The 72,089-nt window shown below is 36.7% G+C and overlaps 2 protein-coding genes across 3 annotated transcripts; both read left to right on the top strand.

The window, feature by feature from the left end:
* Nucleotides 1-38,038: 38,038 nt before the first annotated feature.
* On the top strand, nucleotides 38,039-38,761 carry LOC138893594 (uncharacterized). The gene is made up of 2 exons (XM_070178231.1): nucleotides 38,039-38,397; nucleotides 38,758-38,761. The coding sequence occupies exons 1-2, from the start codon at nucleotides 38,039-38,041 to the stop codon at nucleotides 38,759-38,761; spliced, it is 363 nt and encodes a 120-aa protein (XP_070034332.1).
* Nucleotides 38,762-45,276: 6,515 nt separating this feature from the next.
* LOC104094231 (vanillin aminotransferase) lies at nucleotides 45,277-65,713 on the top strand. 2 transcript variants are annotated; one of them, XM_070177132.1, is made up of 17 exons: nucleotides 45,277-45,458; nucleotides 45,627-45,708; nucleotides 45,791-45,863; nucleotides 46,104-46,201; nucleotides 46,295-46,387; nucleotides 47,032-47,105; nucleotides 60,939-60,977; nucleotides 61,265-61,353; nucleotides 61,885-61,961; nucleotides 62,228-62,302; nucleotides 62,673-62,804; nucleotides 63,277-63,364; nucleotides 63,459-63,537; nucleotides 64,123-64,213; nucleotides 64,312-64,390; nucleotides 64,893-65,008; nucleotides 65,346-65,713. In XM_070177132.1, exons 1-17 carry the CDS (start codon nucleotides 45,439-45,441, stop codon nucleotides 65,439-65,441), a joined length of 1,401 nt encoding a protein of 466 aa, XP_070033233.1. In that variant the 5' UTR covers nucleotides 45,277-45,438; the 3' UTR covers nucleotides 65,442-65,713. The 2 variants fall into 2 exon arrangements, with proteins under 2 accessions (XP_070033233.1, XP_070033234.1); XM_070177133.1 differs by having other exon boundaries at nucleotides 45,289-45,458; nucleotides 64,893-64,939.
* The last annotated feature ends 6,376 nt before the right edge of the window (nucleotides 65,714-72,089 follow it).

The raw sequence follows: 72,089 nt of genomic DNA, 5'->3' as shown, positions 1-72,089 counted from the left end.
TGATCTTGAGTTATGGCTATGACTGGATTCAACTTGTTCAAACTTATACAGTGTGTAGATGCGAGATTCTGATCTTATCGAATATATCTGATGTGGAAATTGGTTTCTAAGGCTTACGGGCTAGGTTGGATTAAGAAATTTTAGTCATTTTGTGTTATCAGACCTATATGGGATAGGGTGACGTGGGATCACCCCCGGGTATGTGCATGGTAAGGTTACACAGCAATTTGATGGCTTTTGGAACAACTCTGGGCACGTTCGAGGACGAACGTATGTTTAAGTGGGGGAGGATGTAACGACCCGATCGGTCATTTTGAGCATTTGCACTTCGCTCGGTTGTTTGAAGGCATGAGTAGCTCCGTAGGATGTATTATGACTTATGTGAATCGTCGATTTTGGTTTTCAGGTTATTCAGAATTGATTTGGAGAAATGATTCTCAGCGAGAAGCTTTAAATTTGAAATGTTTGACCAAGTTTTGACTTTTAGTATTTGACCTCAGATTGGATTTTCTGATGGTTCCGTTAGCCCCGTTGGGTGATTTTGGACTTAGGAGCGCGTCCAGATTGTGGTTTAGAGGTCCGTAGTAGAATTTGGCTTAAAATGACTAAAGTTGGAATTTTGGAAGTTTGACCTGGAGTGGACTAGTTAATATCACGGTCGGATTCCGATTCCGGAAGTTAGAGCAGGTCCGTAATGTCAAATGTGACTTATGTGCAAAATTTGAGGTCAATCGGACATGATTTGATAGGTTTCAGCATCAGTTGTGAAGTTGAAGTTTCAAAGTTCAATGATTTTGAATTGAGGTGTGATTCGTCGTTTCGATGTTGTTAAGTGTGTTTTGAGGCCTCGAGTAGGTCCGTGTTATGTTATGGGACTTGTTGGTATATTTGGTCGGGGTCCCGAGTGGCTCGGTGAGTTTCGGATGAGGTTCAGATCATTTTCATTCCATGGTGCATTGCTGAAGATTTTATGGTTTTGGTATGACCGCACCTGTGGAGTGTTGAGCGCTGGTGCGGAGCCACAAAAGCGGTAGTGCCATCGCAGAAGCGAGAAAGGGAGCTAGGCGTGAGGATCGTAGGTACGGGTGCTTGGACGCACTTGCGCAACCGCATATGCGGTTCAAGTGCATAGAAGCGCGATCGCAGAAGCGGCTTAACGACCCCAGGTGCGAGGTTTTGCTGAGTGAGGTTATTTCGCAGAAGCGAGGAATTATCGCAGAAGCGGTGGTCGCAGATGCGACAATTTGAACGCAAATGCGGAATAGCTGGGGCAGAGTTATAAAAATCGAGGTTTCGGTTCTTTCTTCATATTTTGAGATGTGGGACTCTAATTGAGGCGATTTTTGAAGAATATTTAATCATAAGGATTGGGGTAAGTGTTCTCTACTCAGTTTTTATTATATTCCGTAAATCTATCTTCGATTTTAGCAATTGGTTGATGAATTTTAAAGAGAAAATTGGAGATTTTGGCCTAAAGTTTCATAATATGAATATTGATGTTTGAACACCGATTTGGAGTCACATTTGAGTGAAAGTAGTATGGTTGGACTCGTAATTGAATAGGTTGTCAGATTTTGTGAGTTTTGTCGAGTTTCGAGGAGTGGGCCCCGGTGTGATTTTTGGCCGGATTTGGGATTTGATGTAGAATTCGATGTTTATCATTTGCAATTGCTCCCTTGGGCTTTATCTGATGTATCTGAGTTGCTTTTGGCTAGTTTTGCGCCGTTCGAAAGTCGCTACGCGTGTGATGGAATTTTTGGAGCATCGCCTGACTTGCTCGGTATTGGAATTGGCTTTTTCAAGATAAGTAACTCTTCCAAACTTAGTGTTGAGGGTATGAAATCCTAAATTACGTGTTGTGTGATTGGTATTGAGGTAACGCACATGCTAGGTAACGTGCGTGTGTGCGTGCACCCTATGAATTGTGATTCCATTATTTCCATGGCAATGTATAATGGCCCTATGTTCGTTGATATTTGTGTATTCACCATGTGATAAAGTAACTGAGCTATCAATCATGTTAGCTATCATGTTTAGGCTTTATGCTGATATTGTTAGTACCCATAGAGGTCGTTGCTTGTTGTCATCTCACTGATTTCATAGATATTTCGTACTCAGTCATATTCATGCATTCATATCATATCTCAGTCTCAGTTGTTACTTATTGATACATCATATAATTGTTCCAGGTCAGCTTTCATGACATTGTGAGCCCGTGGGTTAGACTGGAGAGATTGATGACTGAGTGAGGCCGAGAGCCTGATTATGAGTTACAGTTATGGGATTGGGCTGCACACCGCAACGGTTATATTGATGATTATGATAGCGCTTGGGCTGCAGAAGCCCCTCCAGAGTTTGTGACACACCCCCAGTGAGCGCGGATGATACTATTGAGGGATGGATTTCCCTAGACATGGATTTTATTGAAGTACTTACTACATGGAGATGGATTTCTCCACAGGGTTGGATTTCCCTTTTTCTCGCTACTGTGTGACTTATAGTTAGTGTTGTATATGTTCCCGGTTTGATTTTTCGAGGTCGTATGGGCCATATACAGTACCGAGTGGTTGAGCATGATGAGTGGAGAGTGAGAAGCAGTGAGATTGAGTACTCTGAGAGTGTGAGTGCATGATTTATCTCTGAGATACATGGCATTGGCATACACACATGACATACATGTATAGAGACGCATTTTCTCATGTTGTACGGTATCACATCATTCATGACTTTTACACACATTGATATGTGAGCATAGAGAGGTATTTCAAACTTGCTATCTGGAAAGGAAATAAAACATCTTACTTATTTTGGAAAGGATTTTTGGAAAAATTTAAAGTTTTCAAACTATCTCATACTTTTCGACGATTTCGGTAAAGGATTTGGGTTTTCACTGTTATTCTTGAAAAGCGAAACTATTTTCGAAAAATAGTGATAAAGCTGAGCATTTTATTTCTGAATTGCTTCCTTATTTATATGCTCTACCTTGTTATAAATAGTTGTTGGCTATTGGTATTGGACCCAACCATATTCCAGCTCGTCACTACTTTCAACCTAAGGTTAGGTTTATTACTTATTGAGTACATGGGGCCGGTTGTACTCATACTACACTTCCTGCATATTATGTGCAGATTTCAGATGCCGATGTTGCTGTGTTCGATGGGAGCTAGATTGGAAGATGTACCTGCGTCCCTGTTGTAGCTGCCTTTTGTTCATGGTAGCCTTAGATTTTAAAACTTTGTTTATGTACTTTTCAAACAGAAAGTGTATTTAGTTCATATCAACTTTGTAAACTCTATTCGTAGAAGCTCATGATTTGTACTACCGGTACTTGGAAAATGTATAAGATTCAAATAATTCCTTTGTTTAATTGTCTTATTAAAAAGTTAATTGAAATTGGATAGTTATTAGTTGGTTTACCTAGCGGGTTGGATTAGGTGCCATCACGACTAGTGAATTTTGGATCGTGACAAAATTAAAATATATTTAGTCCCTACGTTTTTATTTCCTTTTGTCCTAGTTTTATTAAAGATAGCACATTGAACATCAGCTTGAGTATACTGTTAATTTTAGTCACATTTAATATCCGCTTCAATATACCTTTAATTTTAGTCTATTAAGGCAATGTGACATATCATCTTTCCTAGACCAGCAATGTCATTTTTCTTTTTCTTTTTCTCAGCCTTTTCACCTTAATTTCTTTATTAATTTTATAACTTTCAATTATTATCCTTGTCATTTATGCTTTTGAATTTGTCAAATTGTGACATTTATTTCACATTTAATTACTACCACAAAAGTTCTCCAAATTTTTAACTTAGGTAAAAGTATTTTATTCATCAAAAAATATCATGCTTTTGAATTAGCTTGGCACAGTTGACTCCAGCTGATATGAATCGAATGGGGAGGAATGGCTAAATCTTGATTTCTGCTCTATTTATCCCCTGGGCGTCAAAGCCTCTCAACGTGGCAGCAGTTGAGGTCTTGATAAAGCCTAAAATTGTGACTCTTAATTCATGTAAAAGGTGGCACATTTAGAAGGTTTTTGTGGCTAACTCACCACATAAGTGAGGCCCACACCGAAAGATATTAATGACCGCTCTAATTCACTTTGTATTTCTACAATGTAACGAAGAAAGCTTCAACAAAGATAATATTATGTGATAGCAACGTGATTTGCTATAAAATTCATAAAAGACTACTTAGCAACGTGAGAATTGCGATTCTAAGTAAGTACGGTGCAATCTTTCTCAAGAATATCATATGGATTTTTTCCCTATTTCGATCTCGCTGTTACGTGTTTCATCGCGATTGATGTGTGTTATAGGGATTGCCAAGAGAATAGGCTCAAGTATGTTAAGGCTACCCCTTCTTTCATTTTGGCATGTTTCATACGATAAAAACGAAACGAGCAAACGCACAGCTTTCATAAATGACTCTATTCATAGAAGTACTAGGTGTGCCTATGTTCTTCATTACCCATGTAAATTATTATTATATCTTCTGTTCATGGGTCTCAGAAAAATACGTAGTTGATAAAGTTTATCCGAAGACATATTGATCTTATGACATTTTGAGAAATCTTATTAACGTACTTCTTATGTATTTCATTCATCTATACATGTACATTGACCCATGACCAGATGGCGTTATATACGCGTATATTATATGTATATGGGATATGAAAAAAGGTTACGGCATTATATACGCACCACCACCTAATCAGTTGGTATACGTTGATGATTTCGCTCACAGAGGCCGAGATGAGATGATATGATGGGATTCCCTCACAGGCTTAATGATGATGTTATGTACACCTATACCTATGCATGATACGACATTTATACGCACGTGCATGACATTATAAATATTTCAGGATTCACAAAGTTATTTAGACATGTGCAATTATTTACTCTGTGTTTCATCTATGTCTTTATGTAGTGATTTTCATGTTTTACATACTCAGTACATTATTCGCACTGACACCCCTATTGCCTGGGGCTTGCTTTCATGCCCGTAGGTGCAGGTAGACAGTCTGACGGTCCCCCTTCTTAGTATCCTTGATCAGCAAGAGTTGGTGTGCTTCATTTGATCCGTAGCTTCTTTGAGTTTTGGTACGATATGTTTGTATACATATAGGTATGACGGGGCCCAGTCCTGTCCTTTATACAGTTGTACACTCTATTATAGGTTTGTTCACAGTTATGTATAGTTAGGTAGTATGTGACCTTGTCAGCTTCCAGTATTGGATATGTAGTTGTCCATAGTAGCCTTGCCGGCTCGCCCTGCGGAGTCTCGCCCTACTATATTCCGCATGTATATGTATATATGTCTTTTGGACATGTTTCTCTCATATAAGTTATTCACGTAATTCAGCAGTTTATTGATAGATATTATTCATGACCTACCCTTAATTCATGTTTATATCTTAAATGCATGCTTAGGGATGTTCGACAGGTAGTGCTCGGGCACTCGTCATGATCCGTCGGTTTGGGTCGTGACAAAAGTGGTATCAGATCTGTTATGTTCTAGGGTTGTCTACAAACTCTGTATAGTAAAGTCTTATTTATGGGTGTGTTGTGCACCACACTTATAGACATGAGGCTACAGGATATTTAGGATGGTTACTTTTCTTTCTAATCTTGATTGTGCGATAGAACTGAGTTGTAAGTATTCACTCCTAATCTTTATCTTATTTATGTTTTTAGTGATGCCTATTACTACTAGACGACAGGCGCAAGCTGCTAGCATGGGTCAGAAGGCTACTAAAGTGTTAGAAGGAGATATACGTTACACTGTGGAGTCAGACCCATCAGAGATCATGGGTTCTATTGAGGAGGATTCTTCCGAGGATCCATATGAGTCATCGTTTCGAGTAGTTTCAACTTCACCAGCAGCAAATGGGTGAGAGAAGTTCCGACCTCACCAAGGCCCTTAGTTTTATTATCATGGCCCGTTGATCAGGGTATAAGGGGAGTGGTGCACGGATTGGCACAAACAAGTTTCCCTTAGGCTCAAAACTATGTCATGGTATTTATAGACACCAGCTCTTCTGAGGTTCTAGATAGTCCACAGTCTTGGGAATCCATCAATCAAGGTTTGTCTATGTATGTTATGGGATATGCAGAGGAAGAGAATAGTAGTCAAGCGAAGAAGAGGAAGGTATCTGATAAGGACATGAAGATTCCGCTTCGAAGTATGTATGATCGAGGCTCTCATATAGGACGGGGTGAGGACCCTCTAGTGTAGGCATCCTCCAGATGTCAGCTTTTTTTTTGTTGAGATCCACTTCTTCTTTGAGTATTACCAAGTCAGGGTTCTGTATATGTTATGTTATTTTATGAGGACATAGAGAACCCTGTCCTGACTTATATATATTATGGTTATGTTTTCTTAGAGGTTTTGCAAATATATTATGGTTATATATATTTGGGTATGACGTCTACGGCCTTGTCGTCCCCTATGTATCTACATAAACCTTTTTTGAATTAGTCATGCGAGTTAAGTCCTAATATTATTACTTATATATATGGATGTGGCCCGTAATAACCCGTGATAAGTTTGATAATAACCAAGGATAAGGTATGTGGAGCTCAGTTGGGTAGAATTTGATGTTATACTGGGTATGGATTGGTTGGCTTCTCGTTATGCTAACGTCGATTGTAAATCAAATATGGTTCGATTCCAATTCCCAGGAGATCCTATTTTTGGGGTAAAAAGGTAATACGGCATCGCCTAGAGGTAGATTTATTTTCTATCTCAAGGCAAGGAAGATAATTAGAAAGAGTTATATTTATCACTTAGTTCGGGTAAAGGACGTGAAAGTAGAATCACAAACCATTCAATCTATCAATGTGGTTAATGAGTTTCCCGATGTTTTCCCCGATGAGCTTCTGGTCTTCCGCAAAGCAAGAAATTTAGTTTGCTATTGACCTATTACCAGATACTCAACCAATATCTATTCCTCCATATAGAATGGCACCCGCAGAATTGAGGGAGTTGAAGGAACAAGTAAAGGACTTGCTTGAAAAGGATTTAACAGACCTAGTACATCACCGTGGGGAGCACATATGTTATTAGTGAGGAAGAAAGATGGTTCCTTGCGGATGTGTATTGATTATAGACAGTTGAATAAGGTGACGATCAAGAATAAGTACCTGCTCCCAAGGATTGATGATTTATTTGATCAGTTTCAAGGTGCCAAGTGTTTCTCGAAGATAGACTTGAGGTCCGGGTACCATCTGGTAAGGGTTAGAGATAAAGATATTCCGAAGACAACATTCAGGACCAGATATGGGCACTTTGAGTTTTGTGTTATGTCATTCGGTTTGACTAATGCCCTGCAGTATTCATGGACTTGATGAACTGAGTGTTCAGACTCTTTCTAGATCTATTCGTGATTGTATTTATTGATGATATATTGGTCTATTCTCGTTCAGAGACTGAGCATGCAGATCATTTGTATACTGTGCTCAAAGTTCTACAAAAAGGGAAGTGGTACGCCAAACTCTCTAAATGTGAATTCTTGTTGAATTTTGTAGCTTTCCTTGGGCATATTATTTCAGGTGAAGGTATCCGGGTTGATACATAAAAGATTCAGGCAGTTAAGACTTGGCCTAGACTTATGACACCGACGGAGGTTCGTAGCTTCCTCGGCTTGGCAGGTTATTATAGGAGATTTGTAGAGGGATTTTATTCCCTTCATCACCAATGACAAAGTTGACTCATAAGGGAGCTAAGTTTCAATGGACTGATGCTTGCGAATGGAGTTTCCAGGGATTCAAGAACAGATTAACTTCAGCATCGACTCTAATGCTCCTAGAGGGGATTGATAGTTATATTATCTATTGTGACACTTCGGGCATTGGATTGGGTTGTGTAATGATGCAGCATGGTAAGGTTGTAGCTTATGATTCTAGACAACTAATAAAGCACAAGAAGAATTACCCGACCCACAATTTAGAGTTAGCTGTGGTAATTCATGCACTAAAGATGTGGAGGCACTACTTGTATGGCGTTCATATTGATATCTATACGGATCATAAGAGCCTTCAGTATATCTTCAAGCAAAAGGAATTGAATTTACGCCAAAGGAGATGGTTGGACCTACTGAAAGACTATGACATTGATATTTTATACCATCCAGGGAAGGCGAATGTAGTAGGTGATGCCCTCAGCTGTAGATCTATGGGTAGCATGTCATATTTACAACCAGAGAAGAGTGGGATAGCTCATGACATTCATCAGCTAGCTAGTCTTGGAGTTCGGTTACTGGACTCAGGCGATACTGGAATTACTATTCAGGACAAGACAACATCCTCTTTAATAACAAAATTGAAGGAATGCCGGTACGAGGATCATTTGTTAGCTCATTATAGGGATACAACCCCTCAGAAGGAGAAGACACCATTTGAGATTACAGAAGACGGGGTCCTCAGATATCGAGGATGATTATGTGTCCCTAATGTTGCAGGGTTGCGTCGGCAGGTTATGGGAGAAACTCACTATTCTCGTTATTCTATCCATCCAGGAGCAACAAATATGTATCATGATATCAGAGAAATATATTGGTGGGACGGAATAAAAAAGGATATAGCAGAGTTTGTTGCTCAGTGCCATAACTATCAGCATGTTAAGATTGAGCATCAAAAACCCGGTGGATTATTACAGTCTTAGAGATTTCGACTTGGAAGTGGAAAGTAATCAATATGGATTTCATCGTAGACTTACCTCGTACCTAAAGTAAGTTCGATTCTATATGGGTGATTGTTGATAGACTTGCAAAATCAGCCCATTTTCTGCTCGTTATGACTACATATTCCGTAGAGGATTATGCAAGGCTTTACATTAAGGAGATATTACGACTTCATGGTGTCCATATATCTATTATCTCGGATAGAGGAGCTCAGTTTACAACTAATTTCTAGAGGTCCTTCCAAAAAGGATTGTGGACTCAGGTAAGTCTTAGTACAATATTTCATCCCTAGACAGACAGATGGGCTGAGCGTATTATTCAGGCACTTGAGGATATGTTACGGGCCTGTGTGATAGACTTCAAGGGTAGCTGGGATGATCATCTGCCGCTTATTAAGTTTGCGTATAATAATAGCTATTATTCCAGTACTCAGACGGCTCCATATGAAGTTCTTTACAGACGGAAGTATAGGTCACCTATAGGATGGTTCGATGTTGGTGAAATTAAGTTAGTAGGACCATAGTTGGTACAACATGCAATCGAGAAGATTAAGCTTATACAGGAAATGCTATTAGCAGCTCAAAGCCGTCGGAAGTCTTATGCACATAATCGATGACGAGACTTGGAGTTTCAGGTTGACGATTGGGTATTCCTAAAGATATCACCAATGAAAGGCATTATAAGGTTCCGTAAGAAAGGAAAAGTTAGCCCTCGGTACATTGGACCATATAAAATCACACGCAGGGTAGGCCAGGTAGCATATGAGTTAGACTTGCCTTCTAACTTGGAGTCTGTACATCCAGTATTTCATGTGTCTATGCTTCGTAAATGTATCGAAGATCCCTCCAGAATCATGTCAGTTGACGATGTTCAGGTCAAAGAGCAGCTATCATATGAGGAAACTCCTATTGCTATACTAGATAGGCAGGTTCAGAGATTGCAGACTAAAGACGTAGCTTCGGTGAAAGTACTTTGGAGAAATAATAATGTGGAAGAAATGACTTGGGAAGCCGAAGAAGACATGAAGTCTAGATATCTTCACTTGTTTCCTCTTCGAAAAAAGGATCCGACTGAGTCATGACAGCCTCAAGGTGCGTGTATGGATTCTTGTGTTAGTTATTATCATTGGTCCTTTGAGGCCATTGTCGTTATTGATGATTGTGGTACTATGTAGCATTGAATTATTGAGTTTTCTACAGGAAGGGTTGATAGTAGTACATTTACAAACGCGACTCTGCCAAAATTTATATAGATCCAGGGGAGTTAAACATTCGAGGACGAATGTTTCTAAGAGGGGAAGGATGTTACATCTCGCATTTTTGTACGTTAAAGTTTTGTCGTAAGTTAATCGACGTAGGCCCGGGAATGAGATTATTGTTTGAGGTTATAAGCATTTATTCTATTTATAACAGGCGATAAGTAAGTGTCGTGAAGGTTAAAGGGTAAACAAATCAAAGAAAATGAGTTTCGTTGAAGGTTGTCAATTTGGGATAAAATATAGTTCGAGCTATAATACTCAGTATTTATGGACTAATTACATACAAGGTACCACATGACCATGATAGTAAGGTACATAAAGTGTGTTAAAAGTTAGTAGTATTTTAAGTAATTTGAGATAATTCTTAATTATGTGGATAATTGGATAATTAATAATTTTTGGTGGGAGATTAGCTAATTAATTATAATCTTTGGATAAGTTTAGTGAGCCTCCCAACGTGGCAGCAGTAGAGGTCTTGATCAAAGCCAAAATTATGACTCTTAGTTCATGTAAAAGGTGGCACATTTAGAAGGGTTTTGTGGCTAAGTCACCACAAAAGTGGGGCCCACACCGAAAGATATTAAAGACCTCTCTAATTCACTTTGTATCTCTACAATGTAATGAAGAAAGCTTCAGGAAACATTATATTATGTGATAGCAACGTGATTTGCTACAAAATTCATACAAGACTACTTAGAAACGTGAGAATCGCGATTCTAAGCGAGTACGGTGTAATCTTTCTCAAGAATATCATATGGATTTTTTTTCTATTTCGATCTCGTCGTTACATGTTTCATCGCGATTGATGTGTGTTAGAGGAAACTTTAATAGAATCGTCTCAGGTATGTTAAAGCTATCCCTTCTTTTTTTGGCATCATTTATACGATACAAATGAAATGAGGAAACGCAAAGATTTCATAAATGACTCTATTCATAGAAGTACTAGTGGTGCCTATGTTCTTGATTCCCCATGTAAATTATTATTATATCTTGTATTCATGGGTCTCAGAAAAATACGTAGTTGATAAAGTTTATCCGAAGACATATTGATCTTATGATATTCTGAGTAATCTTATTAAAGTACTTCTTATGCATTTCATTCATTTATACATGTACATTGACCCATGATCAGATGGCGTTATATACGCGTATATTATATGTATATGGAATTTGGGAAAAGGTTACGATGTTATATACGCACCACCATCTGATCAGTTGGTATACGTTGAAGATTTCGCCCACAGAGGCCGAGATGAGATGATATGATGGGATGCCCTCAGAGGCTTGATGATGTTATGTACATCTATACCTATGCATTATACGACATTTATATGCACGCGCATGACATTATAAATTTTTCAGGATTCACAAAGTTATTTAGACTCGCAGGTGAAATTCTTTACTCCATGTTTCATCTATGTCTTTGTGTAGTAATTTTCTTGTCTTACATACTCGGTGCATTATTCGTACTGACGCCCCTATTTTCCAGGGCCTACGTTTCATGCCCACAGGTGCAGGTAGACAGGCTGACGGTCCCCTTTCTTAGGATCCTTGATCAGCGAGAGTTGGTGTTCTTCATTTGATTCGGAGCTGCTTGAGTTTTGGTACGATGTGTTTGTATACATATAGGTATGACGGGGCCCAATCCTGTCCTTTATACAGTTGTACACTCTATTAGATGTCTGTACATAGTTATGTATAGTTAGGTAGTATGTGACCTTGTCGGCTTCCAGTATTGGATATGTAGTTGTCCATAGTAGCCATGCCGGCTCGCCCTACTATATTCCGCATGTATATGTATATATGTCTTTTGGACATATTTTCCTCATGTATGTTATTCACGTAATTCAGTAGTTTACTGATAGATATTATTCATGACCTACCCTTAATTCATGTTTATATCTTAGACACATGCTTAGTGGTGTTCGACAGGTAGGACTCGGGCACTCATCATGGCCCATTGGTTTGGGTCGTGACAGATATGATATAAAATACTCTCCTTTTTGTTAACCAATTTGTTCAGAATTTCTTCATTTTTTTGCAACTAGGTACTTTTTGCCATGGATTTACATATTCTGTGCGGTCCCCTTGGAAGCACTGAAGATCTAAAAGTATGTAATCTTTTTTTTCTGACTGAAAATTTGTTTTAAAAAAAACTTCCCCATCTAATTTACTTTCAACAATCACTGCTTGTTGTTGGTAGTTTAATTGAATGACCCGGCATTTGACTTGATAATCAGTAATTAACAAAATACTCAATTAGTTTTAGTTTGTCGAGGGTCTATCGGATATAGCCTCTCTACCTTCACAAGGTAGGGGTAAGGTCTGCATATACATTATCCTCCCAGACCCTACTTGCTGGATTACACTAAGTTTTTTGTTGTTGTTGTTGTTGTTGTTGTTGTTGGTTGTTTGTTGTTGTTGTTGTTGTTGTTTCAATTTATAAATGACCTTATTTTTTTTTCAGTCTATTAAAAAAAGAATGCTTCCTTTTTAAAACTAGAAAAAATTTAACTTAAATTTCTCATCTTATCCTTAACGAGAAGCTATTTATAGCCACACAAATGTTATTACATATTTAAGATTAAAAGTTTCGATATTCATCTTTTATTCTTATACTGTGTATCGAGTCAAACTACGACATATACAAATTGCAATGGAGGGGCAGTAGTTTCCCAACATGCATATTGAACTTACATACCACTTAAGCACTGAAAAAGATTCAAATTATTTTTCAAGGAAAGAAATATTATTGAGATAGTGAAAACATTTCACCAAAGTTCCAAGAAGGTTTGAAAGCATTTTCTGACAATCCCATAATCGAGGAGGTATAGTAATTATCATGGTAGAAGTAGCTAATTAAAATGTCTTAATTACCTATTAATTGTTTATTTTTATCAAATATTTTTTGTTCTTTTTTCTAGATAAGGGGAATTGGTTTGGTACTTTCTACCAAGTTTGTAGATAACAAATCTCCTAATGATCCCTTTCCTCCTGAATGGGGTATGTTTTATATCTCTCGTCTTATTTGAGGTTTTGTTAAATTCTATGACTAAGGGCCAAATATATTATTGTACTATGAGAAACAGTTTAAAACAACCCCTCTGTTTCGGTATTCGTCTATAGATAATCTCACTGTTATACAATTACTCAAATTTTCCCTTAATACTAATGAAGAGGACACATGGGGTTGTTGGTCCATATTATTATGTAATGGAGGGGAATGGGTCAGATAATGGGTTAAATTAATGGGTAAATTTGTAAAAGAACCGAATATTATATTTGGGGGTGGGTTTGAGTTTTTGGCCTGCCACGTGTCTCTTATGAGTAACTACCCCGCCGGTCGTTTTAAGTATATAGCTCGGTTTTCCCATTTACTGCTTGTCATGTGTTCAATTATAATTTTATAACTCATCCGGGAGGTTTCAGAATGAATTGGAACACTTAGTTTCAAGATTTAATGCTTAAGTTAAAATAGTTGACCGGATGTAGACTATGTGTAAACGACCCCAGAATAAAATTTTGATGATTCCAATAGCTCCGTATGGTGATTTTGGACTTAGGAGCGTGTCCAAAAAATTATTTAGAAGTTTGACGAGAGAGTTGACTTTTTGATATCGGGGTCAGAATCTGATTCTAGAAATTTGAATAGGTCTGTTATCTCTTTATGACTTGTGTGCAAAATATGAGGTCAATCGGACTTGATGTGATAGGTTTCGGCATCGAATGTAGAAGTTAAAATTTTTTAGTTTCATTAAGCTAGAATTGGGGTATGATTCATGATTTTAGCGTTGTTTGATGTGATTTGAGGTTTCGACTAAGTTCGTATGATGTTTTAGGACTTGTTGGTGTATTTGGTTGAGGTCCCGAGGGCCTCGGCTGAGTTTCGGATGCTTAACGGATCAAATTTAACGTGAAGCATTGTTGGAACTGCTGCCTACTGGTGTGATCGTACCTGCGAAGCTTTTGATCGCATGTGCGAAGCCGCATGTGCGCACAATCCATCGCAGAAGTGGCCAAGAGTGGAACTGGGCATTGTTCGAAGGTGCAAAGAATTTGCCCGCACCTGTGAGGCTGCATGTGCGAAGGGAGGGGTGCAAAAGCAGAAAATGGTGAGGAAGTCGGGCAGCGCAGGTGTAGAATTATTATCCGCAGATGCGGAGTCGCATCTGCAATTGGCTCACCGCAAAAGCAGAGTTTTGGGCCGCACCTGCGAGACCGCAGATGTGGCTAAGTGAGTTGTAGGTGCGAAAAGCCCTGGACAAAATATATTCGAGGGGTTCCGAGTTTTGGACATTTTTGGACTTTCAAACACGGTTTTAGGGGTGATTTTCAGAGAGAATTCACGGGAAACTTGAGGTAAGTCACTTATGATTATTTCTACTCCATAATATTGAATTATCATCGAATAATCCGACAAGATTACGTGTTTTTGAGGTGTGAATCGAGAATTTAAACTTAGGGATTTGAAAATAAGATTTGAAGATTTGGAGGTCGAGTTGAAGTCGGATTTTGGTATAATTGGTATGGTTAGGCTCGTAGTTGAATGGGCTTACGGATTTTTTAACGTTTGTCAGGTTCTGAGACATGGGCTCCACGGGCAATTTTTGAGTATAATTTCGGGTTTTTGTGGGAAATTTAGTATTTTGGTATGGAATTAATTCCTAAAATTTGTGTGGACTGAATCAAATTAATTTTGACTAGATTCGAGTCGTTCGGAAGTTGATACACGCAGAATGGAAATTCTGGAGCATTGTTTAGCTTGCTCGGCATTTGATTCGGCTTGTTCGAGGTAAGTTACTCTTCTAATCTTGGAGCTAAGGGTATGAACCCTGATTATAAGTGTTATGTATTTGGTGTTGAGGTGACGCACATGCTAGGTGACGGATGTATCGGCGTGCACCGCGTGAATTGTGACTCCGCTATTTCAGTGGTACTACGTAGTTACATGAACTTATCTGCAATCATGAAATTCCTCCGTACTAAAGTTATCGATCTGTGATTCGTATTTGAAATCATGTCTAGGCTACATGCTTATTTTATTGGGACCCACTAAGGTCATTACTGTTTTTGAGTTATTTGCTTACATTGCAATGTCATACTCAGTCATATTCATTCATTACATATCATATCTCAGTCTCTGTTGTTATTTATTGATACATCATATCATCATTTTCGGGCTAGTTTCATGACATTGTGAGTCCGTGGGAGAGAGACTGGAGAGATTGATGACTGAGTGAGGTCGAGTGCCTGATTGTGAGGATATTGATACTATAGCACATGAGTTGTCCATGCAGCACGTGATTTGTCCGTGTGGATTCTGATATTGATACTATGGAACGTGAGTTGTCTGTGCGGATTATTGCGCTTGGGCTAAAGGAGCCCCTCCGGAGTCTGCACACACACCCAATGAGTGCAGTTTATTTATATTGAGGGATGGATCTTCCTTCGACATGGATCTTGTTTGAAGCATTTATACTTGGGGATGGATCTTCCTCGCGCGCTGGATTGGCCCTACTCAGTAGTGAGTGACTAATGGTCAGCTGATGTATATATTCCGGGATGGATCTTCCTTGGGCCGGATTGGCCATATACAATACTGAGTGATTGAGCAGGATGCGTTAAAGTGTGAGACATGAGTTCATCTCTGGGACACATTGCATTGACATGAACACATGACATACATACATAGAGATGTATTTTTCTCATGTTGTACGGTATCACGTCATTCATGACTTCTCACACATATTGGCATATGGTCATAGTGATGCATTTTACTCCAGCTATCTGGAAAGAAAATGAAACATTTTATATATTTTTGAAAGGATTTTTGGAAAAATTACTGCTTTCAAACTTACTCATAATTTTGGAAACTTCAATAAAAGATTTGGGTTTTCACTGATGCACTTGAAAGGAAGAACTATTTTCAGAAATCATGATTAAGCTGAGCATTTTATCTCTGAGTTACTTCTTTTATTACTTGCTTTACGTTGTTATGGATCGTTGTTGGCTATTGGGGATGTACCTGACCTTTGTTCCAGCTCGTCACTACTTTCAATCTAAGGTTTCGTTTGTTACTTATTGAGTACATGTGGTCGGATGTACTCATACTACACTTCTGCACCTTATAAGAAGATGTTTGATGATGATGTTGCGGAGATTGACGGGAGCTGGATTTGAAGATGTACATGCATTCCAGTTGTAGCTACCTCTTGTTCAAGGTAGCCGTAGGTTTATAAAAATCTGTTTATGTACATTTCGAATAGATGATGTATTTATTTCATACCAGCTTTGTAAATTCTAATCTTAGAAGCTCATGATTTGTACTACCAGTTCTTAGGGAATGTATTAGATTTAGTTAAATATTATTTTAATCGGATATTTATAAATTGGCTTACCTAACAGGTTGGGTTAGGTGCCATCACGGTTAGTTGGATTTATGGTCGTGACACGTTAGTGTCATAGCTCTAGGTTCATAGGTTCTATAAGTCATGAGCAAATATCGAGTAGAGTCTTGCGGATCGGCATGATGACGTCCATACTTATCTTCGATAGGCCACATGACATTTAGGATATACTTCCCATCTTTCTGTCCTTATCGTGCGGCATTGATTCAACTTTAAATGTAACTCTTTAAATTCCTTCCACACATTTGTAAGCGCATATGAGCGCTCAGTATCAGTTGTGCATCGACGACTTGCGATTCCATGGGCGAGGTATGGGATGTGATTTCTGTGTGATAATGATGGTCCATTCTGGAGGACTTGAGGCCGGGTTATGACTGTGGCTTGAGCACGGGGATTTTGGTTGTGTGAGAATATGCTTTTGGACTTATAATTCTGGTAATGTCCCTACGAGTGGAATTTGTGGCTCGATGAGCGGTGGAATGGCTTTGTGATGGGTATGATGTAACTGCGGGATATGTTAAGACGATTTGAATGTGACGAAAAGTGTTTCCTTGAAATGTAAAGAAAGGTCCATTGGGTGCTTTATTTCGTTTTTATGTGACATACAGTCTCAAGTATGATTGTTTTGAAGGATCTTTCACGTTGTTAAATTTTGGGACAAATTAAATTCCCATGTCTTATTAATGAGTTCGGACTCAGATAGACTAAGTAATTGCATAGTAATTGTGACTGCGAAAGGGTATAACAAGATACTAATGTGAGGCGAAGCAGTGGGGTTATCTCCTGCGGGATAATCTACATAGATGTACTCCATATAATGTGAGTGGAGAGTTTCCTTTCTGCTAGCGGAGCGTATGTGTTGAGATTTAAATTTGAATCTGGTTGAGAAAGTTGACTTGAGTGTCAAGGGAATCAATGTGAGCTTAGCGGATGATTGAGGTATTTTTTTATGGTTGGTGTTATATGAGCTTGAGAAGATTTTTAGTTGAACTGACTGTGGTATTATGGCAGTAATAAAGTATGGGTATTGTGAGTTATCGAGTGTTTTAATCTATGGCTTTGAGCCAAATGGGGGAGCCTGCTATTGACAATTCAATTCATAGTTATATGTTAAATTTTTGTTTTGGTCTGAGGCATACTTTTGGATTAGTTATGACTTGAAGAGGTTGAGATTGAGAATGACTCGAGTACTAAAATTCCTAAATACAGGTTATATTGCGCTTTATGAGTATATGAAAATCATGGGATGGGTGAGTTATTATTTATGAATGATGTAGTGCGTATAGAGTATGAATTTGTTTGGTGATGTTAAGGCAGGGTTACCTCTTTGAGTGTTGCTGTGCTAATGGGGCACGTGTCTTTCATCTCATTTGGGCGGTGCAATTTAGATTTGAGCAAAGTGGTTGACTCTCGAGAAGGTGCAAATGGATTCAAAAATTTATAAGTGGCAATTGAAAATTTTTCGGATTTGTATATCGCTAGAATCGGTCATTTACATTGGATAGTGTTAGGACTTGCGATAATTCTGTATGACTATGAATTCTACATTCCAGTATATGAAAGGGAAGAGGAACATTTTTAAATTTCACATAAGATCTTTAAGAGTGGATGTGTCGGTTGTGGTATTCATGGGGTTCTTAAGAAGAATACAATGACTTATGGGCCTTAGGGCAGTGTGATTTTATGTTAGGGTGTCTTATAGTGAGCTTTGGATAAGGATCGTAGTGTTCTGACAAGGAGAAGCGTCAACTTGGGGGTAATTCAGAAGAAATTCGGAGAAAATAGGACAACTGGGTAGTAGGCTAGACCAGTATGGTAAAGGTATGCTCGATTCTTTTGGGTGATTATGATGTGGTGAGGCTCTATAGAATACCAAATATTCTTAGGTTTGGTGACCTGCGTGGCTTGGTCGTGTTAGAGGAATTTTATTCTGATAGCTTGGCTATGTACAAATGGATTTCAAAGTGTCGGATATGTCCTACGGGCATGGAGAACGTGTTATGTATTGTGATTTCCTCCTGGAAGGAAGCAAGAAAAATATTTCTAATGAACCGGGTATGTAATTTGTTGGCGACTCAGAACTGATAATGAGATTCTCATACTTTTCACATGATGGCATGATAGATGTGGTGTGATGTGCTGGGTTAAGATTTACATGTACAAGATAGAAGTTCAGTATTGAAGGGAAGTTCACGAAGTTTGGGCAAAATGGTCAGTTTCAGTTATTTAGACAAATGTCATAATTAATCAGTAATTTCGGAGAAGGGTACGCATTTCAGAAGGGGCATTGTGTTTTAACTTAGAGATGTTCATCGGTATTGCAGTACTTGCATGGTTGATATACTATTGATATTCAAATTAAAGTTATTTGGCACAGAAGAATTATGGAAGTATTCCTCGTGGGATGATCGCGCATGAAAGATGTGTTAGTCATTCGAATGCTAGAATTGGGATCAGTTATGATGATTCATGTGTCCTATTAATTTGGAAACTAGGAGATCGTAGAAGCATATTGTTTTACGGTTGCGACCTGTTTGATGTGAGTATTTTATTTAAACTCAGTGGAGGCACTAGTTGCATAATTATTTGTGATAGCTACGCATTATGAGTGTGCGTATAGGTGAGGTTTAAGCCCATGTGCGGGCATCGGGGCAAGTATTTATACTCGGAAGAATGCTTAGGCTATGATATGCCTAGAGTTGACTGTTTAGCATAAAGTTACAGTGTTTCTCGTATCTGTACCTTTGTTGACAACTACCCAGGCTATACTTGAGGTTACAAAGAGTCTAATTCCTTGAATAAACTTGGTAGTTGCTATTTCTGCGTTAACTTGCCAAATTGAGTTATGATAGCACGCTTTGCAAATGCATACTCTATGGCATGTTATTTATACCAGTCCAGGAGCATGCGAGTCTTATTTTATTTATCACATACATGTGTACTTGTTGAATTGCTCCTGTATGATATGTTGGGACTGGAGGCATGTGACCATGCCAGGCGATTTATATTATCGGCATGTGAGTTGTCCGTGCCGTGTGTGGGAATTTTATTTCTATGATAATTTATCTTATTCATTAATTTTCTGCCTCTACAATTGTGCACATGCGCCTACAATTATCCTCTTCATGGAATTTGAGGAGTTGATTGTAACATTGCGGTTGTGGCGGTGCTTGTCGAACTTGCAATATAGTTCACTTCCTTGAGACATCTCCCCCATTTGGGTACACGGATTGTGCAATTGTGGCTTGAGTTATATTGAAGTGGCGTGTCTGTGGGATAGTTGTGTTTAATAATATAAGGTCATTGGATCTAGAATGGGTACTATCAGGTTTGGTTACGGTATATTTAAGAGGATAATATTGAAAGTCAACTTGGAAAGAGATTATCATTCTGGTTGGGGCAAGAGAGCTCCATGACTTCTTGATCGTATAAGGGGTCATGAGATTTTTGCGTGTTTCTTTCATTATCAGTAGTGTACGAAGATTTTGGAATGAGGTTAAAGTATGATATGGGGTTTAATACCAATACCAGGTTGGTTTTGGAGTTGTTACTGTGACCATGAATGGTGCTACGAGCATGCGAGTTGTATAATATGTTAGCTGATTATATTTGTGGTTATGGTTATGGCTCGATGCAGCTTGTTCAAACTTATACAGTGCGTAACGGTGAGACTCGGGTCTTGTAAGAAATTCTAAATGATGGGAATTAAATTCCAAGGTTTTTGGGCTAAGGTTAAATTAATGATTTTTAGTTGTGTCGTGTTGTCAGGCCTATATAGAATAGGGTGACGTGGGATCACCCCGGTTATATGCGTGGGAAGGCAAAACAGTGATTTAAAGGCTTAGTAACAACTCTTGGCACGTTTGAGGACGAAAGTATGTTTAAGTGGCAGAGAATGTAACGACTCGACCGATCATTTTGAGTGTACAACCCCGTTCCCCCATTTACTGCTTATCATGTGTTCAATTATAATTTTGTGACTCGTCGGAGAGGTTTTAGAATAAATTGGAACACTTAGTTCCAAGATTAAAAGTTTAAGTTAAAATAGTTGATCGGATGTTGACTATGTGTAAACGACCCCAGAATAGAGTTTTGAAGAATCTGATAGCTCCGTATGGTGATTTTGGACTTAGGAGCGTGTCCGGAAAATTATTTGGAAGTTTGACCGGTGAGTTGATATTTTGATATCGGGGTCGAAATCGGATTCTGGAAATTTGAATAGGTCTGCTATGTCGTTTATGACTAGTGTGCAAAATTTGAGGTCCATCGGACTTGATTTGATAGGTTTCGGCATCGAATACGGAAGTTGAAATGTTTTAGTTTCATTAAGCTTTAATTGGGGTGTGTTTCATAGTTTTAGCATTGTTTGATATGATTTGAGGTTTCAACTAAGTTCGTATGATGTTTTAGGACTTGTTGGTGTATTTGGTTGAGGTCCCGAGGGCCTCGGCTGAGTTTTGGATGGTTAACGAATCAAATTCAACTTGAAGCATTGTTGGAGTTGTTGCCTACAGGTGTGATCACACCTGCAAAGCTTTTGATCACAGGTGTGAAGCCACACGTGTGCACAATCCCTCGCAGAAACGGCCAAGAGTGGAAATGGGCAGTGTTCACAGGTGCGAAGAATTTGCCCGCACCTGCGAGGCCGCATGTGCGAAGGGAGGGGCGTAGAAGCGAAAATTGGTGAGGAAGTCGGGCAGTGCAGGTGCGAAATATTTATCCGCAAAGGCGGAGTCACATCTACGCTTGGCTCACCACAGAAGCGAAGGCAGCCTCATGGGAAGCCGCAGAAGCGGAGTTTTTGGCCGCACCTGCGAGACCGCAGATGCGACTAAGTGAGGCGCATGTGCGAAAAGTCCTGGACAAAATATATTTGACGGGGTTCCGAGTTTTTTCCATTTTTGCACTTCCAATCACGGTTTTAGAGGCGATTTCATAGAGAATACGCGAGAAACTTGAGATAAGTCACTTGTGATCATTTATACTCCATAATATTGAATTATCATCGCATAATCCGACTAGATTACGTGTTATTGGGGTGTGAATCGAGAATTTGAACTTAGGGATTTAAAAATAAGATTTGAAGATTTAGAGGTCGAGCTGAGGTCGGATTTTGGTAAAATTGGTATGGTTAGGCTCGTGGTTGAATGGATTTTCGAATTTTGTCACTTTTGTCTGGTTCCGAGACGTGGGCCCCACGGGTAATATTTGAGTATAATTTTGGATTTTTGTGACAAAATTAATATTTTGGTATGGAAGTAATTCCTATAATTTGTGTGGACTGAATCCAATTAGTTGTAACTAGATACGAGTCGTTCGAAAGTTGATACGCACAGAATGGAAATTCTGGAGCATTGTTTAGCTTGCTCGGCATTGGATTCGACTTGTTTGATGTTAGTAACTCTTCTAATCTATGTGCTGACAGTATGAACCCGGATTATAAGTGTTATGTATTTGGTGTTGAGTTGACGCACATGCTAGGTGACGGGCGTATGGGCGTGCACCGTGTAAACTGTGACTCCGTTATTTCAGTGGTACTGTGTAGTTACCTGAACTTATCTGTAATCATGAAATCCCTACTTACTAAAGTTATCGAGCTGTGATTCGTATTAGAAACCATGTTTACGCTACATGCTTATTTGATTGGGACCCACTAAGGTCATTACTGTTGTTGAGTTATTTGCTTACATTGCAATGTCATACTCAATCATATTCATTCATTACATATCGTATCTCAGTCTCTTTGTTATTTACTGATACATCATATCATCATTTTTGGGCTAGTTTCATGACACTGTGAGCCCGTGAGAGAGAGACTGGAGAGATTGATGACTGAGTGATGTCAAGGGCCTTATTGTGAGGATATTGATACTATAGCACATGAGTTGTCCGTGCAGCATGTGAGTTATCCGTGCAGATTCTGATATTCATTCTATGGCACATGAGTTGTCCGTGCGGATTATAGCACTTGAGTGATGGATCTTCCCTGGACATAGATCTTGTCTAAAGCATTTATACCTGGGATGGATCTTCCCCACGGGCTGGATCGGCTCTACTCAGTACTGAGTGACTGATGGTTAGTTGATGTATATATTCTGGGATGGATCTTTCCTAGGCCGGATTGGCCATATACAGTACTGAGTGATTGACCATGATAAGTTGAAAGTGTGAGACAATGAGATTGAGTACTCTGAGAGTGTGAGTACATGAGTTCTTCTCTAATACACATTGCATTGACATGCACACATGGCATACAGGTATAGAGATGTATTTTCCTCATGTTGTACGGTATCACATCATTTATGACTTCTCACATATTGGCATATGGGCATAGTGATGCATTTTACACCGGCTATCTTGAAAGAAAATGAAACATCTTATATATTGTTGAAATAATATTTGGAAAAATTACTGCTTTTAAACTTACTCATATTTTTGGCAACTTCGGTAAATGATTTGGGTTTTCACTAATGCACTTAAAAGGCAGAACTATTTTCAGAAATCATGATTAAGCTGAGAATTTATCTTTGAGTTACTTCTTTTATTACTTGCTTTACGTTGTTATGGATTGTTGTTGGCTATTGGGGATGTACCTGACCTTTGTTCCAGCTCATCACTACTTTCAACCTAAGGTTTCGTTTGTTACTTATTGAGTACATGTGGTCGGATGTACTCATACTACACTTCTGCACCTTATAAGAAGATGTTTGATGATGATGTTGCGGAGATTGACGGGAGCTGGATTTGAAGATGTACATGCATTCCAGTTGTAGCTGCCTCTTGTTCAAGGTAGCCTTAGGTTTATAAAAATCTGTTTATATACATTTCGAATAGATGATGTATTTATTTCATACCAGCTTTGTCAATTCTAATCTTAGAAGCTCATGATTTGTACTACCAGTCCTTGGGGAATGTATTAGATTCAGTTAAATATTATTTTAATCAGATATTTATAAATTGGCTTACCTAACAGGTTGGGTTAGATGCCATCACGATTAGTTGGATTTTGGGTCGTGACACTATGTTAGCATTAGGAGTAAATTTGTGCAATTTTATAACGGTGAGGTTAGCTATCGACGGATGCTCAAATGGAAGGTATGCATATATTTGGTACTTTTCGTAAATTCCAAGCTTAATTTGAGAAATTATTCATTTTGTACTTAGGTGTCGGTCTATATTTTGTAACAGAATGTGAGAAGTATGGGATGTTGGTAAGTTGTGTTGGCGATTACATAAATATGGCTCCTCCATATACTTTGAGTCTTGACGAACTTGACTAGGTAAGTTCCTGGGAAATGCATTTGACAGTATTACTTTGCATTTGTTACAAATATATTAAGAATCACATTTATATTCACTATAATAAATAAATTTTTCCAACGGTGATCGTCTTTTTAGCGGCGACTCCTTTAGTCGTCGCAAAAGTAAGGGTTTTCATGGCAAATTTAAGGAGTCACCATGGGGAAGTCTCAGACTCAGTGAATCATCTTTTCACCTATGTGGCGACTTTAATTAGTCGCTACTAAAGTCTCATTTCTTGTGATAATTTGAATGCTTTTTTTAAAAAATCCACTAGGCAAAGCCTAAGGCTAGTTTATATATATATATATATATATATATATATATATATATATATATATATATAGAAACATTTTTAAAAAATTGTCATGAAATCCTAAGAAGTGAAATACATAAAAATTGCAAACTACATAGAGCCTATTATCAAAGTTGAGTAGAATGCTCAACAATGATAGCACATGAGGTCTAATGTAGCTTATATAACTTAAAACTAGCCCTTGAGGTCCATTACATTTATAGTTTAGTTGATAATTCCGCCTCTTATAAAAATAGACTCACACGTAAGTAGCCACTGTCCAGCTCCATTTGTTGCACGCATAGCCAACTCGATTGCACTCGTAACCATGTTGCTTTTGCTCAAAACTGATCCCATTCCATAATCCTTGATGTTGCACTAGATTATCAATGATCCTCAATGTACCATTCCATTTGATCACTCATAAATATCCTTTAAGGTCTCTCATAAGTTTGAAGGAAATTGCACTGCCCAAACAAATTGCAAATGCATTGTTTTTGCCACCATATTTGCATGAGCTCATTTGATTATGGCTTGATTTCAATGCATGAATTCCTTCTTGAAATGTCCTACTATCTTGTCACATCCCGATTTTAGTCCATTGTGTGTCCAAAGTGTTCCAAATATATTTCCAAAGCAACCATAAAATGTATGTTGCCCAACATTTTGAAGCACATCGATATTGCCAAGTCTGTGCATCGCCAGGTTCCTAGCGAGAAGGATACCTCGCGTCGCTTGGTTAATCGTGTAGGGATGCTCGTGCGTCGCTAGGTTGCAGGAGAGACGGAGCTAGCGTTCACCCTCATGTCAACATGTATATAGCGTGATTGACCTGGCTAAAACCCTTGTGTCGCCTGGTTTTTGTCTCGCTACAGGTCTGGCTAGGCGAGATCCAAAGCTAGCTGGGAAGATCGCTAAGCATGTTGCTACTGCTCTTCATACTATGCGTGTCAATCTTGCATTGTTATGTGGTATTCTTTGCTTGTAATAAAAGTGCATGCGAATGTAAGCAATACTAGGAGAGTGAGGTCCCAGCATATGGCTTAGAATAGCCCAGATTATGCTAATGCATAGTATGCTCAAATGCCTTCTTGGTTCCATGCTTGTGCTTACCAGTGATATTCCTTCCTGGGAATGAGCACATAGTACTAATACCACCCATGGAAGCTCAAACACATGATGAGGCATGGATACAGTAACGTTCCCTGCCCAAAACAGGATTTCTGGGCTGCAAATTACTCCTCCTTGATTTTATGATTTTGCCTATCTTTAACTTCCTCCCATTGGACTGAGTGAATTGCACTAATACCAACAATTGGAAGTCCATTAAAGAATAGGACATAGATGTAAGAAATTCACTTGCAAAAAAGAACACTATGTTAGCAAAAATAGGTCTCATCATACTCTCCTCCACATGGATATGAGCATAATGATCAGATGTGTATTCTCCTGACAACTCCTTCTCCTTTAGCTGATCCTCCCCTTCCATTCCTAGTTCCTTGCAACCTTTACTCGTATGTATGGATATTGCATCTTATCCTCATTCACCAATCTTCTGCTTTGTGAATCTAGCTGCCAAAAGTCATGACATTCGATTGTCCCAACTTCAAGAGCATAATTAGCAAGATGATTTTCCAATTTGTTTCCCTCTCTATATATGCGAGTGGCCTTGAATATAAACCCCTCCATCAGCTGCAAAATTTCCTCAACTTGATCAGCTATGCACCATGGTGGCTTACATACACCTTCAATTATGTTCTTTAATAATAATGAATCTGTCTCCAGCCATATATGAGTGTAGTTCTACCACCTGCAGTACTTCAGTGACTCCACAATTGCTATTGTTTCTGCTTCTGTATTGGTGCCTTCAGCTATCTCCCTACCCACTGCATATATGATCTGCCCTTCTTCATCTCTCACATGGAATCCAATTGCACTTCTCCCATGATTTCCTTTCGATGCACCTTGAGTATTTACCTTAAGCCAGCCCTCCGTTGGTTTTTCCCATATCACTTTTTGATACTTCAGCCTTGGAGTGTAGTTTTCCATCATAGAAAAGAGGTCCTGCCACTTGTGAAGAACCTTTAAACCAGGTTTTCTAGTTTAGACAAGGCATTGCAAAGCAGTGAAAACCAGATATATTACCATGCTTACTGATTATTTGAATGTTGTTGGTTTCCTTGGACTTTTTTATTATCAATGTTTCTCAGATTACAAACCGTTTCATGCAAACTAAAAAAACCATTCTCATTTTTGCAATTGATAAGCATATATGGGAAAGCACTAAAGGATACCGAAAAGAGAGTGGAAAAACTGAAGTCCCAAAAGAAGGAAATATTGATGGCAAAAGCTTGAAAACAACAGAAGAAGAAAGAGGAACAAGAAAATTTCTAAGTCCTATTAATCAGACTTTGTTAGCTATTCTTAGATGTCTAATTTAGATCAAAATATTAACTAGGCCAGAATCTGAAACAAACTGGGATCCGTTATATGAATCTTCTATATTTATTCGGAGGATTTATCAAAGTTAGACGTGTTTTACTTTGGTTGTCTACATCGACTTGCTAGTAAACTCTGTGCTTTAAACTGCTTAAGCTTTGCTAAAAATACAAAAACATTTCCATTTTCAAGTTGCTCTCCTTTTTCTTCTTATTGCTACTTAGGCCTCATTTATTTTTTTTAAGATTAAGACGTCTGAATCTGAATACACATCTGAATATCAAGATGTGTATTAAGATTAAGACATCTAGATCTGAATACACAACTGAATATTAAGAAGTGTATCAATATCTGAATACTAAATGATTAAGACTGTTTGATTTTTAACATCTGAATGTATAAGGTTTATCTTTATTTGAAAATTAATAACATAAAATTCAAATGAAATACTAATTAATCTAATATTCTATCAATAAAATATATAGTTTTTAAAACTATGATAGTTGTTGGTGGTGAAAGCTAACGGGGGAATACCGACTAGAGGCGGTGGTTGGTGATAGTTTTGGTTGATGGTGGTGGTTTAGGGTAGTAGCTAGTGGTGATTGGTAATTGTGGCGATTATGATTGAGAATGGTGGTGGTGGGTGGTGATAGATAATAATGGCAGGTGGTGGTGGTATTTGTGATTGAGGAAGGTAGTGGTGGTAGTTGTGATTGAGGAAGGTGGTGGTGGATGTTGGTAGGTTATAATGATAGGCAATGTTGGCTGTGGTTGTTGATGGTAGGTTATAATGATAGGCAATGCTGGTTGTGGTTGTTGATGGTGATGTGGTTGTTAGTTGTGGTAGTTGAGGCGAATGAGTTTTGATTGTGGTTGATAATGATGGTGGCGGTAGTGGTGGAGATGGTGGGTGGTGATAATCGATAATGGTGGCGGCTATGATTAATGATGATGGTGGTGGTGGCGGCATGGTGGTAGCTGATAATGGTAGGCGTTGGCGACAATTAATAATGAATATGGATGATAGTATCTTAATCAAATTAAGTCTATGTTATAGATCTTAATCATACATACCTATTCAGACCCATTAAGTGGTTGTGAAGTAAAATAACAAATATACTTAATGATTAAGATCTGAATAATTAAGATTCAGACTTTAAAAACAAACGCATTTAACGTCTGAGTTCTGAATGATTAAGATTCAGACATCCATTAAGTGCAAACAAATGAGGCCTTAGTAATAATGTTAGTTGCAACTTTGAAGGGGAGCCTTGGCGTAACTGGTAAAATTGTTTCCATGTGACCAGGAGGTCACGGGTTAGAGTCGTTGAAATAGTCTTTTGTAGAAATGTAGGGTAAGGCTGCGTACAATAGACCACAATAGACCCTTGTGATCTGACCCTTCTCCGTACCCCGTGCATAGTGGGAGCTTAGTGCATCGTATATCTTTACACTCCGAATTGTCTATTGAAGGAGTCTGTTCAATTGATTCCAATGATGTTGATCAGAAGAGGCAAGCGAAATGGGAGCAGGCTAAACCGTAAAAACGGGGTTATGGGAGAGCAAAGCAAGCATCTTGCTGCTAGACGAAGCAAGCCATAATGCAGCACCTAGATAGCGAAAGTCCAGTAGACGAAAGCATCAGTAGCTCCAATTTGGACTGTTGATCCAGCTAGTTTATGTACTTGTAAATCAGCATGAATGAGAATACTCTCAAGCAAACTCGGAATTCTACACTCACAGGTGCTGAATTTGGCGTAATAGAATTCCCTTCAAAGTATCTTTTTTCATGTACATGTTACTTGAAGCTTCCCACAGATGATATATTCTCAAAATATTCGACGTCCATGGTCAATCTAGATGCATGTATTGCAATGAACACTTGCAACTAAAGTCCGGAGTTATTGTTGCAGCTGTGTAGGTTTCAATTTTTCTGCCTTTATTATCATATATATGTTAATGCATGGTGGTCGATTAATGCAAAAAATAAGCTGCAATCTTTTATTTTTCAATGTCTGCCTTTTGTCATTTGTAGGGATTTTGTGGAGGTACAGATGCACCTACTCGGGAGCCTTGGAGCAATTGTAAAGTTGTCTTTGTGTGACTTATATGACATGGGTTCGAGCCGTGGAATCGGCCATTGATACTTGCATCAGGGTGGTGTGCCTACATCACAACCCTTGGGGTGCGACCCTTCCCCGAACCCTGCGCGAATGTGCACCGGGTTGTCCTTTACAGATGCACCTGCACATTTGATGGCATATATCACGAGATCTTTTAGAAGGCTCATTGAGCAATATTGCACTATCTTATGAAGCTCATGGTCAATGCTCAGTTTCCTATTTCCTACACAAACGTTCTCTACGACATGGGAAAATCACAAAGCAACAACTGAATAAGTAATTCCTCTATCCCAATGTATGTGACACATTTTAGTTTCGGAATAAAATTGAATTTTGTTATTTATTTGCTAGTTCATTTTTATGCAATTCCATTCATTTAGCTCTTATTCCCGTTCAGCTTTAGGAAATAGGCTAGCATTAATCCTATTAGAAGTTATATGTTCTAGCTCTGTGTCTACTTTCCATCTTAACTATGCATGCATCCGATTAGATATTTGTTAATTATCTGGTACTTAGTAAATCTTGGATCAGGTGCGCCGATCACGGCCTATGGGTTTTGGATTGGGACACTAATGAAGTAAATATTTATACATGATCAGTATACAAAGCTTAAAATCATTAACTATAATGTTGGTGTACAGATTAAACAACTCTCCAAGTTCAAAGATAATACCATAGGTTTGGTGGTATTGGTTGAAGAGAAAGGTGTGACTTGATTATGAGGGTAGTTTAGCCTATTTATGTATGGTTGATTAGTTAGGAACTTAGAGAGTTAATGAAGTACTTAGTTGGTTAGTTTGTTATAATAGTGGTTAGTCACATGTATATATATATATGTGTAAGTGTAAGAGATGCACAGTAAGTAGTGATTACAATTTTCACTGTTTTATTCATTCTCTTTCTTAGATAACTCCTTCTTTTTCTGTTCTTTCTCTTCTCCCTCGTAGCTAGGGTTTCTACTGGTGATTAATCACCAAACTTCAGCATGGTATCAAATCTTCGAGCTTAGAATTAAAGCTCGAAAATAGATCCTCGCCTACTTCTTAGTCTAATTTCTGGTTCAAAACTGCTACCTCAATTCTTCTGGTTTTAAAACTCGGAATTGTTCAACAATTGCGGTTGATGATTTGTCTAATGAAAACACAATTGTTACTACTGAAAATGCTTCACATGCATCATGAGATGATAAATTTGAGGAAGGAGTGACAGTAGTAGTCACTCATCCTCTATAATCTCCTTGATCTCGTTTCAGTTAACTAGCACTGACAATTACTCCCTATGACATCGATCTATACGAATTACCCTACTTGGCCGTAATAAGCTTGGGATTGTTGATGGTAGGTGGCCTAAGCTGCGCTTTCGTGAGAAGTACTGGTATCAATGGGGGAGGTGCAATGTAATTGTGCTGTCATGGTTGATGAATTCAGTGGCTCCGGCCTTAATTAGTGGCATTGGATACGCTACTAGTGCACATGTAGTGTGGAGATCTTCAGGAACGCTTTGATAAGGTGTATGATACACGTTGCTACAATTTGCACAAGGAAATTACCACCTTAAACCAAGTTACTGCATATATATCTGTTTATTACTCGAAGCTCAAAGATCTCTAGAATGAGACTGAATCTATAGTACCCACTCTTGGTTGTGACTGTGTTAAGACAAACAAATTTATTGTGCATCTAAGAAAACATAAGGTGTACCAATTTCTAATGGGCTTAAATGACTCTTACTCTCAAGCTCGTAGTCAAATTTTTATGATAAAACCCCTACCTACAGTGAATCAAGCTTATGTTATGCTCATGAGTGATGAGAGTCAAAAATTTGTAGCAGCTACTGCTGGAGTGTTAGGATCTGCTCCTAATGTAAACACAAATGCCTATGATTCCACTGATTTGTACAGTGCTAAGCCTAATTTCAATCCAAAGTTTAGGAAGAACTACAATGTTCGATGTGAGTTCTGTAAAATGAAAGGCCACAGTAAGAAAAACTGCTACAAAATAATTGGATATCCACAAGACAATAAGTTTAAAAATAAAGGGGGAGCTGGACATACAATGTTATGATAGAACCTAGTCATCATGTGCCTTGGCACACAAATCATGTCTCTTAGAACATGTCAATGACACCTATGCTAATGCAATCCATGTCCATGTATCATGGTCATCAGTATGTGAGCCGAGCTACTGAAGGATTACAGGGTCAAGGAAACTTTGGCACTCAGACTCAAGTAGGTTCTTCTTCCTCATAGCCTCAGGGATCAGCAAGTACTACTTCACAAGGAGGTGGTTTTCCTTTCACCAAGGAACAATATGATCAAATAATGCAGATTTTCAATAATATCCCAACTCCTCCTACTCAAGCAAATGCAGCAGGTATTGATACTGCTCTTTTAGCATCCACTAACTCACAAGAATGGATCATTGATACAGGTGCCACCAATCATATGGTGTCAGATGTTAATTTACTGATCAAAAGCTCCCTAGTCACACCTTCTAAGCCTATAAGAGTTCTACTACCTAATGGAAATGTCACTCAAGTTACTCAGATTGGAGATAGTCATGTTTAAGATAGAAACACTATTAAAGAAGTGCTCTATGTACCTTAGTTCAAATTCAACTTATTGTCAGTCTCCAAGGTGACAAGAGATTTAAGATGCTTTGCTTCCTTTTATACTAATTTCTGTGTATTCCAGGATCTTTTCAGTGGTAAGGTGAGGAAAAATGGTAGGGAAAGAGATGGCCTATATTTCCTGCAAAAACATGGTGCCAAGAAGCTTACTGCAGTCGCTTTAGTTGCAGCTGGAATAAAGTCAAGAAATACTGATATTACTTTGTGGCATAAAAGACTAGGTCATATCTCTAGTATGGTGATAAGTGGGGATTTTAACTACTTATTAGCGCCTTTTAACTTTTGTTTTAGTCCAAGAGCGTTTAATTGTGTTCCCGAAAACTAATAAAATGTGCTTAATTGTAGAAATATTGGAAGATGAACTCCCGAGATGAAATCCAACTCAAGAAGGAGTAATCTGAACTTAAAGACATAAAAGGCACAAAAACTCAAAAGTGCGGACCGCAGAATTCCATCTGCGGCCGCAGGTTATAAAGGAAATTCCATCAGAGATTTGTGCAAAGTGCGGTCCGCACATAAATTATACAGTCGCAAAAGCTAAGCCAGAAGCAAAGTTAATAGAAGATGCATTCCAAGTCTCCCAGAAGTGCGGACCGCACAAAAGTTGTGCGGCCATAGATACAATTGTGCGAACTGTAGAAGAGCAAGGTGCGACCGCAGTTACAATTTTGCGGACCACAAAAGGAGTGCATTGCCGCCACGTTCAGAATTATGCGGCTCTAGTTTTCCAATCTTGTCAAGCTGAAGAATAGTGCGGACCGCACATGGTATTGTGCGGTCACAGAACCTCCGAAAGGGTATTTTGTCTGAAACTTCCAACCCTGTATAAATAGATAAGTTTCACATTTTTAGGTCAACTTTTGACATCAGCTGCTACAGTAGCCGTTTCCTTTTACTAATTTTAGTAGGTTTTTATATTTTGAGCTATTTGAACATAGATTTTATCATTTTAATTAGCAATATGAGTTTAATTATCATTTCTTCTTCTATTTCTTCCATTTCAAGCATGAATAGCTAGATTTTCACTAGGGTTGTAACCCAACCCTAGTATGTAAACTTAATGGGTTTTTAATTTAATGCTTGTTTATGGTTGGGTGTTTATTATTTAGCCTTGTTCTAGCTTTTATTTGTGGAATGAATGGTTGAAAATATTAGTTCATGCCTATTTGAATTGGTATCTACTTGAGAAAGAGAGACATAGTATAGGAAAACTTGGCTAACAAGAAATTTGGTCAATCGAGAGATTGACAATTCTAATTAAAGGGTTGAACCTAGAGATAGTAGCAACCTGACTTGAGCTTTTTATCAACCATTTTATTCAATGCCCATTTGTACTTGAGAAAGCCAAATTTGGCAAAATCACTCTCTGACCGAGACGTATTGAGTGGGTTATTGAGTATTGATATCTATAATACACCCCGGCCAATAAAACAAGCTTTAAAGTTTATATTCCATTAGGTAAACACCTAGGTGACGGTCATAGCCCTAGGCCTTTTACAACATTTGAAAAACAACAAAAATAATTTCCTAGTTTTATTTCATAAATTGCAATCATAGTTTAATTTAGACTTTAAAATAACCCAATTTTGTGGAAGTGCAAATTTAGATATACAAACTCGCGTGCTACGATATATACTACTAACTCCCATACATATAGCTCCATGCGGAATTCGATCCCGGCTCTTGTTGGCTTTTATTTTAGCATCGACCGTTTTCATAACCTCGAATTGAGGTGTGAACTTGGACGAGTTGAATTTTTGGCGCCGTTGTCGGGGAGCTAAAAACGGTGTTAGTAATATATTTAGGTGTGTTTTGGGGATATCTTCTTTTCCTTTCTTGTTACTAACATGTTGAGAAATTGTAGGTGCAATCATGGCAAACAATGAGCTCAGAAACTCACCTTTGGGGGATGTGGATGTTGAGGATGATGAAATGGATGAGGTCCCTCTTAAACCTCAAGTCAATAGACGAGGTTGACTGCCTCATGACAATGTACTCATTCCACCCCCACCTCCACTACGAGCGGCGCCACACCGGGTGTTGCCAAATGAAGGGTATGCAAGTGCTATAGTCCCTCCCCATATTAGGGTGAGCAACTTCCAAACAACCAACGTGATACTCATGTTTCTCGAGCCACGAGGGTTCTTCACCGGTACACCGGGCCAAAATGCATATAAACACTTGAAGGGGTTCATAGATACATGTTGGGGGAGTAAACGAACTAATGTCTCTAAGGATGCTATGAAGCTAAGCCTTTTCCCCTTCTCTCTACGGGGGAAAGCTTTAGATTGGTTGGAACATTTGCCAAATTATTCCATTCATACATGGGATGAACTAGCGGAGAAATTTAATTCTATGTACTTCTCTCCCGGGCACATGGCTATTCTCCGGGATAAAATTCTAGCATTCAAGCAAGAGCCCAATGAACCAGTACACGAGATATGGGAAATGTATAGAACAATGGTGAAAGAGTTCCCTAACAACGATATGACGGAGAACATGATTCAACAAACTTTGTATCGGGGGATCAATACCACCAACCAATGTGTAGTGAATCAACTTGCCGGTGGGAACTTCATGACTAAGCCTTATGCTGAGGCGTGTGATGTCATCGATGAGATGGCGGATACTTCTTCGGCGTGGAAATTCTGAGCTAATGTTCCACAAGGTGACCCCAATGTGATTCACCTTCACAAAGAGTTGCATGATCATGGACAAGCCATACCCGAGTTGACTACCACCATGAACCAATTGGCAAATGATCAACTTCAACAAGTGAAAAACCCGAGGCAAGTCAATGTAATGGAGGGAGTAAATATGATGGTGAACAAGTGAAGAACAAGAAGTCCACAAGTGCAACAAAGAGTGGACAATTTTGCGTAAGATGATAGTGTATTTGATCAAGATGACTCTTACAATGGCCAAGAAGATGAGGTCCAATATGTGAACAACTTTTAAGGGCAAAGAAACAACTACCAATTCCCTAACCAAAAACAATAGAGACCTCAAAATAATCAAGGCAATTGGAATTCTCACAACCAAGGTAATTGGAATGGTGGAAACAATCAAAGCAATTGGAATAACAACAAAAATCAAGGCAATTGGAATGGAAGCAATAATCAAGGGAATTGGCATAACAACAATAACCAAGGCAATGAGGGAGGCAACAATCAAGGCGGGTGGAATAATAATCAAGGAAATCGGGGGTCGGGTTTTCACAGGCCCCCGATGTATCAACAACCGAGCAACCCACCCATTTATCCTTCCCATGTTCCTAGTTCTTCCAACAATGAAATGGGCCATATTGAGAATATGTTCAAGTAAATGATGGAGAAGAATGTCGACTCGGATGCCCAACGTTCTTCACATAACACATCGATCCGTAATCTAGAGGTGCAAATGGGTCAAATCTCTCAAGCTTTAAATTCTCATCCTAAGAGGGCACTACCAAGTGACACGGTGGTGAACCCGAAGGGAGGGAACAATACCGGACATGCCATGGCCGTTACTACAAGAAGTGGAAGAGGTGGGAATGCACCCACCTCAAGTCAAATGCAACTTGTGGATGATGAGCAAGTGGTAGAAGAAGAGGAGACCCCATCCAATGTAGTGCAAGCCAATGATGAAGTGCAGATTGATATTGATGACACGGTGGAAGAGACTCAAGAAGAAGTGAACCCGTCTAGGGAGCATGTGATTGACATACCGGAACCGGTAGTGCAAAAGGTTAAGGCACCATTGCCTAAGCCACCTCCTCCATATCCTCAAAGGCTCGCCAAGCAAAATGGTGAGAATCAATTCAAAAGGTTCATTGAGAGTCTCTCGATAAATATGCCATTAGTTGAATCCTTGGAGAAAATGCTCGGCTACACAAAGTTTATGAAGGACTTGGGGACAAAGAAGCGTTCGATGAATTTTGAAACTATCAAAGTCACTCATCAAGTGAGTACAATTGTGCATTCTATGGCTCCTAAATTGGAAGATCTCGGTGCTTTCACAATCCCTTGTACCATTGGGAGTGCCGAGTTTTCCAAAGCTCTTTGTGATCTTGGGACGAGTATCAATTTGATGCCCTATTCGGTTTTCAATACCTTAGGAATTGGGCAACCAAGACCCACAACTATGAGATTACAAATGGCTGATCGTACAATGAAGGGGCCGTTGGGGGTGATTGAAGATGTATTGGTTCGTGTTGATAAGTTCATTCTCCTGGTGAATTTTGTTATTCTTGATTGTGAAATGGACTATGAGGTGCCGATTATTCTTGGTAGATCTTTCCTTGCTACGGGGAAGGCTCTTATTGATGTAGAAGCCGGAGAACTCACTTTTTGGGTGGGTGATGAAAAAGTGGTATTCCACGTGTGCAAATCTATGAGGCAACCAAATAGCAATGAAGTGTGTTCATTCGTGGATTTGGTGACCGATGTGATTATTGATGATACAAGTGCCACGATTAATGTGGGTGATATATTAGAGGCAGTCTTGCTCAATTTTGATGAGGATGAGATGGATGGATTCATGGAATGTGCTAATTCTTTGCAAGGAATAAGGTTGTACAACTATGCACCTCAGAAACTTTTCTTGGATCTTGAGAATAGGAAAAATCCTTCTACAAAGCCTTCAATTGAAGAGCCTCTGATCGTGGAGTTGAAGCCATTGCCTCCACATCTCATGTATGAATTCCTTGGCCCTTGTTCTACTTTACCGGTTATTCTTTCCTCTTGCTTGACTAACGTACAGGTTGATTCTACATTGGCGGTGCTCCATAAGAGAAAGATAGCTATTGGGTGGACTTTGGCGGATATTCGGGGAATAAGCCCCACATTTTGTATGCAGAAGATTAACTTGGAGGAAGATTCCAAACCCTCCATTGAACATAAAAGAGGACTCAATGAATCCATTCAAAACGTGGTCAAAAAGTAGATTATCAAATGGTTGGATGCCGGGGTGGTCTACCATATTTCCGACAGTTCGTGGACTTCTCTGGTGCAATGTATCCCCAAAAAGGGGGGCATAACAGTGGTCACCAATGACAAGAACTAGTTTATTCCCACAATAACGGTGATCGGGTGGATCGTGTGTATGGACTATCGGAAGATAAACAAAGTCACAAGGAAAAACCATTTTCTACTCCCCTTCCCAGACCAAATTCTTGATAGGTTGGCAGCCCGTGCTTTTTATTGCTTTCTAGATGGATATTCGGGCTACAACCAAATCCTTATAGCCCCGGAAGATCAAGAGAAAATGACTTTCACTTGTCCCTATGGCACTTTCGCTTTCAAGCGGATGTCATATGGCTTATGCAATGCACCAACGACTTTTCAACGGTGTATGATAGCGATCTTTATGGATATGGTAGAAGACTACCTTGAAGTCTTCATGGATGATTTCTCGGTAGTCGGGGATTCCTTTGATGATTGCTTGGCGAATTTGGATAAAGTATTGGTAAGGTGTGAAGAAACAAACTTGGTGCTAAATTGGGAGAAATGCAATTTCATGGTCGAGGAAGGCATTGTCCGTGGCCACAAAATTTCAAAGAAGGGCATAGAGGTCGACAAGGAAAAGATAGAGGTTATTTCTAAACTTCCACCTCCAACCTCAGTGAAAGGCATGAGAAATTTCTTTGGTCACGCGGGATTCTACCGGCGCTTCATAAGGATTTTTCTAAAGTGGTGAACCCATAGTGCAAGATCTTAGAGAAAGATTCTAAGTTGCACTTCAATGATTATTGCATGAGAGCATTTGAATTGCTAAAGTTCAAGTTGACAACCACTCCCATTATCACCGCTCCTAATTGGAGTATTCATGTGCGATGCTAGTGATGTAGCAGTTGGAATAATTTTGGGGCAACTCATCAACAAGATTTTTCATCCGGTCTACTATGCTAGTAAGACCATGAATGATGCCTAAGTCAATTACACCATTACTGGAAAAGAGCTCCTTACCATTGTGTTTGCAATTGAGATATTTCTCCCGTACTTGATGGGTGCAAAAGTTATTGTTCATACGGATCATGCGGCACTTTGCTATCTCATGAGCAAGAAATATTCAAAATATAGGTTGATGATATGTGTTATATTGTTGCAAGAGTTTGATATTGACATCCAAGATCGAAAAGGGAGTGAAAATCAAGTGGCGGACCACTTGTCTCATTTGGAGGAGGAGGGGAAGCCACATGATGGCCTTGAAATCAATGACTCTTTCCCCAACGAGCAACTCTTGGCTATTTCAATGAAGGAGGTGCCATGGTTCGCGGATATATCAAACTTCCTTGTGTGCGGAATCATCCCGGATGAGTTCTCTTCAAATCAAAGGGAGAAGCTCAAACGAAATTGTCAAGATTATTATTGGGACGAGACATACCTTTTCCAGATTTGCACGGATGGGGTAATTAGAAGATGTGTACCGGACGAAGAGCAAAATATTATTCTTGAGGCTTGCCATTCTTCGCCTTATGATGGCCACCATGGCGGAGCAAGAACAACGGACAAAGTGTTAATTGTGGTTTCTATTGGCCCACTCTTTACAAATAAGCAAGTGATATGGTGAAGCGATGTGATGAATGCCAATGGGCCGGTGGAATCTCGAAGAAGAATGAAATGCCTATCACTTCTATTTTGGAGATTGATATCTTTGATGTGTGGGGTATTGACTTCATGGGTCCTATTGTGAGTTCTTGTGGAAACACCTACATCTTGGTCACAGTTGATTATGTGTCTAATGGGTGGAGGTCATTGTTGTACCCAACAATGAATCGAGAAGCGTGGTGGCGTTCTTGAAGAAGAATATTTTCATAAGATTTGGTACTCTACGGGCTAACATAAGCGATGGTGGTCGCATTTTTGCAACAAGGCTTTTGGCACTTTGCTTGGAAAGTATGGTGTCACTCATAAAGTTATGACTCCCTATCATCCACAAGCTAGCGGTCAAGTAGAAGTCTCCAACCAGGAGATAAAAAGTATCTTGTCCAAAACAGTGAATGCTAACCGTATGAATTGGTCAAAAAAGCTTGATGATGCACTATGGGCTTATCGGACTGCTTTCAAAAATCCTATCAGGGTGTCTCCATACCGGTTGGTGTTTGGAAAAGCTTGTCATCTTCTGGTTGAACTTGAGCATAAAGCCATGTGGGCTTTAAAGAAGTTGAATCTTGATTGGGATGCAGACGCTAACCTGAGGGTTGCATATTTGAATGAATTGGATGAGTTCTGGTACCATGCATATGCAAGCTCGTCCTTGTACAAAGAGCAGATGAAGTACCTTCATGAAAAATACATCTTAAACAAGGAGTTCAAGGTGGGCGATCTTGTGTTGTTGTTCAACTCACGATTGAAGATGTTTTCCGGAAAGCTGAAATCTAAATGGAGTGGTCCCTTTGAAATTGTGGGTGTGACTCTTTTTGGTGCATTGTACTTGAAGAACAAAAATGATGAGGTATTCTGAGTCAATAGTCACCGGGTGAAGCATTATTTGGGTCAAGATGATGATGGCCACGTGGTGGCAGTTATTCATTTGAAGTGATGGTAATCTGCGTCGTGCCACGACGTTAAATCAGGCGCTTCTTGGGAGGCAACTCATGTTTTCTTTTTTTTTTTCTTTTTTTTATTCTTTTGTAGATAGTTGTTTTTTTTTTTGCTAACTCGATTTGAAGTGTGTTGCAGGAATGAGTGTGCTTTACAGGAACTGTGCTTAAAAAATTAGCTAAGTGTGGAAAAAGTGCGGACCGCACATGTATTGTGCGGACCGCACATGTATTGTGCGGACCGCACAATTGTGAGTGCTACATCAGAAGGCAACTGCGGCCGCACAATTTCAGTGCGGACCGCACAACTTGGAAATGGAAAATGTAAACTCTCTTAAGTTTGATTAGTCAGAGAAATGGTCAATCTGCGGCTGCACATCAAATTTTGCAGTCCGCAGCCAAAATCTGCGGTTGCACCCCAAATTGTACAGACCGCAGATCATCATGGGCATTTGTACCCCCAGGTAACAGAGTGCGGACCATAAAAGGAATTTTGCGGCCGCACTCCTCCTATGTTCCTCAAGCCAGCCCGTCAGTATAAATAGTAGCCTTAGGGCTACTGTACATTTCTTTTCCCTCTCTGAGCACTCTAAACTCTAACACTTTGAAATCATCTGTTCAATCATCTGGTATTCTTCAATTACACATAGAATTTCTCAATTTCTTTAGTTTAATTTACAATTCTTTTAGGTAGTTTAGGCCATTTGTTAATAGATTTCAATTTTACTACCCTGTGGGGTTTAATCTGTAATAGGTCAATTGTTAATTTCTTTGTGGGGGTTGGGTAAATTGATTTGCATGCTTACTTGTTAATACAATGTTGAATTTGTGCAAAAATTGATAACCCTAGGAAGTCTGATCGATTCAGGTATGAAATCTATGGCCGCACAAGAAACTGTGCGACCCACAGAAGTTGAGATTTAGGGTCTTTGGTCTTGTAAATTCTGCGGCCGCACTTGAAATTTTACAGACCGCAGAAATCCCACCGCGACCGCAGAAAAGTGTGTGCGGCCGCAAAATAGCCTATTCTCTGTCTTCATAGAGTTAACATTTTGGGATGTCCAATGTGCGGCCGTAATGATAATTGTGTGGACTGCACTTCAAATATGCGGTCGCACTCAAAATTATGCGGACCGCAGTTCCATTTCTGCGACCGCAAGTTCAAATTGTGCGGTCCACACAACCCAGTCTGCGGTCATACTTGTAATTGTGCGGACAACACTTCCCCACCCTGCACTCATGTTCTACATTGTGTGATACTGTCTGTGTGCATTTGAATTACAACTGACTGTCGTTGTTGCTTGTTACAGAAAATGGTTAGATTTCATGGCCGCGGTGATACTTCAAAGAGGAGGGGTGAACCTTCTAGAGGTCGAGGCAAAAGAACTTTACCCCTCGCCCTCCAAAAGATAATCACCAAGAAAACTACAGCAAGACGAGGAAGAAATCCAGAGCCCTCTGAATCTAGTTCATATGCCCCATATCGGGAAGCATTAGAGGGTGACTCAATTCAAGAGAAACCTGCTTTCCAATCACAGCCACAACAGCCACATGGTAGGTATCAACTCTGGGACGAACCTTCCTCCTCGCATAGCACCTCCGAGGATTCGGAGAGTGCCAGTCAGGCTTCAAAGCCCTCTTCTACAACTATCCCTGATGCACTAACATCTACTGTCGATGATATTTCGGATGATGGCCGAGGGGCTGATACTACAAATGCCGGCCTTGAGAGGTCGAAAAAAAGAGGTCTGGGAGGACTGTTTCATCAGTCTAGCTCCCTTCACCAGCTTTTGTGTGTGGCGGCCGGTGAGATCGCTCACTCTTGAGTGACAGTTTTAACTTAAGGATCTTGAAAAGTATAATCCAGCAGTATTGAGACAGTTCTGAAAACGGAAGGGGTGGATGTGGTTCACCCAGACTGTTGGAGTATCTGGTCCGGGAGTTCTATGCCAATGTGGCGCACATAAATAAAGGGACCAAAGAGACAAAAGTGAGGAATCTTAAGGTGAGATTTGACCAACACACACTGAACACCTACCTATTTGTGGTTTGAGGATGTTGAGCTAGTACAGTACTTGGAGAACCTGGCGATGGGTGATGCAGCTCGTCCATGGCTAGCTGAGATTCTTGCAGCCCCGGGGCCACCTCCACCATAAATCACATAAGGGGTTCCTATTCAGCGGAACCCCCTAAACTTTGAGGCGAAGGGATGGCAGACCTTCTATGCAGCAGACTAGACACGTGCCAGAATGAAACCTACCTACCTACTCCACAGGCAGTTCTAGTCGCCTTTATTATGGTCGGGTACCCTATCAATGTGGGTGTCGTGATATCGGCCAACATGTCAGTGGTCGCCAGGCAAGCTGATACCTCCTACCCGTATACCAACACCATCACTGAGTACATTACGGATGCACGGGTAGAGCCCAGAGATTTTGACACGAAGGTTAGGCTAAGAAGCCCTTCCTATGGTATTTTCTAATGGATACACACAACCCGAAGAGAAAGGGTCAGCCGACTACCACCGTAGGCAAGTCTGATGAGCCATCGGTGGTAGCTGCAGAGACAGCCGATATGCCATCTACTTCAGCAGAGCCTTCAGCTAGTGCAGTTGCCATATCTCCACCTTCAGCCTCAGTGCCTTCCACCTCGGCTTTGAAACCAGTGCCTATGCCCTCTTCTCTACTCTCTGCGCTGCAAATCTCCCAAACACTGGCGAGCCTCAACAACTGGATGCAGACAGCTACTGCAAAGCTATCTTACATATCCGGTCATGTTGCAGCACAATCATCTATTCCGCACCACAAATTCCCCCCCACAGTTGACGAAACCTTGAAGAAGCTTCTGGAAAATCAAAAGACTATTATGGCCACTCTGGTACAACATGGGTCCGTGATTGAGGAGCTGGCCAAGGAAGTGAAGAAGAAGCGGAAGTCCCATGCCTCCAAGAAGTTAGTGGACAAGATCCGGCGACAGGTTACCAAGATTGTAGCAGCCGAAGACATTCTATTTGATATGTTGATAGACCCGCACCACCCAGGCCCAGATCCTATAGAACCTACAATACATACTGGCCAGTCTGAGGAGCCAGAAACTACTACTGATACTGCTAAGGCAATCCGTAAGATGTTCACCAACCTAGCCACTCCCGGACTTGAGGATGATGATATCCAATTGGATGAGGCTGAGGTCGGTGCCACTGGTGGGGACACAGAGATGGCCACAGAGCCATAGGGAGTTTTCTTCACTCTTACCCTTCTTTTACTCTTATATTGTTAAGCATTGGGGACAATGCTTATTTTTATATGGGGGTGGAGTATCTTTGACACATTCTGATGATTCTGTATTTTGATAACTATGAGACATTTGGCCTGTAATTAATTTATTAGTATTTTCATCCTCTTTATTATTATGTATATATTCCCTCTTATCTCTCATTATGTATATTCATTTAGCTTTCAATAGTTCTTTTGTTTTATAGCTTCTTTATCTTTATGTTTGTCTTCTTTTTGAATTAGTAGCTTCTTTTTATGTCTTAGTGGATAATAAGCCTTCGGTTTTTTTAATGTCACGGTTCTTTTCAAAGGTAGTTTCTGTGTGAACCGGGTGGCACTTCCCAACGTGGATGGTGTGACAACCTTCTTTAAGGGATTGAGTCCGTTTTGGTGTTTAGCTAATAATAGTAATATTAATGAATAAAAAGACCTAATTGGGTCATACTCGAAGAGTCAAACATGCTGCACTTGGTACCAACACACTTAACTGCATGCCTATGATTAAACAAAATAAGGATTTTGGAAAGAAATAGCTCTAGTTAGTGACATTGTGACTCTTGTGTTGACTTAAGCTATCATCGAGCGGTTTAACCAAACCATAGTGATTTTTCAATCTTAAATATGGTTGTTGTAGGCCCTTGACTCTATCCTTTTTAACAAGCCAGCTGCGTGAGAGGTGAGATGTTGTTGTTGCAAGTCCAAGTACCCTTGCGAATGGTCTAGAACTTGCCCTGAATGTGTTTCTAGACAAAATTTTAAGTTTTGCTTGGCTTGAGAAGTGATTGTAGTCTCTCCTTGACCCGGTTGAAGTTTTCCATGGCCCACCAATGTTGTTATCCCTAGTCAAACCATTTGAGCCTAAAAGCTTTCTCATTTGATAAACATGTTACAAGACTTTACCCGTTTTATCGTGACCCTCTCTTGGCACCCGAGCTATCCTTAACACTCTTGTGAAACAATTGGCTAAGAACGTAAGTTTAGGGGAGAGGCGAGGAGCTTGAAAGAGGTATCAAGGCATAAAAAAGAGAAAAGAAATTATGAGTAGAAAAGGCAAGAAAAAGGAAGAACAAAAAGAAAAATGCAAAAAGAAAGTGAATAAGGTGAAGAGTTGAAGGGATTCAAAGAAAAGTAATGAGGAAAAGCATGGAGAAATCAAAGGAGAAAATGAATATCATGATCAAGAAAGAGTGATGGTACGTCTCTCTAGTTCCCCTAAGTAAAATAAAATGCCTCAAAGAATTGGCAAAGCATGATCCAAGAAAAGAAAATGAGTGCTTAAGGAAAGATGAACCTGTTCTATCATAGCATATCCAACCTTAGTCCAAAAGGCCTTCATTGCACTCCGAAAAAGCCCTACGTGATTTCAACCCGAGTGAGCTTACATTAGTGGTAATCTACATGAGGGGCAAGCCTATGGTACTTAAAGATGTACTTGTAACATTCTTTTGAGAGAGATGAGTGTACCTTTCGCAAATCTTTGGATTGAGTACTAAATTCTTAAGTGAGATAGGCAAATGGAAAGTAGAGGAGGAGGAGTTTGGGATCCACAATGACCTATATAAAAGAGTGAGCTTCCTTGATGAATAAAGTCAACTCTTGAGGCTCAAGTGTCACTTGAGATTCCTTCATCAGGTGCATGTCCTGTCTAACCGCTTCTCCCCAATATATTTTTGGCCTACCTCTATAGCTCCTTATACTCTCCAAGGCCAACCTCTCACACTTCCTTACTGGAGCATCTGTGCCTTTCCTATTCACATGTCCGAACCATCTTAGCCTCGTTTCTTGCATCTTGTCCTCTACGAAGGCCACTCCACCTTGTCCTGAATGTCGTCATTCCTAAAAATGTTCTCTACTAAAAGATTTTTAATTGCTAAACTAAAATTTTCCCTATTTACAGATCCACAACTCAAGTCCATAGGGAGTTGTGTACAAAACTTAAACTCACAAATTATAATATTGGCGTACAGATTACACAACTCTTAAATTAAAGTTCAAAAGATACTACCAAAGGTACTAATTTTTTAGTTCTGTAATTGCAATAAGTTTCGCTGCTGAATCGAATAAGTACGGTATTTGTTTACTTTTGCTACTTTCTTTGACTCGTCTAAAATTGTGAAATAATGTCTTTCATATACAAACTAAACATGCCAAAGACCAAAAAAATAAGAAAAGCAGACAACATTTTTACAGGACTCCAAAAAGTCACGAGGACCAAGTTAAAGTCATCTTTATAACCACCTACTACGCACGCATAGTGGCCAAAATTGCAATTGACACTGACAAGGAACAAAGAAATTAAATAGAACTATAGTACTAGAATTTGGATTCCCATTTATGCTAACATTTTTTTCGAGCTAGTTGTGAAGAGGCATAGTCAAGATTTAAAGTTTATCGGTTTTGAACTTGTCATCGACTCATAATTTGTTTTAGTTATTGAGTTCGAAAAATATTTATACATATTCAATGAACTTTTAATACTTATATAATCTAAGCAAAAGTTAATCAATTTGTCTGAATTCATACCTAATACTGTAGCCCGAAATCTAGAGTATCATTTATAAGTTCACTGGAACACAATAGCTTTTGTCGGATCCTTTATATAATTAAGAAATACACTAAATATCTCGAATATTTGATTGTAACTCAATTATTAATATCGTATATTAAATTGACGTCGTTGTAGGAATATATAAATTTCAAATATTGGATCCGCCTCGGTAGCCCGCACCCTAGTTGTCGTCATTGCTTTCATCTTCATCTCAGACCTGTTGCTTCCTGGAAATCAGCACTTAACTCAGGACCTCCCGTAACTAAGGGGACGCTCTAGCCAACTAAGCTATAAGAGCTTATTGCTTTCAGTTCAAACAATTAATCTCTATAAAATTCAAATATAGATACGAATGGTAAATTTGCTGAGAAAACATTATTAAGTAATCGGTAAATTTGCTGAAAAACATTATTAAGTAATCGATTGTTTCTTGTTTTTTAAAAATATTTAGTATTGAAATAATTAAATTTTGTTTAACAATTAGTGGTTGAAACTTGAAAGTGGATTATGATATCAATGGGATTATTGGAGTTTAACTTATATACACTAGCAAGTAAAAGAATTTTTACAAAAAGATTTCTACATATAACTAACCACAAAAATCTAGATTTGATATTTTTTAAAATTAGGCAAATTACTTGTTACAACCGTAAATACAATATAATAATGTAAAAATCTTTATGTTGTAGTGAATATGAGTTAAACTAATCAATGGACCCTCACACCTTTTTTCTTTTATATATATATATATATATATATATATATCTTTACCTTCTTTATACATATCGATTGTCAACCTCTCTATCTCTCGTTCTTTATTTCTTTGCTTGCTTCATCGTTCTCTCTTGTTCTTTGTTCTCCTCAACTTTCTCCAGACTTTGGCTAAAATAAATCTTAGCTTGAAAAAGGAAGAGAGCAGATATAGTTATAATTTCCAAGAAATATTGAAGGAATGGCCAAAATTACTAATAGGTAAGTTCTTCAATCACTTTAATGTGTTAAAAATAGTCTTGTGGTTTCGCGATAAAATTTAGTGATCTTATTATTATAGCACATAAGATTCAGTTACTTCGGCGCAAAAAAATTTATTTTATAACTTTACTGTTATAATGAGTAACCAGAATGTATTTACATTTGCAGATTTGGAGGACATGATATGTTAGCACCCTTCACTGCTGGGTGGCAGAGTGATATGGGTCCTTTAATTATAGAAAAGTCGGAGGTTAGATTTGTACCTTTCTATTGGTTATTTACTTGAGAAATGTTTTGTGTTAATTTAACAATATCTGTGTTATTTGGAACAGGGTTCCTATGTTTATGACATAAATGGGAAGAAGTACCTTGATACTCTATCTGGTTTGTGGTGCAATCCCTTAGGTGCGTTGCAATCCCTTAGATAAGATTTTGCAAGTTCGAGTATATTTTTATTTATTTAATTATGTTTTCAATATATCTTTTAAGTGTGGGTTGGTTTTTTTTTCATATTCATTTTCAAATTGAATAGCGTTAGATTCGAAATCACGAAATCAGGACATACCACGTTGAAATATATGATCAATCTTATTTACTAAAAATTTAACCTTGTTAGACAGAGTATATTTAATTAATTTATTGTAGGGGGAAATGAGCCTCGTCTTGTTGAAGCTGCAAATAAACAACTCAACACATTGCCATTTTACCATTCATTTTGGAATCGTACAACAAAACCTTCTTTGGTATGTCAAACTCTCAGTTGAGCAGTTAATGTCCAGATTTGGCTATTATATTTTACTTAGATGACAGGTTAATTTTTTTTTTTAAACATACAGGATCTTGCAAAGGAGCTCATAGATTTGTTTACTGCAAATAAAATGGCGAAAGCTTTTTTCACAAATAGTGGATCAGAAGCCAATGACACTCAGGTTTTGGTTATTGCCTTCCGATATCACTACTACTATTACTCCCTCCATTCCAGTTTACGTGAAACTATTTCCTTTTTGGTCCGTTTCAAAAAGAATAACCCCTTTCTAAATTTGGAAAGAATTTAGCTTAAACTTACAATTCTACCCTTAATGAGAAGCTTTTATAACCACACAAATACTCTGGCCCTTTTTTGATTTGCTTAGGACCACAAATTCTAAAAGTCTTCATTTTTTCTCAAACTCCGTGCTCAGTCAAACAGGTTCACATAAATTAAAACGGAGAGAGTACTATTTAATGCTGCTACAATTACTACTATTATTACTATTATTATTATTATATTATTATTATTATTAATATAAAAAGCTATCTTATGGTAGCGAGATACGATACTGACCCTTACCTTCAATTGCACAAAATAAAAGACAGTACACAAAGTATTTCACGTTCACGTAAGGTATGACCCTCGAGTAATATAACAGCCTATTCTAATGCACACATCAATGGCTGATTTCACGGCTCGAACCCGTGGCCCATTTGCCCGAGACTCCCCTTCAATTGCACAATCTATCAAACTCAAGGACATTTTGTGGAAAGATTTTCGAGGATATTAAATAATCTTTGACCCATACATGTCAATTTGTAGGTGAAGCTAGTTTGGTATTACAACAATGCACTTGGGAGACCAAAGAAGAAGAAATTTATTGCTCAAGCACAAGCGTACTCTGATTTCTCAACCCATGCTCTACTACTACTACTATTATTATTATTATTATTATTATTATTATTATTATTATTATTATTATTATTATTATTATTATTATTATTATTATTATTATTATTATTATTATTATTATTATTATTATTATTATTATTATTATTATTATTATTATTATTATTATTATTATTATTATTATTATTATTATTATTATTATTATTATTATTATTATTATTATTATTATTATTATTATTATTATTATTATTATTATTATTATTATTATTATTATTATTATTATTATTATTATTATTATTATTATTATTATTATTATTATTATTATTATTATTATTATTATTATTATTATTATTATTATTATTATTATTATTATTATTATTATTATTATTATTATTATTATTATTATTATTATTATTATTATTATTATTATTATTATTATTATTATTATTATTATTATTATTATTATTATTATTATTATTATTATTATTATTATTATTATTATTATTATTATTATTATTATTATTATTATTATTATTATTATTATTATTATTATTATTATTATTATTATTATTATTATTATTATTATTATTATTATTATTATTATTATTATTATTATTATTATTATTATTATTATTATTATTATTATTATTATTATTATTATTATTATTATTATTATTATTATTATTATTATTATTATTATTATTATTATTATTATTATTATTATTATTATTATTATTATTATTATTATTATTATTATTATTATTATTATTATTATTATTATTATTATTATTATTATTATTATTATTATTATTATTATTATTATTATTATTATTATTATTATTATTATTATTATTATTATTATTATTATTATTATTATTATTATTATTATTATTATTATTATTATTATTATTATTATTATTATTATTATTATTATTATTATTATTATTATTATTATTATTATTATTATTATTATTATTATTATTATTATTATTATTATTATTATTATTATTATTATTATTATTATTATTATTATTATTATTATTATTATTATTATTATTATTATTATTATTATTATTATTATTATTATTATTATTATTATTATTATTATTATTATTATTATTATTATTATTATTATTATTATTATTATTATTATTATTATTATTATTATTATTATTATTATTATTATTATTATTATTATTATTATTATTATTATTATTATTATTATTATTATTATTATTATTATTATTATTATTATTATTATTATTATTATTATTATTATTATTATTATTATTATTATTATTATTATTATTATTATTATTATTATTATTATTATTATTATTATTATTATTATTATTATTATTATTATTATTATTATTATTATTATTATTATTATTATTATTATTATTATTATTATTATTAAGTATTATACTGAGTATTCTCATATTACTCAAAATCCGGATGGAAGGATTTGCATTCAGTTTGATGATAATAGTTCCACTTATAATAGACAGTCATTTTCCAATAATAGACTGTTGTCTGCTATTAGTTCTAATTATAATAGATATTCCTTTACCAATCGTAGACTGTTGCCTGATATTCAACATATTTCTCCTGTTGAACCAGTCTATGGACCAGCTAGAAATCGTGCTGCATCTTTACACACAATTTCTACTAAAGTAGGTGATAAACCTGTTGAGAGGGTTAAGATTAACCCCAAAACAAATATTGTTCAGGAAAATGATAATATTTCTGATAAGGATATTCCTTCTGCGTCCGAGATGGATTTTGACCCAAATGATGTTTAAATGATTTCACACCAAATTGATTTTAGTCCCGGATCACAAGCTAGAGGTTATATTCAGAAAGAATTTTTCAGTAAAAAAAGGAACTGGTTTAAAACTTGATTTTTTGATACTTATAGTAAAGAGGATTTAAACAATATTTCTCAAGAATTTTATGAAACTTGTGCTTTACATAATCAAATTATGTATTTTGTTCCTTGGTTTATAACCACATATTTACCACTTTTTATAAAAGTTTTAGAAAGATCTTATAAAGATGGGAGTGGCAATATTACTAAATCCATTTACCCTCCTCAAGCACCTTTTATTTTACCTAATAATACAGGTATTACTTTTACTGCATTTCAAAAATTTATTAATGAAGATGTTGCTGCAGTCAGCATCGCAGAAATAAATAAATTAATTTCTTAAAATAATTATTTGAGCTTATATGTTAAAGTTTTGGGAGAACATATTAGTTTTCTTGATAAAAAACTTGATGATTTAACAGTTTTGATAAAAGAAATGAGTTCTAGCAAGAAAATAACTGATATTGCCTCTACTTCAGGAAGCAAATCAGGAGATAAAATTGTTCTTACTCATATTCAAAGACCCCCTGATATTCAGGATTTTAAATTTAAATCTTTTGAGCAACGTGTTAAATCTTTACCTTGCTTAACCCTTGCTAATCCTACATGGCAAAAGATTATAGAGACTGGTGCGTCTAATATTGGTTACGGAGGGATTTTGAAATAGATAAATCCCAATAATAAACATGAATATCTGATTAGATTCTACTCTGATAAATTCAAATTCTTTTTCAAAAGGTTTTGCAAAACTAGAACTTGAATTAGAACTTGAACTAGCAGCCAAATTAATAATTTTTTCGCGAAGTTTTTCATCAGTAACTTCTTTTAAAAGTTCTATTACATTACCACATGTAATAGTTTTCATATTTAAATTTTTAAATTGTGATTGTAATTTATAAAATTCATCATCACAAGCACATGTATCACCTTTGCAAGTTGTACAAGTATTATCAACATTTTTATCACTATCAGATAAATCAAGTAAATCTATTTCATCTTCGGATTCTGACTCAGAATAACAATCCGATTCTGATCCAGAAGTGTATAACAAACCATAAACCTTATCACGTAACTCATCGTCTAGTCCTAAGGTTTTCAGCTTTTGAAGCTTACAATTCGGAGCTATATGGCCAAATTTACCACACTTATATCACTTAATGTCAGCTAGATCTCTCTTAGACCAATTTTTGGTAAATCTAGTAGCCTTACGATGGGCTTTCTTAGCTTCTCGTTCTTCTTTGGATCTATATCTAGATCTCCTTCTCCTATAAGGACTAACTTGGTTGGGGTATCTATGATACTTATGTTTCTTCTTCTTATGAGTAGAAGTCTCGGGTAAACCGAACTGGGTGCAAAAGTTCCCTAATTGGTTTCTTTCCTTAAGCTTATCCATTTTAAGCTGTCTGGACAATCTTAATTCATTGCACAGGTTTAACCCTTCCTGTGTGCAAATTCCCATCAACTTATCATAGGTATAATCTCTGTATGAAATTTTACCATAACTACCTCTTAAAATCTTTCTAACTCTTTCAGCAAATAAAGAGGGAAGGCCATCTATAAACTTAGCTTTTCAATGTTCAAGCTTATTTTCTGGTAGTTCCATCACTCTACTCATAAAAGTGTCTTTATATCATCTAAACTCACTTAAAGTCTTACATCTAAGGCTATTAAGAAGAGTACGAACAGTCTCATTCTGGTTGGTAAATCTACCATTAAAGTGTTCTAATATAGTAAGAATAAGGGTATAAACGACATCTTCTCTATTTGCCACTAGGGCCATGCCTAAGTTATCAACTCCTTCGTCAATGGCTTTAGCGTTAATAACTATTGCCCTTTCTTCGACAGTCAAATAATTATCCCACCAGCCACGCAGTTGGCCAGTAAAACCTGCAACAATCATTCTGCAAATATTTCTATCTGTATTTTTCACGCTTTTACAGATAGTTGCATACATAAGCATTCTATGTACAAGAATAGTTAATTGCCTATCAGTCAAATCATCAAGATTCCATTCATAAATTTCGGAACCACTATAAGACGTATTAGTCTAATTTCAATCACGTTCCTCTATTAAAACATCTTGAGGAGTAGGACGATTGTAATAATAAGTCTGCATACTAGGTTTATTAGCATATCTGCTATCAGTAAACTTATTATTTTTTTTGGGATAACTTTTGAGTTTATTAAACTCTAACAAAATATCATTTTTATAATCAAAAGTAGCATCCATTTTATCAGCAAAATCTTTTGATAAATCAATAGGTTTAATATTCAAACCGGATAACTTTTTATCAAGAAGTTCTTCTAAGTCATCAAAAGATTTAAATTTAAAATCCTGAATATCAGGGGGTCTTTGAATATGAGTAAGAACAATTTTATCTCCTGATTTGCTTCCTGAAGTAGAGGCAATATCGGTTATTTTCTTGCTAGTACTCATTTCTTTTATCAAAACTGTTAAATCATCAAGTTTTTTATCAAGAAAACTAATATGTTCTCCCAAAACTTTAACATATAAGCTCAAATAATTATTTTAAAAAATCAATTTATTAATTTCTGCGATGCTGACTGCAATAACATCTTCATCAATAAATTTTTGAAATGCAGTAAAAGTAATACCTGTATTATTACTTAAAACAAAAGGTGCTTGAGGAGGGTAAATGGCTTTAGTAATATTGCCACTCCCGTCTTTATAAGATCTTTCTAAAACTTTTATAAAAAGTGGTAAATGTGTGGTTATAAACCAAGGAACAAAATACATAATTTGATTATGTAAAGAACAAGTTTCATAAAATTCTTGAGAAATATTGTTTAAATCCTCTTTACTATAAGTATCAAAAAACCAAGTTTTAAACCGGTTCTATTTTTCACTGAAAAATTCTTTCTGAATATAACCTCTAGCTTGTGATCCAGGACTAAAATCAATTTGGTGTGGAATTATTTAAACATCATTTGGGTCAAAATCCATCTCGGATGCAGAAGGAATATCCTTATTAGAAATATTATCATTTTTCTGAATAATATTTGTCTTGGGGTTAATCTTAACCCTTTCAACTGGCTTATCACCTACTTTTGTAGAATATTTTTGCAAAGATGCAACACGACTTCTAGCTGGTCCATAGACTGGTTCAACAGGAGAAATATGTTGAATATCGGGTAATAGTCTATGATTTGTAAAAGAATGTCTATTATAATTAGAACTAATAGTAGGTAACAGTCTATTATTAGAAAATGACTGTCTACTATAAGTGGAACTATTATCGTCAAACTGAATGTAAATCCTTCCATCCGGATTTTGAGTAATATGAGAATACTCAGTATTACTGACAGGATCAGTTATCTGACTGGGGGATATAACCGAATCCAAAGTCCATGTAGTTGGAAAATTAATTTTCTCCCACTTAATAGGTCTCCTCGTGGTGACCTTAGACTTTGCAAAATTCGTTTCCACTAAAATAGTCTGATCAGATGTATCATATAATTTACATCTGGGGTTTAACATAGATAGCAATTTGAAATAAATCCTATACGATAAACATATAAGTTCAGAACCAGGCGCATAATTATAACCATGCATTTTTACATTTAATGTTAATGCATCAAGTATATTAACATCAGATAAAGATAATTGTAGATTGGGTTGAGTATTAAAATATACTGGGCCGTAGGCAACAGTAGATTCAATAGAACCCATTAGAGACTGTCTGAAATTCAGATTTCTAGCATCTCTAAGAGCGGCTAAAAACGTCTCTGGTAACCCTTTAAGGGTTAATGACTTAAAAGCTATTTGTACCACACCAATATGCAAATAATTATACTGGTGTTTATAAACATCTATATCATGCTTGTTTAACAAACGAATAGTCTGTTCAGACGAATTCAAAACTAAAGATTGCTCAGTTGTTTTAACAAGTTGTTTAGAAGAGAGTTTATCAAACCATCCATAATCATATATTGTTCTAATAGGGACTTTAGGAATAGTCCATTTGTTTAACAAATCAAGGTTTTGAGGTATATCTACCTCTTCCAACCTAGTATTTTTCATACTAGTTTCTCCTAAATCCATATTTTAGAAACATATCTATATCGAATATTTCATATCTATCTTATATATACCATGAAAGTACCTAGGCTCTGATGATAATTGTTTATCATCTCTGCTTTATCTCCTTCTTGAAAGGAGATCCTTCTGGCAATATGCCTGATTGAACTGTCATCAATTACCTCTTTCTGAGGTTTGCTGGAATATTCTTGGATTTTTATTTCAATTGAGTCCAAGAGTTCTTGACCATATAATGTCTTTGTTTTGGAATCCTTCTTCATTAACTTATCCCAAAAGTTGTTGTAAAAAGTCCTGTATAAGCATGGGACTTGTTCTTCGGTGAATCCGACTTCTGGATTCCATTTATGAATCCAGGGAATAGAGAATTCCAGAAAGAAATAAATCTGGTTAATTTTATCTGGGTAACAGATATGATCTGTGTGATATAAGTTGTTTATAAAAGGGGAAATTTTTATCCATTCTTTGTATAACCTAAGAAATGGATCTGGTAAAATTTTTACTGTCGGGCCGTGGTATGACCACCAGTTCAAAAACCAATTAGGAATAGCCTCTGCAAATATCTTTGCACATGCTTTAATAAACCAAGTATATTTGTGTCGATCATTATTGTAGTATAATACTTTATCAAATACCTGGATATAATCCCAATAGGTAAAATTCATTCTAGATTTGTTAAGGCTTATCTGCCTTTCTTTCATTGTGGATATACCCTAGTCTTCAACAAATATAATCTGTTTAATTATAATCTTCGAGAAGTTATAAACGTTCTCGTCTGTGCTATATCCAGAAAAGTGCTAAAAAAATTTAACAGGATCAAGTGGCGGGCGGTAATCCGCCATGCCTTCTCAATTAAATTAAAACAGAAATCACCGTTTGACCGGGAACTAGACTTGTTTCACACCTCACATCTGACATTTATATGTCTGGAAGGTTTTCACCAGTTAAAGATTTCTATTTTAACATACTTGAGAATTCTTAATCTAGCCAATTCAGTACCCTTATATTTAAAGACTGGCGGTAATCTGCACAATCAGTAAGGATATAAGAATTAAAATATACTTGAATTTTATATATAGTTTAGTGACTGTATGGAAGGTTAAAAACCTTTACTCAAGCAAGGGGTCTGTCATAATATAATACATACTTTTATTGAGCTCATGTGTCTAACAGTTCTAACCGTGAAAGAAGATGCCCTTTTAACTCTTTTATCGGGCTGAGGTTCACGGCTGGCTAGACGAAACCACTAAGGCAAAGCCAATAAGAGCAGTGTTATATTAGACTATACCAACCATCTTGACACCAAGTCAAAACTCTATATATAAAGTTCATTTATATTTAAATAGATGCCGTCTCTTTCATGGTTTATATAGGAGAGAAGTTAGATACTCAACATAGATATGAAGTCTCTTAGCAGGACATCGTCACGGCCAGATAGGAGAGACTAGAAGAAAAACTAAATAAGAAAAAAACATATGCCTTGTGGCCAAGATGCAAGGCCCTGAAGATGAAGAACTGAAAACTTTATTTACTCTTGTTCTTCTATTACAAGCTACCAGCTACAAACTCTTACTTACAACTTTAGAGAGAGAAAGAGAGTTTTAGAGAGAGAGGGTCTCGCTTCGCTTCCTTTCTTCTGAACGAATGAAACGTATAAATAGAAAAGAAAAGAATCTATGAACAGTAAAAAGTGGGTCCCGTGGGTCCCTGTTACAGTATTTTTACTATACAAAACAGTATTTCTACTATTGAAACAGTGTATCTACTATTGATGAACAGTGTATCTACTGTTTAAGTGGGGTCCGGCGGCTTCACTGTGCTATGGGGTCTAGCTATTTCACTGTGCTGGTCTCTTTTCTGCTTCTTTCATTTTGCGGATGAATTCTTCCGCATTCTGCAAATCTTCATCAGACAGTATTTTCTCTAATTCAAAGGGTTGAGAATCTTCAGCGATATCATCGTTGCTGGTTTCACTCTGCATAGAATTGTCTGATTTCTCATATTGATTAATGGAATGAAGTAAATTTCTTTTGACCTCTTCCAAGTAATTATTTATCATCTCTGCTTTATCTCCTTCTTGAAAGGAGATCCTTCTGGCAATATGCCTGACTGAACTGTCATCAATTACCTCTTTCTGAGGTTTGCTGGAATATTCTTGGATTTTTATTTCAATTGAGTCCAAGAGTTCTTGACCATATAATGTCTTTATTTTGGGATGCTTCTTCATTAACTTATCCCAAAAGTTGTTGTAAAAAGTCCTGTATAAGCATGGGACTTGTTCTTCGGTGAATCCGACTTCTGGATTCCATTTGTGAATCCAGGGAATAGAGAATTCCAGAAAGAAATAAATCTGGTTAATTTTATCTGGGTAACAGATATGATCTGTGTGATATAAGTTATTTATAAAAGGGGAAATTTTTATCCATTCTTTGTATAACCTGAGAAATGGATCTAGTAAAAATTTTACTATCGGGCCGTGGTATGACCACTAGTTCAAAAACCAATTAGGAACAGCCTCTGCAAATATCTTTGCACATACTTTAATAAACCAAGTATGTTTGTGTCGATCATTATTGTAGTATAACACTTTATCAAATGCCTGGATATAATCCCAATAGGTAAAATTCATTCTAGATTTGTTAAGGCTTATCTGCCTTTCTTTCATTGTGGATATACCCCAGTCTTCAACAAATATAATCTGTTTAATTATAATCTTCGAGAAGTTATAAACGTTCTCGTCTGTGCTATATCCAGAAAAGTGCTGAAAATCTGCACTGCCAGTACTGGTTAGTATTATTTCATAATAGGAGCGGATTTTGTATGACTCACCCGGATAATATAACCCATTTATTAAATACCTTTGGAATATCTTCCACGGCTCTTCTTTTCTCTGAATGTCAGAGTTTTCTAAAAGAAATATCATTTCCTTTTTTGACACTTTCTCATATGACTTGATATCATCATTGTCATCTTTTGTGATGGAAGCAAAAGTATCACTTTGCTTGGCAGAAATATCTTTCTGTTTTTGAGCAGTCAAATATGCCTGCAAATATGCGTATAACGGACTGTCTTCTGGAATATCTTCCAGATGGACGGATGGTCCGATCGATGATTCTTCTCTGAGAGATATCCTCTCATTGGTTAAACTCTTTCTTCCCATTTGTATAACTGGGGAGTTTGATGTGGATCCGTATGACGATCCTGAAAGTGATGATCTTCCTCTGGACTGTGGGGATGATCTTCCCCAACCTCTACCTCTTCCCCTACCCCAGGGGGGTTCCATCCTGTAAATATTCACGGGATAAGAAATCTGGAAGAGAATTATCAATTCCCTTTTTATATTGTATTTCAAAATCAAAAGGGGCTAATTGAGCCTGCCATCTTGCAAATATCATTTTCGAGGCATCATGTTTAAAGTCTTTGTTAAACATATATTTAACAGATTGTGCGTCAGTTTTTATCAAAAACTTTTGATTGTATAAGTCGTCCTGAAATTTTAAAACACATTTTACTATGGTTAACATTTCATGTGCCACAGTAACATATTTTCTCGGGCTTCAGACCATTTACCAGAGTAGAATCTAATCAGATATTCATGTTTATTATTGGGATTTATCTGTTTCAAAATTCCTTTGTAACCAATATTAGACGCATCAGTCTCTATAATCTTTTGCCATGTAGGATTAGCAAGGGTTAAGCAAGGTAAAGATTTAACACGTTGCTTAATATTTTTAACCAAAGTAGTATGACTATCAGTCCAAGAATTTTTATAATTCTTTTTTAGCCTATCATATAAGGAGGCTAAATCACGCGACAAATCTTTATAAAAAGGCGAAATATAATTTAAACTTCCCAAAAATCTTTGTAACTGAGTTCTATCAGTAATAACATCGGAAAATTTTGAAGCAAAATCTATCGATCTTTGAATAGGAGTAATTTTTCCTTAACAAATATAATGTCCTAAGATTCGAATGTTAGTTTGGAATAAACTCATTTTTTGTTTTGAGATAACCAAACCATTTTGTATAACAATTCTTTTGAAAATGACTAAATGCTTAATATGCATTTCAAGTGTTTTGGAAAATACCAAAATATCATCGATATAAACAATGATGAAGTCTAGATAGGGGTTGAAAATATCATTCATAATTTTTTGGAATTCTGAAGGGGCATTTTTCAGACCAAAAGGCATAACATTCCATTTATATTGCCCAAATGGAACATTAAAAGCAGTTCTATAAGTATGCTCTTTAAATATTTGAATCTGCCAGTATCCAGATTTTAAATCGAATTTTGAAAATATATTGGCATCATATAATCTAGACAATAAATCTCTTTTATTAGGAATAGGATACCTAATCCACTTCAAATATTTATTCAAGGGCTTATAATTAATGACCAATCTAGGAACACCACGTTCCTTTTCAGCTGCGTTATTAACATAAAAAGCTGTACAAGACCAAGGAGATTTTGAGGGTTTTATCAAACCCTTTGATAGCAACTATCAATCTCTTTTTTGCAAAATTCTACCAATTCTGCATTCATCTGACAAGGTCGAGATTTAGTAGGAATATCATCCTCAGAGAAATTATCTTCATATGGAAGAGTGACAATATGCTTTTTTCGATTCCAAAAAGCACTAGGATGCTCAGCACAAATATCAACAGCAATCTGCTCGGAAATTAATTTGATTTTTTCCTGTACTTTAGTAAAATTTAAATTATCAAATATATTCATACTAAACAATTCTAATTGTAAAGAATCAACATGGTTTTGCTTCATATCAATTAAAGCATTAATATCTCTAGTTACTGGATCTGTAACAAAAGTATAACTTATCTCTTTATCCTTATAGGTAGCAGTAAAACCTTTCGAGTCTATACTAGTAAAAGGATAAATAGCGTTAATAAACGGTATTCCAAGTATAATAGGAGGGTATAACTGATTTTTTACCAAAAAAAAAGTGAGGAATACAGACTTTATTCTGACAAATACCTGTATTAGGAAGCTTATACTTTATATCTAAAGCATGTCCGGATGCAGATCTAACCATATGAGTAGTTTTTTGAAAATATTTTGTAGGTATTAAACCTTCTTGAATGCAGCTAACATCTGCTCCACTATCAATCATGGCAATGTTTGTAATTGAAAAACTATTATCAATGAGAATAGTACATTTGATATACCATTTATGAGCAGTAATAATTTGCATCATTCCTAAAAACATATCATGTTTAGGATTAAAACTAATAGGTTTTTCTTCAATATCATTTTCAAAAATACCTTTATTTTTATCATTAGATTTCTCAGCTGGAGAATTGATTTTCTCAATCTGAGTAATCCTATGATCACAAATCATTTGATTTTGTTTAAGAGATTTGATCTCTCGTTTCAAGTTTTCAACTTCAATTTTTAAATCATCGAAAGAAGAATCTCTTGATGGAGTTGCATTTTTATTTAAAAGACGGTTATTAACCTCTAGTAAAGAATAAGGCGGAGAATATTCAAATTCTTTTTCAAAAGGTTTTGCAAAACTAGAATTTGAATTAGAACTTGAACTAGCGGCCAAATTAATAATTTTTTCACGAAGTTTTTTATCAGTAACTTCTTTTAAAAGTTCTATTACATTATCACATGTAATAGTTTTCATATTCAAATTTTCAAATTGTGATTGTAATTTATAAAATTCATCATCACAAGCACATGTATCACCTTTGCAAGTTGTACAAGTATTATCAAAATTTTTATCACTATCAGATAAATCAAGTAAATCTATTTCAGCTTCGGATTCTGACTCAGAATAATAATCCGATTCTGATCCAGAAGTGTATAACAAACCATAAACCTTATCACGTAACTCATCGTCTAGTCCTAAGGTTTTCAGCTTTTGAAGTTTATCATTCGGAGCTATATGGCCAAATTTACCACACTTATAACACTTAATGTCAGCTAGATCTCTCTTAGACCTATTTTTGGTAAATCTAGTAGCCTTACGATGGGCTTTCTTAGCTTCTCGTTCTTCTTTGGATCTATATCTAGATCTCTTTCTCCTATAAGGACTGTCTTGGTTGGGGTATCTATGATACTTATGTTTCTTCTTCTTATGAGTAGAAGTCTCGGGTAAACCGAACTGGGTGCAAAAGTCCCCTAATTGGTTTCTTTCCTTAAGCTTATCCATTTTAAGCTGTCTGGACAATCTTAATTCATTGCACAGGTTTAACCCTTCCTGTGTGAAAATTCCTATCAACTTACCATAGGTATAATCTCTGTATGGAATTTCACCATAATTACCTCTTAAAATCTTTCTAACTCTTTCAGCAAATAAAGAGGGAAGGCCATCTATAAACTTAGCTTTCCAATGTTCAAGCTTATTTTCTGGTAGTTCCATCACTCTACTCATAAAAGTGTCTTTATACCATCTAAACTCACTTAAAGTCTTACATCTAAGGCTATTAAGGAGAGTACGAACAGTCTCATTCTGGTTGGTAAATCTACAATTAAAGTGTTCTAATATAGTAAGAATAAGGGTATAAACGGCATCTTCTCTATTTGCCACTAGGGCCATGCCTAAGTTATCAACTCCTTCGTCAATGGCTTTAGCGTTAATAACTATTGCCCTTTCTTCGACAGTCAAATAATTATCCCACCAGCCACGCAGTTGGCCAGTAAAACCTGCAACGATCATTCTGCAAATATTTCTATCTGTATTTTTTACGCTTTTACAGATAGTTGCATACATAAGCATTCTATGTACAAGAATAGATAATTGCCTATCAGTCAAACCATCAAGATTCCATTCATAAATTTCGGAACCACTGTAAGACGTGTTAGTCTGATTCCAATCACATTCCTCTATTAAAACATCTTGAGGAGTAGGACGATTGTAATAATAAGTCTGCATTCTAGGTTTATCAGCATATCTGCTATCAGTAAACTTATTATTCTTTTTGGGATAACTTTTGAGTTTATTAAACTCTAACAAAACATCATTTTTATAATCAAAAGTAGCATCCATTTTATCAGCAAAATCTTTTGATAAATCAATAGGTTTAATATTCAAACCGGATAATATTTTATCAAGAAGTTTTTCTAAGTCATCAAAAGATTTAAATTTAAAATTCTGAATATCAGGAGGTCTTTGAATATGAGTAAGAACAATTTTATCTCCTGATTTGCTTCCTGAAGTAGAGGCAATATCAGTTATTTTCTTGCTAGTACTCATTTCTTTTATCAAAACTGTTAAATCATCAAGTTTTTTAACAAAAAAACTAATATGTTCTCCCAAAACTTTAACATATAAGCTCAAATAATTATTTTGAGAAATTAATTTATTAATTTCTGCGATGCTGACTGCAGCAACATCTTCATCAATAAATTTTTGAAATACAGTAAAAGTAATACCTGTATTATTAGGTAAAACAAAAGGTGCTTGAGGAAGGTAAATGGCTTTAGTAATATTGCCACTCCCGTCTTTATAAGATCTTTCTAAAACTTTTATAAAAAGTGGTAAATATGTGGTTATAAACCAAGGAACAAAATACATAATTTGATTATGTAAAGCACAAGTTTCAAAAAACCAAGTTTTAAACCGGTTCCATTTTTCCCTGATAAATTCTTTCTGAATATAACCTCTAGCACTTTTCTGGATATAGCACAGAAAATACAGGTATTATTATTATTATTATTAAGTATTATAATAATAATAATAATTATTATTAAGTATTATTATTATTATTATTATTATTATTATTATTATTATTAAGTATTATTATTATTATTATTATTATTATTATTATTATTATTATTATTATTATTATTATTATTGTTTGGTTGTGTTCTGTATATTATTTCATTTGGCTTACATAATATTTTTCATATGTCACCTTCAAACAGATATCATGGGACCACTTTCATTTCCGCAAGTCTCTCTGGGTAATATACTTTTTTATTTTATATGGAAGTATTTGATTTGATACGGAGTTTATTGAAAAAAAATGTTTTGGTGTTTTTGAAAGGTATCCTTAGATTTGTGGTCTTAAAAAAATGTTATGATATTTCTATTGCTTTAATTAAGATCATTTTATTAAGGATAAAATAAAAAAGTTAAAACTAAAAGAGTTTTCAAATATGAAAAATTAAAAAGAAAAGAACCTGGTATAAAATGGAAGGAATGTAGTATTTGTTTCAAGAATTATTTATACTAATATTTTATTTTGCAGTATTCCTGCACTACATCACAAATTCGATTTGCCAGCTTCATTTGTTTTGCACACTGACTGCCCTCATTATTGGCGATATCATCTGCCAGGTATTTATTTATCCTTATTTCTTATTGTACCCTAATCTTTTGGGAAAATCAGTAATTTTGGTACAAATCCATATGTTAGAGAAATTAATTAAATTTGTACTATAATTAAATTTAAAACTTAGTTATTAACACATGAAATCGTTATTATAAGATCTAGAACCCATAAAGTTTAATCTTGAGTCCATCTTTGCTGATCTTTTATGGTCAGAGGCGAACCTACTCTTTGGGTAAGGGGGTCATCGGCCCGGTAACTTCTGAAAAAATATATGTATATATGTAACATGTATATATTTTGATTGGCACCCTAAAACTTAATGCTTAGGCAGTTGTATTGGTCGGCTTGGGGGGGAGGTGGGGAGGGGGGGGAACGTCTTGACTTTTAGTGTTCTGCCTTGATTCAATTTTCACTTTAGCATTTGCTCAAATATTTATTCCGCAGTATTGCCCCCGCCAATTTGCAATTTCAAATCCCGAGTCCACCTGTGTATGGTGTAAGTTGCTAGAAGTATCCACTAACATGTTGCATGTCAGGTGAGACGGAAGAAGAGTTCTCGACAAGGTTGGCCAATAATTTGGAAAATATTATATTCAAAGAGGGACCTGAAACTGTAATTTTCATCTACTTTTATCGCTTATTGTGTTTCCTTTGCAAATTTAATCGCAGTGAGTGTTTACACCAAATCAATATACGTATTATATGTGTATATGCATAGGTTTTTCTCGCTCAGTTGTCATTAATCAATGTATATTATCACTTTATTAAATAATTTAACCATGGTAAATTGATACGGTTTGGTGAAAACAACGGATACATATAAATTGTTACTATATATAGGTGGTGAACTGATGATGATTAATTTACTCGTTCACTTAGGTAGCTGCTTTTATTGCCGAACCTGTCATTGGGGGAGGAGGTGTCATACCTCCTCCAGCAAGCTATTTTGATAAGGTGAGATTTCCTTTTCATTTTATAGATAGAAACATATACAATAACTAAGAATTATAAGCTTTTTAATTTGTATTAACAAAGATTGTTGAATAGGGCAACAATACATCACCTCCCCTCTGCCTTTTCTTTGATATTTGATTAATGAAATGCATGATAGAAGGATTTAAGTTATTGTAAGCATTGAAAATGAAATGCATGATAGAATGATAGAAATATATGTATATATGTATAATATGTGTATAAAATGTATAATTATATATAATTAGTACATAATTCATGTATACCAGATAAAAAGTAAACAATGAATATAGCGTCATAGTGTTTATACTTACAAATAGCTGAAGCAATAACTCTTCCTACTCATTTTTAGATCCAAGTTGTTCTCAAGAAGTATGACATTCTGTTTATTGCGGATGAGGTCATATGTGGATTTGGAAGGCTTGGGACAATGTTTGGCTGTGATAAGTACAACATCAAACCTGATCTTGTCTCTTTAGCAAAGGTAGATTAAATAGCTATGTTCAATTTATGCAAATTACAGCCTACTTTTAATTCAAAAATATTAAAAATTTCAAGAATCTGTATACTATCAATGTATTTTAACATGTTATCGAGGGTTGTCTATTGCAATTTTTGAGTAATCAATTAGAGTTATTATAGACATTTACTCTTTGTTGTAGGTCATCTTTAATTTTGGAGTTAGGTTGAAGAAGGGATATTAAATCCTCTTTGATGAAAAATTATACTGTATAAATAGAATAAAAATGATTTTCTTGGTTAAGTATAAGCCGTTAAATTTCCTTGACCATAAGAGAAAATTCTAGTGACGTGAAACGAGGGTTAAAGAATTGCTACTTTGAATCTCCTTGTATAAATTTTTGACTGCGGTGCTGATCATCTTTTACACTACTGATGCGTAGAAGTGAAACTTATATCTAAATTCCGGATATGTATCCCTTTAAGTGTTCTTTCAGGCACTTTCATCTGGATATATACCAATTGGTGCTGTCCTTGTAAGCCCTGAAGTTTCTGATGTTATACATTCTGAAAGCAATAAAATTGGTGAGGATAATATCAATTCGATAGGATATAAAATCCTCTTCTTTTTGTTAACCAAATCTTCTTCATTTGTTTTTATTTTTATATTTGCAACTAGGTTCTTTTCCCCATGGATTTACGTATTCTGGGCATCCAGTCGCGTGTGCGGTTGCCTTGGAAGCACTGAAGATCTACAAGTATGTAACCTTTCTTTTTCTGACTGAAAATCTGTTTTCGAAAAACAATCCCCATCTAATTTACTTTCAACAATCACTGCTTGTTGTTGGTAGTATAATTGAGTGACCCGACATTTGACTTGATAATCACTAATTAACAAAATACTCTATTAGTTTCAGTTTGTCGAGGGTCTATCAGATATAGCCTATCTACCTTCACACGGTAGGGGTAAGGTCTGCGTACACATTATCCTCCTAGACCCTACTTGTTGGATTACACTGAGATTTTTTTTGTTGTTGTTTCAACTATATATATATGACCTTATTTTCTTTTCAGTCTATTTAAAAAAGAATGGTTCCTTTTTAAAACTAGAAAAAATTTAACTTAAACTTCTCATCTTATCCTTAATGAGTAGCTATTTATAGCCACACAGATGTTATTACATGTTTAAGATTACAAGTTTTGATATTCATATTTTATTCTTATACTGTGTAGCGAGACAAACTACGATATATATATTGAAATGGAGGGGCAGTAGTTTCCCAACTTGGATATTGAACTTACATACCGCTTAAGCACTGAAAAAGATTCAAATTATTTTTCAGGGAAAGAAATATTATTGAGATAGTGAACAAAATATCACCAAAGTTCCAAGAAGGTCTGAAAGCATTTTCCGACAGTCCCATAATCGGGGAGGTATAGTAATTATCATGATAGAAGTAGGCTACTTAAAATGTCTTAATTACCTATTAATTATTTTATTTTTATCAAATATTTTTTGTTCTTTTTTTCAGATAAGGGGAATTGGTTTGGTACTTTCTACAGAGTTTGTAGATAACAAATCTCCTAATGATCCCTTTCCTCCTGAATGGGGTATGTTTTATATCTCTCGTCTTATCTGAGGTTAAGTTAAATTCTATGAATAAGGGCTAAATATATTCTTGTACTATGAGAAATAGTTTAAACAATCCCTCCATTTCAGTATTCGTCTATAGATAACCTCACTATTATACAATTACTCAAATTTGCCCCTAATACTAATGGAGGGGACACATGGGGATTGTTGGTCCATATTATTATGTATTTGTTTGGGGGGGGGGGGGGGTATGGGTCAGATAATGGGTTAAATTAAGGGGTGAATTTGTAAAAGAACCGGATATTATATTTTGGGGTGGGTTTGAGTTTCTGGCCTGCCACGTGTCTCCTATGTTAGCATTAGGAGTAAATTTGAGCAATTGTATAACGGTGAGGTTAGCTATCGACGAATACTCAAATGGAAGGTCATTTTAAACTATTTATCATAGTACATGCATATATTTGATACTTTTTAGTAAATTCTAAGCTTAATTTGAGAAATTGTTCATTCTTTACTTAGGTGTTGGTCCATATTTTGGAGCACAGTGTGAGAAGTACGGGATGTTGGTAAGTTGTGTTGGCGATTACATAAATATGGCTCCTCCATTTACTTTGAGTCTTGACGAACTTGACGAGGTAAGTTCCTGGGAAATGCATTTGATAGTATTACTTTGCATTTGTTAAAAATATATTAAGAATCACATTTATATTCACTACAAAAAATAAAGTTTTCCAACGGTGATCAACTTTTAGTGGCGACTCCTTTAGTCGTCGCAAAAGTAAGGGTTTTCATGGCGAATTTAAGGAGTCACTAGGGGGAAGTCTCAGTGACTCATCTTTTCACCTATGTGGCGACTCATTTCTTGTGATCATTTGAATGCTGTTGGTTTCCTTGGAATTTTTTTATGATCAATTTTTCTCGGATTACATTCTCGTTTCATGCAAACTGAAAAAACAGTTCTCGTTTTTGCAGTTGATAAGCATATATGGGAAAGCACTGAAGGATACCGAAAAGAGAGTGGAAGAACGGAAGTCCCAAAAGAAGGAAATGATGATGGCAAAAGCATGAAAACAACAGAAGAACAAAAGAGGAACAAATAAAATTCTAAGTCCCCAGACTCTGTTAGCTACTCTTAGATGTCTAATTTAGATCAAAATATTAACTAGGCCAGAATCCGAAACTAGCTGGGATCCTTTCTATGAATCCTCTATATTTATTTGGAGGATTTATCATAGTTAGACTTGTTTTACTCTGGTCGTCTACATCGACTTGTTAGTAAACTCGGTGCTTTAAACTGCTTAAGCTTTGCTAAATAAATTCAGAAAATTTTCCATTTTCAAGTTGCTCTACTCTTTCTTCTTATTGCTACTTAGTAATAATGTTGGTTGGAGCTTTGAAGGAGAGCCTTGACGTAACTGGTAAAGTTATTTCCATGTGACCAGGAGGTCACGGGTTCGAGTCGTGGAAATAGTCTTTTGTAGAAATGCAGGATAAGGCTGCGTACAATAGACCTTTGTGGTCCGGCCCTTCCCCAGACCCCGCGCATAGCGGGAGCTTAGTGAACCGGGCAGCTTTGCACACCAAATTTTCTATTGAAGGAGTCTGTTCAAAAGAGGCGAGCGAAATGGGAGCAGCCTAAACCATGAAAAACAGGGTTATGGGAGAGCAAAGCAAGTATCTTGCTGCTAGGCGAAGCAAGCCCTAATGCAGCACCTAGATAGCGAAAGTCCAGTAGCCGAAAGCATCAGTAGCTCCAATTTGGACTGTTGATCCGGCTGGTTTCTGTACCTGTAAATCAAACTGAATCAGAATACTCTCAAGCAAACTCTGAAATTTGGCATAATAGAATTCCCTTCAAAGTATCTTTTTTCATGTACAAGTTACTTGAAGCTTCCCACAGATGATATATTCTAAAAAATTTCGACTTCCTTGGTCCATCTAGATGCCTGTATTGCAATGAATACTTGCGGGATGCTTCGTGCACCTGCACATTTGATGGCATATATCATTAAACAATATTGCACTGTCTTATGAAGCTCATGGTCAATGCTCAGTTTCCTAGTTCCTATACACACTTTCTCTGCGACGTGGGAAAATCACAAAGCAACAACTGAATAAGTAATTCCTCTATCCCAATGTATGTGACACTTTTTAGTTTTGGAATAAAATTGAACTCTGTTATTTATTTGCTAGTTCATTTTTATGCAATTCCATTCATTTATCTCTTATTCCCGTTCAGCTTTAGGAAATAGGCTGACATTAATCCTACTAGAAGTTATATGTTCTTACTCTGTGTCTACTTTCCATTTTAACTATACATGCATCCGATTAGCTGTTTGTGAATTATCTGGTGCTTAGCAAATCATGGATCAAGTGTGCCGATCACGGCCTATGGGTTTTGGGTCGGGACACTAATGATCAGTATACAAAGCTTAAAATCGTTAACTATAATGTTGGTGTACAGATTAAACAACTCTCCAAGTTCAAAGATGCTACTATAGGTTTGGTGGTATTTAGTGCTATAGTTGCCATAAGTATTGATGCAAAATCTATGATTTTCATGGAGCTGCCACAAGTCCGGTCTGAGGAGGGTAGTATGTATGTAGATCTTACCCCTACCTTAAGAAGGGAGAGTATATTTCAGATAGACCCTTGGCTGATAGAAAGATGAAAAGAAGCAGTGGCAATATACAATAACAACAACAAAATACAAAGAAATCCGAAGCGAAAGATAATAAGAAAACAACATATAGTAATAGCAATGTAAAAATAAGAAAAATACTAAACTAATACTAAAACTACATGTATGGAAAAAATCAACGCTCGGCTAGCTACTAACCTTCTATCCTAATGCTCGACATCCATACCCTCTTATCAAAAGTTATGTCCTCGGTAAGCTGAAACAGCACCATGTCCTGTCTAATCGCCTCTCCCCAATACTTCTTTGGCCTACCTCTATATCTCTTTATACCTTCCAAGGACAACCTCTCACACTTCCTTACGGGAGCATTTGTGTCTTTCCTCTTCACATGCCCGAACCATACCACTCCACCTTGTCCTGAATGTCATCATTCCTAAAAATGTTCTCTACTAAAATATTTTTTAATTGCTAAACTAAAATTTTCCCTATATGGAGCACATATACCACTCTTTCCTAACAGACCTCCAACTCAGATTTGACCAGATTTAAAAAGAAATCTTTTTGCTGAAATAAGCTCCCGCTTGGACAAAGCCCTGCCAACTCATATATCCAATGCCTTTCTTGCTCAGAGAATCAAAACCCACAATTTCCAACTAGTCTTGCTGAAATTTAGAGCAAAAGGCGGAGATTTACCAATGAAGAATAGTATGAAAACATTATAATTGTGTCTAGTCCTCCTGGCATTTTATTTCCTCACTACAAAAAAATGCCACTTAACTTTATCCAAACTAGCAAAACCAAGCTCCGCTGTAAGGTCATAGATTATACTATTCACTATTTGGGTCTCTTTACTTCACACAAAAACAACAAATCTAACTTAGGAACCACATTTTTTATAAGTCTTTCTGAAAAAGTGAATACAAGAACTACGGGGACATTAAGGGCTTGTTTGGTACGAGGGATAATGAATAATTAATCTCGGTATTAAATTTAAGATGAGTTTATATCATATTTGGTTGGGATAAAATTGTGTACAACTAATCCCGGAATATGTAGTATTTTTTTATCCCTATAAAAGAATGGAATAACTAATCCGGGGATAAATAATCCAAGAATAATCTATTTTCAACCAGACGACCCCTAACAGGTACTCTATCAGACAACACTGTATTTCTATCAACAAGTGCATAACTGAGTGAACAAAAAAGTACCTGATTACGAGAACATTCAAATATTGATTTAAATAGAATAAAATATTCAAATAAATCATAATCAAACAAAATGACACAAAAATAAATTAAACTTGAGACATGAGTGCCATATATTCTGGCTACAGGGGAGTCTTGGATTAATTAGCTCGTTAAATGTTCATTTTCATTGCTTGGAATTGGCTCCAATGGCCGCAAGAACTCTTGGAGGAACTCCTGCACCGACAACCCCCAGCAAATCTTCCATTTGCTCAGCAACGAGAGAGAGAGAGAGAGGGGGGAGAGATGTTTTTAATCTAGTCAGTGGGGTTGGGCAGGGCTTTGATCGAGCTGGATCTTATTTCATTAAAAAAAAAATCTTTTTAAATCTGGTCAAATTTGAGTTGGAGGTATTTGTGCTCCATTTGACTAACGATGGGGGTAATTTTTTGGCCCAAAAGCAAACGGTGGACAATAATGCTCTATTTTCTAAAGTTTAAGTGTATTTTTGGCCTTTTTCCGAATTTCAAAGATACTACCAAAGGTACTAATTTTTTAGTTATGTAATTGCAATAAGTATCGCTGCTGCATTGAATAAGTACGATATTTGTTTACTTTTGCTACTTTCTTTGACTCATTTAAATGTAACGACCCGACCGATCGTTTTGAGTATTTCAATCTCATTCCCCTATTTAATAATCAATTTATGTTTTACAGTTGTTAAGTGACTTGCCGGGATAATTGGTTCGGGTCTGATGGGGTTTTGAAATGAATTAAGACACTTAATCTCCAAGATGAAAACTTAAATTGAAAAGGTTGATCGGATGTTGACTTATATGTAAACAACCCCGGAATAGAATTTTTATGATTCCAATAGCTCTGTATGGTGATTTTGGACTTTGAAGCGTGTCCGAAAAATTATTTGGAAGTCCATATTTAAATTAGGCTTGAAATGGCTAAAATAAAAATTTAAGCTTGGAAGTTTGACCGAGGAGTTGACTTTTTGATATCAGCGTCGGAATCCGATTCTAAAAATTGGAGTAGGTCCGTTATGTCATTTATGACTTGTGTGCAAAATTTAAAGTTAATCGGAGTTGATTTGATAGGTTTCAGCATCGAATGTAGAAGTTAAAAATTCTTAGTTTCATTAAGCTTGAATCAGGGTATGATTTGTAATTTTAGCATTGTTTGATGTGATTTAGAGATTCGACTAAGTTCGTATGATATTTTGGGACTTATTGGTATATTTGTGTGAGGTCCCGGGGGCCTCGGGTGAGTTTCGGATGGTTAACGGATCAAATTTAGACTTAAAACAATTGAAACTTGCTGGTGCCTACTGATGCAATCGCACCTGCGGAAATTGGCTCGCAGGTGCGAGCCTGGCATCTCATAAGCGAGTCCGCAGAAGCGACACCGAGGTCGCAGATGCGGAGGCAAGGGAAGCTGGGCAAAACCACAGAAGAGGATGCTTCTTCCCAGAAGCGAACTTCTTGTCCGCAGAAGCGGAGGCAGTCGCAAAAGCGGCTGGTTTCTCACACCTGCGAGACCGCAGAAGCAACTAAGTGAGTCGCAGGTGCAAAACCCCTGGACAGTATACATTTCGAAGGGGTTCCGAGTTTTGTCATTTTTGGACATTTCCAACACGGGCTTGGGACGATTTTTGAGCGAGAAATCACGGGAAATCTCGAGGTATGTCACTTGTTATCACTGTTAGTCAATAATATTGAATTATCACGGATAATTCCAACTAGATTACATATTTTTGAGGTGAAATTTGAGGAATTGGGCATAAGGATTTGAAAATAAGATTTGAGGATTTGAGGATCGAGTTGATGTCGGAATTTGGTAAAATTAGTATGGTTGGACTCGCGGTTGAATGCGCGTTCATGTTTTATAACTTTTGTCGGGTTTCGAAATATGGGCCCCACGGATGATATTTTAGTGCAATTTCAGATTTTTGTTAGAAAATTAGTATTTTCATTTGGAATTCCTATAATTTGTATTGACTGAATCGAACTAATTGTAACTAGATTCAAGGCGTTCGGAGGCCGATTCGCGAGGAAAAAGCATAGCAGAATAAAGAATTACACGGTTTGAGGTAAGTAACAGTTCTAAAATTGGTACTGAGGGTATGAAACCCCGGATTCGGTGATATGTGATTGGTTTTGAGGTGACACACATGCTAGGTGACGGGCATGTAGGCATGCACCGTAGGAATTGTGACTTGATAAATTTCATGGAACTGTGTGGTTGAATAATCTATTGATATCCGTACATTTTTTACGTATTAGAGAAACTAATCTATAAATCATGTTTAAAATATGTGTTTATACTGTAGGGACCTACAAAGGTCATGTACTTGTTGAATTATCTGCTAAATTATTGTTTTGCACTCAATCACAGTTTTACTTACATATTTCATCTCAGTCTCTATTGTTCATTATTTATGCATTATATCATTGCTGTTTGGGTTGCTTATCATGATTTATGAGAGCCCGAGAGACTGGAGAGGTTGATGATTGAGTGAGGCCGGGGGCCTGATTGTGAGGGTATTTATGGGATCAGGCTGCACGCCGCATAATATTTCATTGTTATATGCCATGATTGCCTTGTTATAGCGCTTGGGCTGAAGGAGCCCTTCCGGAGTCTGTACACACCCTTAGTGAGCACAGGTACATACTAAGTGCGAGTGCCGAGTGCGAATTTATTGATTCCGGAAACTAAATTTTTGTTATTCTATTCTCTCACAGATGGTGAGTACATGTACTACCTGATCGGACGATCAACCACCCGTGCCACCAGTTAGGGCCGCGAGAGGCCGGGCCGAGGTAGAGGTCGAGGTGTAGCTCGTACAGCAGTTGGAGCAGCACTTGTAGCATCACCAGTTGCTCCAGCCCAGGAGCAGATTACATATGTAGTTGTGCCGGCGGGACCAGCTCAGGCACCAGTTGTGCCTATTGTGATTCCAGGCCTTGAGGAGGCTCTAACACATAAATTGACTGTTTGCACAGGCCTTGCTCAGGTGGTTTCGGCCCAGGCTGCACCAGCCACTTTTCAGGCCGAGGGAGGTACTCATACCCCTGTTTCCCGTACTCCAGAGCAGGTAGTGCAGGGACTTCAAATACCGGAGGCACTACCATCCCAGTCGGTTGCAGCTGCTTAGGCCCCGGTAGTCCCCTTTATGGCAGATGATGAGCAAAGGAGAGTTGAGATATTTGAGAGGCTTCGACCTCCATCATTTAGCGGTGCTGAGTTAGATAATTCTCAGGGTTTTTTGGATAAGTGCGAGCGGATGCTTGGGACAACAGGTATTCCGGAGACCAGCGCGGTCTCGTTCACTACTTTTTAGTTTTCTGGGGCTGGCTTCAGATGGTGGGAGGCTTATGAGAGGCGTAGTCCGGTCGGTGCAGTACCACTTACATGGAAGGATTTCTCCGTTCTCTTCTTGGAGAAGTTCGTGCCACAGTTTGTATAGAGGAGCTGCGCAGACAGTTTGAGCAATTACGTCAGGAGGGCATGTCTGTGATGCATACGAGATAAGGTTTTATGAGTTGGCTCGTCACACAGTTTGGTTAGTTCCCACTGATAGGGAGAGGATTAGGAGGTTCATTGATGGCCTCACATATCAGTTACGGTTACTTATGACTCGGGAGAGGGTATCTAGTGCTACTTTTGATGAGGCAGTTGACATTGCTCGGCAGAAAGAGATGGTCCATAGCCAGGAGCGAGGAGAGAGGGAGGCCAAGAGGCCTCGTGGATCGAGTGGTTTTAGCGGTTTTCCTTCAGAAGGTCAGTTTTACCACGATAGGGGTCGTCCTTACAATCACGCTCAGACATGTCGTCCAGTTCACCGTGGTGCATCATCCAGCCATGGTTCATATAGTTCTC

The sequence above is a fragment of the Nicotiana tomentosiformis genome, chromosome 6 (genome assembly GCF_000390325.3).
Source record: "Nicotiana tomentosiformis chromosome 6, ASM39032v3, whole genome shotgun sequence".
NCBI classification, from domain to species: domain Eukaryota; kingdom Viridiplantae; phylum Streptophyta; class Magnoliopsida; order Solanales; family Solanaceae; genus Nicotiana; species Nicotiana tomentosiformis.
Note: the sequence above shows the minus strand (reverse complement) of the source record. Positions and strands in the feature narration are given on the sequence as shown.

Coding starts and splice junctions, on each gene's coding strand:
- LOC138893594 (XM_070178231.1), top strand. CDS start 38,039: ATGACTCCCTATCATCCACAAGCTAGCGGTCAAGTAGAAGTCTCCAAC.
- LOC104094231 (XM_070177132.1), top strand. CDS start 45,439: ATGGCCAAAATTACTAATAG. Junction 63,365..63,458: donor TTCTGAAAGCAATAAAATTG/GTGAGGATAATA, acceptor ATTTGCAACTAG/GTTCTTTTCCCCATGGATTT. Junction 64,391..64,892: donor TCCCTTTCCTCCTGAATGGG/GTATGTTTTATA, acceptor TTCTTTACTTAG/GTGTTGGTCCATATTTTGGA.